This window comes from Lacerta agilis, chromosome 2 (assembly GCF_009819535.1).
Source record: "Lacerta agilis isolate rLacAgi1 chromosome 2, rLacAgi1.pri, whole genome shotgun sequence".
NCBI classification, from domain to species: Eukaryota; Metazoa; Chordata; class Lepidosauria; order Squamata; family Lacertidae; genus Lacerta; species Lacerta agilis.
The window spans coordinates 88722981-88794718 of NC_046313.1; the positions used below are offsets into that span (position 1 = coordinate 88722981).

Consider the following 71738-nt stretch of genomic DNA (forward strand, 5'->3'; position numbering starts at 1 on the left):
GATGAAAGGTCTTCCTCCCAGAGCTTGAGAAAGAGAACTGTCATTGTCTAGGAGTGGTTGTTGATCTCTGATGATGTGTTGTACTGTTTTGACTTGGGAGCTGTATGTGATTACTAGTGGTGTTCTGTTATTTTCTTTTTTGGGTCTGTCTTGCAGTAAGTTCTCTCTGGGTATCAGTCTGGCTCTGTTGATCTGTTGTTTAACTTCATCAGGCAGATATTTTAGTTCTAAAATGGTTTGCTGTAGATCTCTTAGGTGAGAGTCTGTCTGTAGAGTTGGAACAATCCATTGTATATAGCCAGGCCCTACGTTACAGCCACATTTGTTCCAACTCTACAGACAGAGACTAAATATCATGTTTTATGATACATCCATCTCATTTATGCAGAGCAGCTGCCTCTGCTAGGTGAGTAGCTGATGGACTTCTGATGGACCCTGCCATCTAGTGTTTAGCAATTAGATCAGTAGACTTGTTAAATTTGCCAAGAACTGAAAACTGAAATCCCCCTATCTTGTCACCAAACTCTTGTCCCGTAAGAAGGTGGGAATATGCAGAGGAGGCAGGCAGGAAAGGTGGCAAAGTTCATCCAAGAGAGCTACAATTTCAACTATTGCTGATTTCTACCCCAGACATGTGCTTTGAAAACAGGAGGTTCGCTGGCCATTCTTGCAACCTCTACTGGCACCAGAGTTTCCCTTGAAACTTGCTAAATAAATAAGGGATCAAACAGACAGAAACAAGGGATCAGATGCATTACAAAAGGACATCTGAACCACACCTGTGGCCTATCCCAAGAAGCAAAGGATAGTAACTCCTAGGCCTGCTACTCTGTTGGTTTTTTTCCTTCATAGTTTTGCATATGCTTTATATGAAGCTTAATGTAAAAGAAAAATATGTGAAGGCTAGGTTCTCATGATAACATAGTGGGCATCGTTTCAAGATGAAGCACTCCTAGTTACTGTAGTTCACATTTTCTGCATGAGATTCATGGCTTCTTTGATTACTTTTTATTTTTGTTTTCTTATATTACAACAAGAAACAGTATTAAATCAAAGCCCACCCTCCCAGCCTTTCTTGAAATGTGGTATCAGATTACTTCAGAGCTTACATCCCTTGTCATATTCTAATTGTGTGGCTGTTACAGTTACCAAAGGCAATCATAACAGCCAAAAACTTTAATAAATGTGAAGATCCCACATTCTCTTCTTCTGCACAGTACATAATAAATACAGCCAACATCACTGTATCTTGTTGTAGCAAATCATTGAGTTATGTGTTGTTAAAAGAAGTGTTTGTTTTCAGGATCTGTAAGTTGTTTATATCATCATCATCAAATCTTTATTATGGTCATAGACCAGCATAAGTAGGGTGGGGTACAAGCATTTAGAATCTGTAAAACGTTTTGTAAAGCTAAAAAGTATTAAAACAGGAGGTATATCTAAAGGACCATAAGAATCTAAAAGAAGCTAAAAGAAAGGTTCGGGGCATTAAACGGATGTGGAAGAGCATAAAAGGTTAGTACAGTGGTACCTTGGTTTACGAACTTAATCCATTCCAGAAGTTCGTTCTTAAACCAAAGCGTTCTTACACCAAGGTGTGCTTTCCCATAGCAGCGGGGAACTCAATTTACAAATGGAACATGTTCTGCTTCCAAGGCAAAGTTCACAAACCAAAACACCTACTTCCAGGCTTGCTTCTTAATCCAAGTTGTTTATAAACTAAGCTGTTCTTAAACCAGGGTACCACTGTATGTAAAAGACTATAACTATCAATTTAAAGAGCACTCCGATATGAGTGTTCATTAAATCTAGGTTGTGGAACAGGTCATCATCCAACGAATTTTGAAAGCTGCTGTGCAGAATCTGGCAACATTGTATGTTGTAGCAGGATTAGTATCTGAAAGCAGCAGGGAGGTATAGAATTATCCTATGCGCCCTGGGTACTTGTGCAGTGATGGTAAGATGAGGCTAGTACGAATCTATAGTACAGTATAGGCACTGGAGAAACACGTGTTCTATTGTTTCTATTTGTCCAGAGTCACAGGGCATTGTCTCTATGAGTAAGCAATCTTCCTGGTCATTTATATGTCCCAAACTGTGGTCAAAATAAAATAAAATAAAGATTAAAATATTGAAAGCTGCTTTAGAAGACAGTTCCATTTCCAGAAGAAAGGGAACAAATTCTTTTTGTTAACTTGCTTTTTATCTCCAACAGGAGGTAAGTGAAGAAAGGTAACCTATTTTCTCTAGAAAGTTTAACAAAGGAAAGTAATCTGAAGGAAAAGCAAAGCATGGAAAGGCAATTTTCTGAAAAAATTGTAGTCTTCTATATCACCTTTGGTTATTTTCCTGTTGTTTTTAATGGAGAATGACAGAAGTGCCTTCTAATGGTTCATTAACACCACTGGCCTTCCTGTCTTCAAAGCTACAAGTCACACATAATTTGAAAAATTCTAGCATCCAGTGTGCTAATATAAGAAGCTATTTAAGCTGTATTATTTCAGCTATCATCAGCTGATATTTAAACATAGATCATTCAGTAACTCAAGCTGTGATAAAAGTCTCTTGGTGATTAAAGAGGAAAATCATTTGCAGAAGTATTTGGGTTAGAATTTAAAACAGTAAATGTAAGAAGCTTTCATTTTCTGCAGTTTGACTGTATTTAATTCTGCTCGAGCCATCTACTCACTCAAACAGAATATTTGATATTGCAAACTTTACCATGCCTTCCAACTAAGCTTCCTGCCCACAAAGACAAAAGTTGACTTACTTGATTGAATGTCATTGTTTTCACAAATATCAGAGTATTCCTTTAAATATTCACAAAGAAATGGGATAGAGATGCTAAATATAATTGTCAAAAGGCACCTTATGATGCTGACTTCCAACTGAGCAATAGTCAAATAGAGCACTATTATTGGTAATATTTTGTTATTTCCTAAAAATAACGTATTTCATGAATATATGTGTTGTTTGTTTTGTCGCGCATATATTGTGTGGGATCTCACCCACTTCCTCCATTTTGATTGGTGCTTAAACCAGGGCTTAGTGCAAATGAGGAAGAATGTGACTGCTGGATGGGAGGCCGTGGTCATTTTGCTCTTTCTCGGTCGTTCTGTTGCAGCAGTGCACTGGGCCATGGTTTGTCTTAGTGTGTCATCCAAACACAGGCTCATGGTTTAATTATGTCCAGATTAACCACAACGTTTGTCTTACTGTTTACAGCTCCTGGTTTATTCAGGACAGTTATACCACAAGCCAGGTTTGGTCAGCATGCTACACCAAACCATGGCCTAGCTCAGCAGACCAGCAGAATGGCCAATGAGGACAAAGTAGCTTTGATCTCCTCTTTAGCAGCCTGCACACTCATGCATTTGCACTAAGTCATGATTTGGCTTAGCATGACATGCAAACCAGGTCAATGTCTTACATAGCAATGTTATTTTGCCTGTCCTCACTGCTCATTTCATACGTCTATTGAAGAAGACCTTAACTATGTAGCTGATACCGAAGACTAATGCCACATATGTGAAGGACAGAATATTAAAAGCACCCATCCAACCCCTCCCTTCTTATTGTAACTTATTCCACCTTTGTTTGTCAAAGCAGTGACAGTTGAGATTGCCAAGTGCCAATGAGCACTGTAAAGAAGTATATGAAATGATTCAACCCTAAGACCTTTAAGATATAACATACCAGATTTCCTGGAAAATTCTGTGGAGGATTACAGCAAATACTAGGTAAGTAAAAACTCAATAGGTCTTGGAATAATAGAATCTTTGGAACTAATCAATACCTTTCAGTCACATTGGCTCACAAGCTGACATCTAATATCTTCCTTCCTTTATTATCCTATCTATATAATCACTCCACGTTGAATCAATAATGATACAGAAAACAATGAAAGCTTTTAAAACGCAGAAAGCTTTGAATCAAACCTGCTTCTTACAGCTAGTATCACACTACACTATTCAAATCTGTTAGTAATGTTTACAAGAATCCTGCAAGGTAAGTCAGCATTATCCATATACAGTATGGCAAACAAAAGTGGGCTGAATTGACGCTCACAGCAGTGACGTGGTGAGTTCATGGTTTCATGCAGAATTTAAGTTAGGGGCTTCCTGGCTCAGAGCTCAAACATTTGGTCTTTTGCAAATCACTCATAGAGATTAAATATTCCTTCCTGGTGCCTTTTGAAAATGAAGTTTTCAGATATTAAAAAATAAATAAATCTACAGACAGTCTTTGGTGGTGGTTTGGTATCTCCATTTGACTCTTACCTGTGCCATCCACTTAGAACAAGCATTTCTCAGGTGAGGGATTAGCAATTTTGTTTTATATCATTTTGTTGTTGTATACAATGTCTGTCAGACAACTCACTGATCTGTCAGTCCTGAGAACAGTAGATTCTGTACAGATTTAAAAGCTTTTGATAAAAAGAAATTACTAACTTGAAGCAATAGTTACAACTGGATTGTAACTGTGACAGATGAGTATTTCAACGGTAAAGGTAAAGGTAAAGGTACCCCGACCATTAGGTCCAGTCGTGGATGACTCTGGGGTTGCAGCGCTTATCTCGCTCTATAGGCCGAGGGAGCTGGCATTTTTCCGCAGACAGCTTCCGGGTCATTTGGCCAGCATGACTAAGCCGCTTCTGGCAAACCAGAGCAGCACATGGAAAGGCATTTACTTTCCCGCCGGAGTGGTACCTACTTGCACTTTGATGTGCTTTCAAACTGCTAGGTGGGCAGGAGCTGAGACCAAACAATGGGAGCTCACCCCATCGCAGGGATTCGAACCGCCGACCTTCTGATTGGCAAGCCCTAGGCTCTGTGGTTTAAACCACAACGCCACTTGTTCATAATTAATAATTCATAAAAATTATAAGAATCCCATTCCCTATGTGCTGCCTTCTTTCTTATGATATACGAAAAGCATCCGGGAGTTTAACCATTTAATAAATTCTATGCTGGGATTCAATGGGACCCAGGTGGCGCTGTGGGTTAAACCACAGAGTCTAGGGCTTGCTGATCAGAAGGTCGGCGGTTCGAATCCCTGCCATGGGGTGAGCTCCCGTTGCTCGGTCCCAGCTCCTGCCCACCTAGCAGTTCGAAAGCACATCAAAGTGCAAGTAGATAAATAGGGACCGCTCCAGCGGGAAGGTAAACGGCGTTTCCGTGCGCTGCTCTGGTTCGCCAGAAGCGGCTTTGTCATGCTGGCCACATGACCCGGAAGCTGTCTGTGGACAAACGCCGGCTCCCTCGGCCTATAGAGCGAGATGAGCGCCGCAACCCCAGAGTCGGACACGACTGGACCTGATGGTCAGGGGTCCCTTTACCTTTACCTATGCTGGGATTCCAGCAGATCTTACGTGCTAAGCTTCACCAATCAGAATTGAGAATGAGAATCAATGTCCACCCATGGAAGGGACCATAGCTCAATGGTAGACCCCTGTGCTTGGCATGCAGAAAGTCAAGTGTCAAGTAGTGAGTGATGGGGAAAGCCTGAGAGGTGGAGAGCCATGGCTACTCAAGCATAGGCAATACTGGGATAGAAAGGCAATTTCCCATCAAAGTTTCATTCTCCATCCCTGAGTCTGTTGGAAGACTTGTAGTCCTGTTCCCTCCCATCTCCTATCTTTATACCCCATCAGAACTATTTAACTCCATCTTATGCTCATTGTGAGTCCAGGTTCAGATTTCTGGTTTTTCATTCAGAGTTCCTAAATATGCATATGGGGAACCAGTCATATGAGACAAGCTGGCATATTCACATATCACCATGCTGTACATCCCAATCATAAGAAAACCCCTGCTTGATTAGGAGCAAAGCCCTATATAGTCCAGAAACCTATTTCACACAGTGGCCAACTAGATGCCTACTGGAGATTCACGAGGCAGACATGAGGAGGACAATAGCTCTTTCCCACTAATGTTTCACAAAAACTGGTATTCAGAGGCTTGTTTCCTCTGATCCCAGAAATTGCATAGTAGTAGCCATTGATAGCCTGATTCTTCATTGATTTGTCTAATGAAATCCATGAAAACCGTATTGGTTGCTGGCCATCATCATTCAAAGCACCTTGTATTCTCAATAATATTATATTTTATTTCACAATAATATTTTCGGTGGCATGTAAAATTACAGACAAATTCATGGAGGAAAGGGCTATCGAAGGCTACTAGCTACAATGGCTATGCTCAGTCAGCCTCCACAGTTGGAGGCAGCAATGCTTCTGAATACCAGTTGCTGGAAACCGCAGGAGGGGAGAGGGCTCGAATCCTGCTTCCTGGTTTCCCACAAGCATCTGGTCAGCCATTTTGAGAATAGTAAGCTGGACTAGATGGGCCACCAGCCTGATTCAGCAGGATCTTGTGTTCTTAGAGGCTATACCTATGACAGACTGCTGTTAGACATGCTTACTGCCTCAAGAGCACACCAGGAGCCTGGACTAAAAGCTGACACCCTTCCAAGCACAAGACAGGTTCAAACTAGCTGTCCTTTCAAGCTTCGTTTTGCCTCTTTGAAAAAGAAAATGTAGCCAACAGTTTGGAATGCTGTGACTTGTGGGAATGCATAGCAATAATATAAATTAGTGTCTCTCTAGAATTGCATTGTTCATCTCTTTTGTAATTAGTTAGATTATAAACATGCCCGTCATCTAATATAGTCAAGAGGAGAAGCGCTGACAAACCTAGCAGCTTTGTTGCACGGTTCTCAGTCAGTCAGTAAAGCATCAGGGATTTCCTTATGTCTGATATTGCAATCTGTTATCATTAGGTCTGTTTACTGTTGCAATTTGTTTCATGTTTGAACACATGCACATGTTCAAACTATTGATGCTAATTAGCCGTAGAGCATATTTTCTATGCGATGATTGCTGGATTTCTTACTAAATGAAAATGAGTGTTGAAAGAGTGTGTCAGTTTCATCTTCTAAATGTCACTGTCCTCTTACTGAGATCCAAAATTCAGAAGATGACGGATACTATTCCCTGGTTGTAATAAAAAATACATTTTTAAAAGCTATTAATTAACATATGTTACCAAATTGATTTGCTATAATTATGGGAGACTATATTGAAGGAGTTCTGTGGGTGTACAGGGACAATCTGAATTCTGCCCCACTGTGAGATCACCCTCACAACAGGTGAGACCACCCTGAAATTAAGAATATTGTGCTCTACCAGCTGAGTCAGATCAGTGTCACAACAGAATGTCCCCAGTACTCATGAGGGATGGTATCAACACCTACAATGATTCTGTGGAGCAGTCTGTCCTTCTTGGGATTTCTAGCTTGTTGGGCTCTATCAGGGCCGGATTTAGGTTTGATGAGGCCCTAAGCTACTGGAGGTAATGGGGCCTTTTATATGTCCAGCTGTCCTTTGTCAACAACAAATTGTCACTGTTGAATATATGCTATATACAGTAGTAATTTATGGACCTAATAGGTATCTAACTAGTGATATTTTAGGGAGCAGGCTAGCAGGTGGGGACCATTACTTACATCATAGGAGCCTACACAACACAAAACACTGTTGCTGTATGTAGGTTTTATTTTATTTGTTTTTTATCTTATATTTTGGAAATATACATCCAGGTTTTTTCCCCCTTTAAATTTGTTTGGGGCCCCCAAGAGAGTGGGGCCCTAAGCTATAGCTTGTTTAGCTTATACGTAAATCTGGCACTGGGCTCTATGCCCTCTTTGGCAAACAGAGAGACACCACCTGTCCACCTCCATCTCCACTGATCTTTCTACAGAGTTTGTATCCAGAAATGTACCGGTACCTGTATCTGACTGGTTCTTTCCATTCCACCAGGTTTCTATTGTGCCCACTATATTTTTGCTCTCTTTCACGTCTGCTGCAACATTTACAGTATAAAAGTATTCATATGCTGCCAGTTATAACAATATAGCATGATGGTGTGCAGCAATATATAGAGTGAAATATAATAGCAGTAAGAAATAGACTCTTAAATGACTGAATAATCAAAACATTTGAACAGTTACGTAAGTCTGTCTACATGAGAAGGTCCTTCAAGAGACTCCTGAGGTCAAAAGCAAAGGTACCTGTCAAATCTTTGCTGGAAGAATGTTTCACAGCGTGTGATAGACAACACTAAATGCCGGACTTCCAGTGGAGGCTAGCTGGGCCTTTATAACATAGGGGTCAACTGGCAGTGGTCCTCTGGATAATCACAGTGAATGAGTTGGAATATACCATCCAAGTGCACCTCTGGTAATCAAATGGCTTTGTCCACCTCTGTCATCGCTCAGCACCAGGAACCCAGCAGTGTACTCTATTCCCTTGCATGAATGCATTCATAAATTGGAGTGATTTGCAAATACCAATGCTCAGACGTCAAATCCAGGCTTACATCTACAGGGCAGTTAGCTAAATATCCAGCTAATATTTTACTGGGCAGTTATGTGTGTAAAATGCTGATATATTTATTTGTGAGCCAACTTCCCCCACCCCACCCCCTACCTATTGATCTCTCTAGTGCACACAAAATGATGACACATTTTTTTCTTAATGAGTTATTCTGGTCTATGTTATGTTAGAAAATGGATGCAAAGCTAGCTTTCAAGTGACAAATGACACAGCAGGAAGGAAGGAAAACCCATATGTTTAGAAAACCAATGTGACAAGGCAGTTGATATGCTTTACTAATCTTCAACTTTTTTGGACCCAAGACCCACTTTTAACCCAAACATGTGAGGACCCATTTCTTAATCTCCACCCCCATCGTTCTGCCCAGACACTGAGGTCTAGTGCCGAGGGCCTTCAGGCAGTTCCCTCACCACAAGAAGCCAAGTTACATGGAACCAGGCAGAGGGCCTTCTCGTTATTGGCATCCGCCATGTGGAACGCCCTCCCACGAGATGTCAAAGAGAAAAACAACTACCAGACTTTTAGAAGACACCTGAAGGCAGCCCTGTTTAGGGAGGCTTTTAATGTTTAATAGATTATTGCATTTTAATGTTCTGTTGGAAGCCATCCAGAGTGGCTGGGGAAACCCAGCCAGATGGGTGGGGTATAAATAATAAATTATTATTATTATTATTATTATCATCATCATCATATTTGCATGGTGATAGTGCTCCTGCAATATCTCATGGTGGGCAAATATGGTCTGAACTATTTTGAGTATCTGTAGCTAAAACATTAGTGGGGGGCATCTATGCCATGTACAGATATCAGCTTCACTACCTGTAGTCCTTTAGTCCTCAGCTTACTACGCATGGAAATATAGAAGGTTGGTGTGCTGGAAATGCCTGTTCAGTCATCAACTTCCTAAATAGCCACAGGCAAATCACATGCCTTTCACTCAGCCTCTGCATCTTTAAAATGGGAGTCTTAACCTCACTGCAGCGATGGCCACATTCCCTTCTGGGACGCATATCAGTGATGGGTGGCTGGAAGTTGTAGATGTGGTCAGAACAATAAATTTGTCTCCTACACGCACTTGCACACCTTTCTCTATCTATCCTCCAACCAGGCAGCCAGAAAGCATTTATCAGAGTTCAAGGAAACTCCCAAAATGTGACAGAACTGTATTTATGTATGCCACAACAGCAGCTAGAATTTCGATAGCTAAAAACTGGAAGACAAGAGGAATTACCAACGATTGAAGAATGGCAGATGAAAATGATGGACTATATGGAACTTGCTGAGATGACCGGGAAACTCCCGACCAGAGGGACGACGCAGTGGGAGAAGAATGGAAGCAATTTAAAATGTATTTGAAATTATATAGCAAGATTGAAATTTAGAAAGAACTTGGAAGAAATGTTAGACTGCAGATTTAGAATTATGTTAAGTGTTAATGAAAGGTGAAATAATGAATTAAGTAAATAATTTAAGAAATAGATAAGATTATTTTGGAAAATATTTGGACAATGTAAAGGAATTACTAAAGATGAAGGACAATGAACGCAGGAAGGGTAGACGTGAGGAAGTCTAGCAACAACGTTAAGGAAGAAGCAGCTTTTGAGAAATATTTTTTTGTTTTTCATTTTTGTATTTTTGTAGTTTGTATAAGTTTTTGTTTTTGTATTTGTGGTGTTTGTAGTTGTTGTATTAGTTGATTTTCTATGTTTTGAAAAAATTAATAAATACATCAAAAATATATATATCAGAGTTCAAGGAAACATTTGCTGCCCAGGCAAAAGCACCCGGGGGGGGGGGGGCAGAAATGGGTGAGAGTGCTGAGGTCAAGAGAACTGGAGGGCCACATTTGGCCCCTGGGCCTGAGCATCCCAACCCCGGCCTTACAGAGGGTTGGCGAGGATAATGAAGCAGCTATTGAAGAAGCATGCTTCTTCAGAAGCAACATAGGAAGTAATTGAACAATGTCACATTTAGGGTTTCTTCACTGTTCAACAACACCCTCCCCAACACAAACATATTCGCCTTTTGTGAGCTGAAGGAATTTAGTGGACAAACTAGGGGAAGTACCAACTTCTTTAGATTTTTTAGAAAGGAAAAGGCCGCGCAGTGCAAAGCCGAAAGAAACGTCCTCAAGCGCCCTTTGTCTTTTGCATTTTGCATCCCCCCCCCCGGTTCCTATCCGAAGAGGGGAAGCGGCGGATTGCTGTTGGGGAGCAATTTCTGCAAATGCAGAAATTGGAGAGCATTTCTGAGGCGGCAGCAGCAGCAAGCAGCAGCAAGGAAGGTGCAGCGCTCCTTCATGTCGCTAGAAGCCGCTGCCGCCCCCGCCGGAATCGCAGCTCCCCTTGCAAGGGCCGCCTCCCTCCCTCCCTCCTCTCCCTCCCTCCTGGCGGCGCCTTCCCAGGCTCCTCTCCGGGTAAACAGCGATGGCCGCAGACGAAGGAGGCGGAGAACAGGATAACAACATGGGGAACCACTTGCAGCTCATTCCTGGTAATGGTCGCTCCCGGCGTGCGGAGGGGGCGGCCCCCTCAAGAAGTATGGGGGGGAGGCAGGGGGGGCATGCGAAGTCTCCCGAGATATTTTTTTTTGGGGGGGGCGCCTACTTCGTGCTGGGGGGTGGGGGGGGAATAAGACTTGGGCAAGGTAAAAGCCACTGGTCCCGAAGCGCTTCCTGGAGGGGGAGTGGGGTGGGCTGAGGGGGTCGGGGGTTTGTGACAGTTGGGGAGGGTGTGAAAAGGGGTTTGTGGGGACGAGAGGAAGGAAATAATAGGGGGGTGGGGTATCGGAAGCAGAGGAATTAGGAAGCGGGGAGACTCTTAAGGAAACCGCAGCGCTAGGGCTTTTAGGAACTGGAGTTGATTTTGGAGAGGGCAAGGCACGGGTGAGAGCTGGCAGTTTCAGGAATTGGGGAAGGAAAAAGGTGTGTGGTGTACTGGGGGTGGGGTGGGGTGAGGAAGAGGTGGTGCCGAGACCCAGATAATATGGGGTACTGGAGCCCTTGGCGTAGGCGGTGGGTGCGGGGACAGAGACTGGGATGGGTGGCCTTAGGTTGGAAAAGTGGGGTGTGTCTGGAGTAGGGCAAGAGAAGAGCTGACACAATCCAAAGGCAGGAAGGGTGAGACTGCGTTTGGAGGAATTAGCACCCCGTTGCCATCTGCCTGCATAAAGCTGGAGGGGCATCTGGAACCACTCCTGTCTGCTCCTTAAGCAACGCAGCAAGCAGGTGGACAGTTTTGTTTTGTTTTTAATCGCAGGAGGATGCAATGGAGTTTCCCCATTAGGTCTCTGCCTCTCTCCGGTGCCGCTAAAGGCATAGGAGTTGTGCTAGGGAACTGAGGCTGCAATCTTTGGTTCCAAAGGTGAGGGCGAAGATTGAGATGGTGACCTGAAGGAACCGAAAGGGGAAAGTGCAAGTGTGGGCGCTGAAGCAAGGGCCTGGGGTGTTGCTGTGGCCTTGAGAGTGTATTGGAGCCTGGAACTTGAGGTAGGACAGAGAGCTAAGTGTTAAGGGAGGGTAGGGGAAATCTTCCGGGGTCACAGATTAAGAAGAGTCTGGAGTAATAGTGAGGTATCATATTTTGGCGAGGAAACAATAAGGGCAGGAAGATGGATGGGTATTTGTGACATTGGGTGGTGAGGGATCTGGCTTTTGGAATGGAGTCAGGCAGGAAATATTGTATCACTGGGGCAGAAAGAGAATAAGCAACATGGTACTGGAAAGCTGGCGGAGGTGAGAACCAAGAACAAGAATAAGAACCAAAGCAGCAGCCTGAGACATAGGCCAATAGGATTTAAGGAACTGGAACAAGGGGGGAAATGTGTAAGGGCTTGTGGTAAGTATTCATAAATATGCTGTTACTATATAAACTGTGCTGTATAGTAGTAACAGTGCAGACTTGTAAAGTAGGAGTATTAAAGTTTGCTTTTCTTTGTCAAACAGTAGTCAGCCAAATGTCCCCAAGTGATTGTGATATCTGTCCCCTGTGTGTCACCAGGGGTGTATGGGGTGTAAGGCTAAGAAGTAAACCTTACACAAAATCCATAGTGGAGTCCCTAAGATGGTTGGATGGCACCTTGTATGCCTGCATTTGGCAACTCATGCAGCCAAGCTGGTGACAGACATACTGTTCTGCTTCTCCCATCAGTGAGGCTAAGTAGAGGGTCTTGTCATTTGGGTAGCCCAGGGCCTCCACACACACTTCCCAGGCTTGTGCTCCAGGGAGGTCACTTTTGTGCTGCTAACACGATTTGACTTCACACTTGGAGGCGCACTCCATTTTCTTTGGAAACAGATGGATGCCATTGATGTGTCTCCAATAGGTCACTCACTCAGAATTGTGAGGTGTTGTTTTAAGCTGCCAAAATCTCTGTGATGTTGTCGGTCAATGACCGAGAATCTAAATCAGGGGTCGGCAAACTGACCAGGGCTCAGGCTGGTTCCTCCAGCGCCGATCGTGCAGCAGGGCGGGGGAGCGTGCGCCTATAGTCACAATATCCTGTGGCCAGCTAGGACAGGATGCTGAACTAAATGAACCTTTGTCCCAGCAGGATGGTTCTTATATTCTTATGAGGGACCTAGATAAGCCCCCAAAAGTTAGCAGCCTGCTAAGAGGCTAGTGGCCTGCATTTTGACACATACCATGGAGGAGAAGTATTGCCCTATTAGTTAGGATTCAACAGCCCAACCTCCCCACCCCCATTGAATTGAAATCTATTTGCTATTTTGTTATTGCGTCCAGTTTTGGGATAACCTTTTGGAACACTTTACATTTCCCCTTGAGTTTTCACCATCCTACATAAATTGGAATCACAAATCTTGGCTACCTCACTGCTCCCCACTGAATTCAGATATATTTTAAAAAGTTAAATAGCACTGATTCTAGTACAGAACCTGATGGTTTTGGGTGGCGGCGGCAGTGAATGAGTATTTCTTTTAATAAATGCAAGTACTCGCGGTACAGTCTTCATGTGACCATATTTTTTAATGTTTTAATATTTCAAAACGGCAGAATCTCTCTCCAGTTGGAAAATGCTATCAAAAGAAAGGCTTTTGGTGTAGGAAGAAAAACTGGATTGTTATGTGACATGGGGGCTTTTGACATTGGAACAAAAAACAATGTAGGCTTGTGTCTGTGCTAACATTTTGGAGAGAGGGAGATCTACAGCAGTAAGAAGTATGGTTACTCTCCTATTATTTCTGTAATAACTAGCACACAATTTTATGTCAAGTTGAGGGAAAGGTTGATGACAATGCTAGGCCCTTTTTATTAAGTTAATGTTGTTTTCTCTTGGTAATTCAGTAGCACTATCCATACCAGTTAACTATTCCCATGTAATGGAAGCAGCAGCAATGATAGTTTGCTTCAATGGACGTGTAGGAGATGGTGCGGGTATGCAGTCTCCAAAGAAAAAGAAGAGAAAATCTTTGCCTGGAAATCTTTGCAATTTGCCTTGGTAAAGTGTCTCAGGCAGTAATGAATAAGTATTTGTGACACTGACTTAAGGGCAAACCCCAGAGCAGCCACCTTTTCTAGTTGGGGTTATCATGCATTATCAGAAATTTGCATTGCTAAACAAGCAATTGGGGGGGGGGGGAACCAACATAATTTATGCCAGTTTAAATTAAGCCAGTGGAAATACACCAGAGCCAAACTCCATCCAGGAGTGAGGCCACTGCTAGCTGGTGTCACACAGCACCTTTTTCTGGTGTGAGTACTGCCGAGGTGCTAGGTCACATAACTGAGCAAAGCGGAGTTAGGCTCCAGCGTAAGTCTCCATCTTGCCAAGTCCTGCTGTATGCTCCTGGATTGCTCCTTTTGAAGGACTTGTTCTGGCCTTTCCTGAGCTGGGATGAGGGATTCACACTAGCACATCTCTGGCTGTGTTGGAGATCCATCAGATCCTAACTCGCTCATCCCAGCAGATTTTGGGTTTGGATTGGCTTCTTGCATATTACAGCTACACCCTACTTTTCAATATGGATACATACTGTAGTTTCCTACTATCCAGACCCAGAGCTGCTTAGCTTTAGTATAATGGCAGACTGGTGTGCTTGCCCTGGTTCTTCAGTTTCAGCACTGATAAACAGTGATTATTTCTCCCTTCTCCCAGACCTGCTTTCAAGGTCATTTGGCAATTAATTGATGAATGTTTTGCTGTCGTGGCTATAGCTTCTTGAACAAGATGCTTAAGGGAGCAGAATAGTTAAATATGGATGGGATAGTGGCACAGGTGGTAGTGTCAATAAGGAGATCTTAGAAGGGCATCAGGAAGTGGGGGAGATTGATGATATATTCTAAGGAGTGGTTCACAATAGTTTTTTTTTTTAAAAAAAAATACTATACATCATTTACAAAGCACCCAAAGTGTTCTAGGTACCATACAGAGATTTAAGAACAAGAGTCCTGGCCTGTGGACTTTAACTTTAATAGATTCAGTAAAAAAGGAATACAGTAGGGAGGGAAAGAGAAACAAGAAAATGAAAATGCTGTTTCTTGAAGTTAAGTTACATAATTGTTCTTTTAGTGACCAGCTGAAATGGCTGCTGAGGAGATTGTTCTGTGAGGAAAGAGAAAGTGCCATATGAGCAAATGAGGTGCCATAAATTTGGACTATGATGAATACAGGGTTTTCTGTAGTCAATATAAATTTTGATTCTATTAAAAAACAAAACCACAGACAACTAAAAGCCCAAATTGTTTAAAATACGTCTGTAGCAGGCCATATGTATTTTATTTGAATAGCTTTCAGTTGGATGTGCTGTAGTGGTAAGAAAAGGTAGCTTAGGGTAACAATTACTGATTTATAGTACTTTGATAAGGGAAGACACAAAGGGCTATCTACATTAGCTGCTGTGTTCCATTGACTAATCCTTTGCTGCTGTGTTCCATTGACTATATGTGCATGATTTTGTGGTCATAATACTGGAGGTTCTGTCACCCAGAGCAATTCAAAGATGGTGCTTATTTGTATGAATGTATGTACAAATAAGGGACGCTGGTGGCGTTGTGGGTTAAAACACAGCGCCTAGGGCTTGCCAATAAGAAGGTCAGCGGTTCGAATCCCCGTGATGGGGTGAGCTCCTGTTGCTCAGTCCCTGCTCATGTCAACCTAGCAGTTCGAAAGCACATCAAAGTGCAAGTAGATAAATAGGTACCGCTCCGGCGGGAAAGTAAACGGCGTTTCCGTGTGCTGCTCTGGAACACTGTACCCCATTTACCCCATTTGTACAATGTCATACCATGTAGATGGGTGACAGCTGGGTCTTTTTGACGATGCCTCGATTATAAGCATCTGCTCACCTCAGACTTTATATTTTTCATTTTCATTTAAGGGGTTTTTACTTCGCCACACGTTATTGATTGTTAGCAGTAAAGTAAGCATTTCCATTTTTTTAAAAAAAATCAAGACAAGTCTTAACTGACTTCTGCTAAGTTTTTTGGCATGCATTAGTTGTGAGGTGTCGAGCACAGTCAGCTTTAATACATAGTTCACAATAACATTTTCTTCATTGGGTTTAGGTTAGAAATCAAAATGATTCCCTGCTTATTAAGAACAGAATGATTCCTTACTATATGTTCAAAACAAGTTAACAATAGTAGTATATTATTCTGTTGAATGATTCGCATTTCCTGAAAAGCTTTCGCTTGGAATATACTTCAGAGAGGAAATGAACAAGGTGAGCAGCCGGGCATATTGGGATGGTTGCAAGAAAGTAAAGGTGTAAAGGAAATGAGGAAGAATGAAGGGAGAAAACAGCATGCTTTACTTAGCCGTATGCAGTAGGCTGGTTGCATGGATACTGTAGTAGGTGTTATCCTTAAAGAATGAAACTGAAAGAGGAATGATTGTGACTAAACCTGTTTTTCCAGCTGTTTTCTTGTAATACGTTGGCTGCAAGTTAATATGTAGAATTTATGTTAATAAGACTTCTTAGTATTAGTCTAGTGTTCAGGGAGGAATGCTCAGTTCACATACTGTTTGCATATGGAAAAATGGATTGCTTTTGCATAAAACCGTGACTTGGAGTAAAGACAACTTAGCTTTCTGTTCAGTATGTAGTTTGACTTTATTCCTTGAACCATTTGTATTGAGCAATTAGACTATTTTTGGCTACTGCCACCCTTGGCTTGATGAACTTTGCTTTCCTCCTGCTCTCTGCTTATAGTGCAACTTAATTTGGAAGTTGGGTAACCATCTCTATAGATGAGCAGGAAGAAAGCAAACTTCACCATGCATGGATGCCAGTAGCCAAACAAAGTTTAATAGATAACATGGGAGATTCAGCCTTAGAGCAGATGATTTAATTAGAGCAGTAGTAGGACCAGCGTTTTGGGATCTACTATCCGTGACCTGGGATCCACTTTTAAGCCCAACCAGATGCAAAAGGTTCTTTAGCTGTTTTTCAATACAGTACAGTACATTTCTGCTCTTGTCTAAAACACACACAAGAGTTTTAACAGTCTTGTTGGTTCTACCTGAGGTTGGTACATAACCCACTGCTATGAACCTTCAGGACCTTTCTCCAACCATTGAATATGCGGCCCTGTGTTGTAGAAATGTACAATTTGTGCCCTTTCTGTAAAACTGTGACTCTCAAAAGTGTCATACTCATAATTACTATTCCCCAGTTATCAAAAGGAGAACTTCAGTATCACAAGACTATTGACAAATGAACTTCTTAATCCATATCCTGCAAAATATAAATGATTCAAATATAAATAAAATATGTTGCTTTGCACAACAGCAAACCATACTGTCTTACCTGAAACACTAACAAATTGTTCGTGGCATAAGCCTCTGTAGTGAACTCTTATTTTTTGCTGCAACATTTAACATAGCTACCCCTCTGGAAATTATTTTGGATGTTTGTATTAATTTAATATATCTTAAAATATGTGTGTAATTTCACTTCCATCTTAAGATGATAGAAGGCAAGTTGTGTGGTGTCTTCATCCATCTGTATTTTGTCTTGCATCTGAGAAAGATAGGCTGAAGTGATGGTTTTTTCCATTGTGCCACTGCAGTAAGATGAGTCATCGCTCTTCACAGGCTTTAGGCTCCCTCAGCCAAAATGCAGCACAGTTAGGCTGCCACTTCTTTTCGTATTAAAATAAGTGAAAATGAGAAACAGAACAGAGCTTAACATGAGGTGGTCTTGAGAATGAACCACAACCTCGTGCTAAAAGTAAATGCCAACACATTTTAAAGGTTGCATCCACCATTTGATCAAGCTTCAAAGGAAAGCTTTGCAATGGGATGTAGATAAAATTGCCTTCTGCAAATGGGCCTTTAAAAAAAATTATTGAAAGGTGACATAACCTGATAAACTATTTATGAAATGTGAAAGTTGGTGATGAGCTACTCAGTGTTCAAACAGCATAGAAAATATGAGACCAGCATTTTAAGATTTCAGAAGCAATCTTAAGTATGTGGCTATAGTTGCTTCTGCACCAGCAGTGCAGGGAAAGAAGTGTCATTTTGACTGTCTTAAAATTTTAGCACAGTAAATTTTAATTTACCTTGTGTGTTGAATGTGTCATGGTATGCCAATACTGTTCATATTGATAAAACGATGTAGGAATGTCATGGCAAGGTAGAATCATTCATCATCCTCATGGTCTCGATCAAGGTTAGCTAATGTGGTGTCCTTCATACATTGTTGGACTTCCTGCATCACCTATAGTCTGGGGTGGTAGGAGTTGCAATCCAGCATTATCCGGACATTTCCTTATTGACTATCCTTGATCCTAGGCAGCTCTTTGAGTTTGCGGGCTGAGCTGTGCTCATCATGGTGACTTGTAGCTTGACCTACATTCTGCAGAGTAATGATTGCTACACTTTATGACGTAACTTTCTACAGCTTAGTCAAAAAATGCCGCCCATGTTTTAAGATGCACTCCTACTGCTCCACACTGTTTCATTCTCCATCTGGCCTTGTACTATTATGGCCTGTAGTTTTTGTGAAATAATTTGCCTGTTCACCTAACAGCTGAGCAGCTGTGTATTTTTAAATGTAATCGTGCGGAGGGATTGTTTCCTTCAGGTTAATTTGCCATAACCCAGGGGATTAGAATGGAGGTAGCAACATGAATCACAACTAAACAAGCTCTTCAAATTAAATTCTGGCCAAAGAAGAAAGATATTTTTTTCCAGTTTGTCTTCCCATCATCTGATGTATGATTGGTGGGCACAAGGGATGTTGGAATGCCCTGCCTACAAAAGTGTGCTTGGCCCCATAGTTTAGTTTTTGTATGAGGTTTTCTAAACGGTGCATTGAATCTCTATGAGTAGAGGAGGCTCCCTGCTCCAGATCTTTGCCATCAGATTAATTGAAGGTGGTAATGATGACACAGTGGAGAGGTTTAGCAGCACACCTGTGTCTCCATGTTTACCTGTGAGTAGAACTAACACCAGAATTGGGTTAGAGAGCTAGTATGTAGAGGAAAAATGTTAATACACCCTACTGATAAACTTTAGAGGCTACAAATCAGGTGCAAATATAATGGTTTCTGTTCTCTATGATATTGAGGGTATTCTGTTTGCTGGTTGTTGTTGGGTTTTGTTTTGTTTTAAAGGGGGGCATACAATTACAGGAAACACTGGGAGTGTTTGCTAAAGAAGCATGAAAAGATGCAAATCATCATAGATTTCTGCTCTACATTAATTCATGAATGGGTGTGAGTGCCTTGACTACTCAGCTAGAGCTAGCCCAAGACTGCGGACCAAACTAGATGTGCTTGTTATAATGCAGTTTGGCATTTCATAGCTACGTTTTGTTTAACAAATAGGTCAACTGGATATTCTGATTGGACAATGATGGAAGCAAATTATTAAATCCTCTCCAAACCACCACCCGCAGGCAACATTCCAAATCCTGTATGCCCCTTGTGCCAGCAACGTGTTAAACAAAGAACAGCCATACAAAACTAAACTGCACAATAAAAGTCATGTCTAGTTTGGCCCAGAACATCTTTCCATATCCATCTTATTCACCTGATTTGGCACTCTGATTTTTTTATCAGAATCTCAAAAAATTAACCTGCATTTTTCTAATGGTGGTACTGTAAAAACTAAAGCGGTGTGGTTAATAAAGTACCATTACAATGAAGTGATTTTGAAAGTGAGATATTGCTGTGAAAAATGTCTAATTTGTTTTAGGAGTCCAGTTGCTCCCCCTCAATTCCTTTATCCAAATCGTTTATACTGTAAAGATTTTGAACAACAGGCCTGGGAAAGAACCCTGTGGCATTCCACTTGTCCGTTTTCTCCAGGATGATGAGAAACCATTAGTGATCACTCTTTGGGTTTGGTTAGTCAACCAGATACAACTCTACTTAACTCTACCTCATCTAGTCCACATTTGACCACCTTCTCCGCAAGATTATCACTGGTGACTTTGTCTTTTGTATAATAACCTTTTGAGTCTGTCATGCAGAGATCCATATTGTTTTTGTAGAGCTCAGTACATAGAGCTTGTGTTCTGTTTCGTGGGTTGGATGCAGACTTTTCTCTCTCTGTTTGCTGAAGAAACCAGGATCCTATGGGCTTCCTGTGGATGGAGGAAGCTCAGTAATTTTCTGTCCCCCACTACCACTTGCCTCACTTCTGCAAAGGGTTGCCCAAGCCTCTAGAAAAGTTTTTGTGGGCACAGAGGAAGAGGAACTTAAGGGACCATATATCCCGATGGCAAAGCATATATTTTATGTGCACCAGTTCAGAGTATTGTAGATTAATTCCTGGGCATTTTATTTAACAGAACTTGAAAAGACATTTATTTAAGTTGGACACTTGTTTCTAGGTAGTGTAAATGGTATTTGGCTAGTCCATATAAGGCAACTGCTTATATTCTCCTAAAATACATAATCTGTCACAAATAATTTGCAAGTGATAGACTTTCGCCATTATCTTTTCAGAAATATTTTCCTGATATCAACTATTTTAGGCAATTTAATACTTGTACTTTATTTTTTGGTCAACTTTATTTTTCTTGGACTTCTTAGCAGAGAGTGAGGAAGAAGATGACGTTGACATGGAAGTTGAAGATCAAGACAGCAAGGAGACTGAAAAGCCAAACATCATTAATTTTGATACTAGCCTGCCAACTTCACATGTGGTATGTGTGTCAATAGTGTTGCTCTTTCCTCAGCATCTGTATTCCATGTTGGAAATTTAGAGCCCCAGGGACCATGTATATGGAACTAGTGCACATAGGTTTTCTGTACTCTATTTTAATAATGGAGGCACAATATATTTAGGGTTTAATTTAACATCCTTTTCGTAATTGATCTTACTTCCAGTAGTACACCTATATATTTTTATTGGATTTGAGGAGCGTAAACTCGATATCTGGGATAGCTCTTTACTACTGCACCCTACCCTGATCCCATTTCAATTATTTAAGTCCATGTGAGGTCTTGGTTTGCCTTCTCAGGCATGCAAAGTGAGTGCAGCAGCACCTTCCCTTCTGCCAACCCACAGCTCTCTTGGAAATCTGATAGAAAAAAATCAGTAAACACTTTTTTTATAACCAACATTTATAACCTTGTCTTTTCAGAGAGAGGCTGGAAAGATCGGAGGACTGGAAATCTAAAAACTTAAAACAAGCCCCCACCCCAAAACTTTTTAAGGACCCAAAGCCTTCATTAACCGTTCAGATTACATTGGCATAATCACAAATGGTGATAATTCTGACCATTGTGTCAAATCAAAAGCCATCTTCCACTCCCAAAGAGGCTGTGTCTCTTACCTGTGATTTGACTTGGAATTTTATCTCATGGTAGTAGCAAGAAAATGAACCTAAATCCAGTCATGTTCTCCTACTAGAGCAACTTGTGGGCTGTTATGGAAAAATACCTTCTTACAGGGCTGTGCACTCTATTCCAGTTAGCACTACAGTCACATTGCCTAGTATGCAGGGGTTCCGTTCCAATGGTTGCACATAGCCAAAATTACCTTTTCCTTACCCGGCAAGGGGGAAGGAGACTTCCCTGTGTGTCCGCTGCCTCTTCTTACTTCATATGCCAGCGACCACCAGGCAGAAGGGAGGAGGAGGAGGGAGGGAGGCAGAGAGACACAAAGGCAGAAGAAAAAGGCAGAATGGATCTGGAACAGAGGTGCAGCCAAGCACGTACGATTGAAATTGCAAAGGCTCAGTTGTATTCCAAGCATGGGAAACACTAGTGGCTAGTTTTGTTTTTCTTAGGGTTCCGTAGATCTAGTCCAATCATCCCGGAGCTCTGTTGTCTTTAATTTTTGCGTTTATAAACTGTGAATGATTCCAAGAACCCCCACCCACCCACACACACTGAATTGTGACTTTTAACTGCTATTTATTTCTTATTTTGGAAAGTATTTAGGATCTGATATGGAAGAGTTTCATGGAAGGACTGTCCATGATGATGACAGTTGTCAGACTATTCCAGTCTTGCCCCATCTGATGGTAATGTTGATTCCTGGGCAAACACTGCCTCTTCAGCTCTTTAGCCCCCAAGAGGTTAGCATGGTGCGGAATTTAATACAGAAAGACAGAACCTTTGCTGTTCTTGCATACAGGTAAATTAGTAAATAGATTTGCGGTTATGTGAAATTTATGCCATATCTGTAGTGTAGAATGTTATGGACTATTGCATTGTTGTTTCGTGTTGTTACACTCATTGGCTGCAAATCCAGAGCAGCTTGGGGGCTGAGAGGGAAACTGAAGATTCTTGATGAAGAGGTAATTCTGAAGCAAGCTTATGGTAGCTTTTCCTAATATGTTGGTTTTTCTTCTTCTTAGCAATGTACTTGAAAGAGAAGCACATTTTGGAACGACAGCAGAAATTTATGCCTATCGAGAAGCACAAGAGTATGGAATTGAAACAGTCAAAGTAAAAGCAGTGGGAAGGCAAAGGTTTAAGGTTCTTGAAATAAGGACTCAATCAGATGGGTAAGGAAATAAGGAATATGTGGCAGTTTATATCCGGCAAAATTTTACAATCTCACCAGTGTTACATTTTCTCACAATTCTCTCTTCACAGTTTGGTGTTGCTTGGAGAAGTGGGATGGGATTTCTAAGTAATGAGTAATAATACCTTTTGTATGTACAGGTATATGGTATGCAGCCACTTCTCTGCCATGTAATGATGATTTTGGCAGTGTCATACTGTGAACTAATCCTGGGTGTTTGATGGTGTGCTACATAAATGCACACCTTTAAAATTATGGATTATGTCTTATGTGCATTTATTCGCTTCAGCAATTCTGAAAACTGTCACTACTTTTGTGGTAGAACTGATATTTATTTCTCCCTTTGTCCCTCAACATCACAGACCTAGCAGAAGATGAACAATAATAAAATATTTATGTTGAATAGATAATGACTCCTTTACAGCAAACAGCATCATAAATAGCAATAGGCTACTTAGTTAATGCAGAAGTAACATTTAAAACTGTCTTTAATTTAAAAACAAACAAACTCCCAAATAAAGTTCTTTTTAAAGACTTGTTTTCCTGCCAGGGGGCAGTGGTGTTTTCCTTCCATAACTTGCCACCCTAAGAGTCCTCAGCAAATTTTAAAATTGTGTGTGGGGGGGGGGGGTCATCTCAAAAAACCAGGAGCCTGGGTTCCCTCCCTCCCCAAAATAATCCCACTTTTTTTTAACCTGGAAAGGTTTTGAGCCATAGGTGGCCACTGTTGGACTACCTTCTGAAAAGGAAGCACTAGCGAAAATATATGATTAAGGTCTCTGTCTGTTTTGCAGAGATCTGTGTGTATAGAATGAAAATAAATTAAATATGTGTTTCCGTTGTAATAAATCCATAATCCTTACTTGGAATGTAACAATTTGAACACAAGATGGCGGCACACATTACTGTCAGAAACTACATGTGTTACGGCAATATTTTTGAAACAGGGTGGTATTCAAAGAGTAGACCCATTGAAGTTAATGGACGTGACTAATTTAGGTTCATTAATTACAGTGGGTCTACTCTGAGTTGAACTTGCTTGACTACATCTCTATAAGATTGTTCTCTTCTGTAGCGGTGGCATGATTTTTGTAACCATTCCAAACTGGGAGAGAACAAAGGCATCTGGAAAAAAGAGAATAAAAATTTTTAAAAAAAATTCTTCCAGTAGCACTTTAGAAACCAACTAAGTTTGTTCTTGGTAACTGGAAAAAAGAGGAATATTAAGGAATAAAGTTCTCCGTCTAGACCCATCTGATGTTTTACATGTTTTTCAACTAAAATTTCCATTATGAATGGATATTATCTGTGGAACGTTAGCTGAATAACACATATCAGGAGGAGACAAGTTTCGTGATGGCAGCAAGCTTTGCTTACGACTTGGGACCTGTTTGGTTTTAATATCTTAAAAGAACATGCTTATATTCAGAAGCTCACCCATTGACTCTTGGGGTTTAACTAGCACTGGGGAAAATCCAACCAAATAAGTATCAATTATAGGCTGCAAAAGTAAAATGTAGAACTGAGATTTTGAAAATCCATTAAAATTTATGGGAGTGCTCCCCCCCCCCGATGTCTTATTGATGTAGCTAAAAGGGCTGAGTAAATAGCCAGACAGATGCAGTTTTCATACCTGTATGAAATCTCTTTATCAGAATACAGCAGGCAAAGGTGCAAATCCTCCCTGAGCGAGTTCTGCCTTCAACTATGTCAGCAGTGCAGCTGGAGTCCTGCAGCAGATGCCACTTATTTCCTTCTTCCAAGCCTGCAGCATGGCAGGATCAACATATACATCAATGGCGGCAGAAATATCAAAAGGTCAGAAGCTAATGGTATTTTATTTTTTATGTTTTTGGTATGACATTTCAAAAATCAATATAAATTCCATCTGTGTGTCTCTCCTTTTAAAGAAAGATGTGTGAAATGGGACGGTGCCTGTCAACCCCCTGCTGCTGCAGATTATTTGTGTGACTTATCAGTTCACCACAATGGGCAGCTGCACATTTTATATTAGACAAGTTATAATTGGTTCCAATTATCTTTTGGCTGCTCATTTGAAGGAAAGGTTTTGGTGTTTTTTTTTTGTAAGGGAAGGAAAGTGGGGGGCGGGAGACTAAATTGAGAGGCTTGAGTCAAAATGTGTGTTAAGCTATATGCTGAAGGTTTCATGCCTTATAGAAACGGAACAGAACTGTGACACATTCCATGTGTCGTCAGAGGAATAATGCAGGATTAGTTCTGGCTTTCTTTCCTATCTTACATACTAATTGCGAACATATTCTCGAGGTGTGGGTGCTTATGTTGCCAAAATAGCACTAGCTGCGCACAAGGAGGAAGTGTTTGCAGGCTTGAGGAAGCCCCAAGGTTTGCTGAAGTACAACAAATATTGTGGGACTTGTTACAAGAACATCCTAGGAGGACTGTGCATGCTCATTTGGGCAGAAAATGAAAACTGAGGGTGGGTAAATGAAAAAGGGGTGGAACCATGAGCAGGAACACACAGCACTGCAAAACTTGTTTGCAGGTTGCCCTTTTCTAATTGTATGGAAAAAGTGTAGACTGGGGCTGGATCGAGACACATGAAAGAAGTGCTTCAGTTTAAAGCAGGTATCCCCGACCTGCGGCCCTCCAGATGTTTTGGTCAACAACTGATGATCCCTAGCTAACAGCACCAGTGGTCATGGATGATGGGAATTGTAATCCTAGCAGTTCGAAAGCACGTCAAAGTGCAGATAGATAAATAGATACCACTCTGGCGGGAAGGTAAACAGCATTTCTGTGTGCTGCTCTGGTTCGTCATAAGCGGCTTAGTCATGCTGGCCACATGACCCAGAAGCTGTACGCCGGCTCCCTCGGCCAGTAAAGCGAGATGAGTGCCACAACCTCAGAGTCGTCCGCGACTGGACCTACTGGTCAGGGGTCCCTTTACCTTTAAATTTAAACAGGGAAAGAAGGTAGAGAAAAATGGGTCTCCATGTTGCCATCTGGTGGCACAATGTTATATTGTACACACAATGCATATAAATCTCTTTTTCTTTGCCAGTCTAGCTGAGTCCTAAGTCAGATTGGTTGATGGCTGCAAACTTTTTACTTTTAATGCATAGGAACATGAGAAATGCACTGGTAGTTTAGGCTAAAGATGCATATAGGGCAGCACTCTGTTCTCACAGTAGCCAACCGGATGCCCAAATGTAGCCAGAGGTGTAGGTGCAGGAACTTGGTGCAGAAGTCTGGGACCCTGTTCATCAGAGCAGCCCCAAAACATATCTTCTTCCCTTTCCAAGTGACTTGCTTGGAAATAATAATACCTTTATTGTCAATGTACAACCTGTGTACAATGAAATTAACCCAGCCTCCCTCCACCCCACACAAACATTCAATCTCATTGCACTCTGTGTGCTTGTCTCACAACACACCAATATAGTTGCACTATATTATTTTCCATTCAACAGCCTAACAGCCCATGGATAGAAACTGTTTTTTAGCCTGTTGGTACGACTGATTATACTTCTATATCTCCTGCCCGAGGGTAGAAGTTTAAAGAGGTGCTGGCCGGGGTGTGAATCGTTCCTGAGAATTTTTCTCGCTCTCCTAAGGCAACGATCCCTTGCAATGTCATCTAGCGGGCTCAGGGGACAGCCCACAATATGTGCTGTGTTCACCACCCTCTGTAAAGACTTTCTGTCTGTGGCTTTCAAGCCAACGTACCACATTGTGATACAATATGAGAGGACACAGCCATTGTGGTGTAGTGGTTAAGAGCGGTAGACTCGTAATCTGGGGAACCGGGTTCGCGTCTCCACACCTCCACATGCAGCTGCTGGGTGACCTTGGGCTAGTCACACTTCTCTGAAGTCTCTCAGCCCCACTCACCTCACAGAGTGTTTGTTGTGGGGGAGGAAGGGAAAGGAGAATGTTAGCCGCTTTGAGACTCCTTCGGGTAGTGAAAAGCGGGATATCAAATCCAAACTCTTCTTCTTCTTATTGTGGACCTTTCTATTGTGGAAAGAGTGCTTTCAATCTCTCGGAAGAAACCTGCAGGCACCTGAAGGGTACTAGATGAAGAAGAGCAGAAACTAATGACCCAGCCCTGTTCACATAGTGATTTGGGTCAAATCTTCCATTATCCAAGTAAACAGGATTTACTGAGGTGCTCTTGCCGTGGGGGCTATGTGCTGTGCTTTTTCATTTGAAGATGAGCACTATCTTGTTATACCTGAATAGTTTTCCTCAGACTTAACACCATAACTTTTCCTGAACTTAATGCTAATGCATGTTCAAGCCTTAGCAAGTTCCTGGCGGTTTTGTTGCCACGCTCCATAGTAAAGTACTCAATGAGAAGTTTTGAAATAACCATTCAATTGGGTGCAATTCAGACTAGTGACCCGAAGGGGAAATTGGTATGAAGACTCCTGATTCTTCATCAGAGGAAAGTTGATTCCCTCACTTCTAGGTCCAGTTACAGTTCTAGGTTTGAATTCACTGCAACAGGTGTGTACCATTTTATTTATTTTTGGCATTTTGTGACCACGTGGTTCTTCCATTTACCAGTCATACATCTGTTTAAACTCTCTCAAGTTCCAACTGATCTCTTTACACCTCTTATGGACACATACTTCCTACTGCCTAGTTATTTGCCTGGTTAAGCTGCTTTCTGGAGTTCTCTATTCTGCCCTTATCTGTTGCTAGCCAGGCCATTCCCAAATTTGCTTCACTCTCGGTCTCAAGCAATCACATCCTTCTTATTAAAGGAATATTTTTATATTAATCTTCACTTCTTTGGATACCTGCTGTGATAGCCTCTTTCAATGCAGAGCACAGGTCTGTTTATCATAAATGCAATTATTCCCACAAGCACTAGTTTAACAAAACTTTTTTTTAAAAAAAGTCTCAGAATAATCTCCCAACACCAGACTTCTTCAGTGCTTGTGTAAAGTCACTCACATTTCCTCTCTTGGTATTAATTTGCTAGCTTTGGGGAAAGGTAGAATGTGTGGTTCATCCATGTAGCACTATTAACAAAGACTCCACATCTCGCCCTCAAAATAAAACTTGCAGAAAATAGTGTTAGCTTCAGTCTTTGAACCATTGCTCAGAGTAAATCTGATGTCTTTAAAAGGTCCTTAAGTGGGCATTTATAACTATGGTTCCTAATTTTGGATGTAACTTAAAATGACGGTTATATCTTCAAGGAATATTGTTAGCTTTCCTCTTTTGTGATTTCTTGGATCCTTTTTACCTTTTTTTGAGGCTTAGCTCCCCCCCCCCCCCAATAATTGCTGTGTTTCAGTTAATAACTGGAATGTATATATGGAGTTTTGCAGCTTCCTGATATATGCAGCAGCGTAGACAAAGCTTCACTTAACCAAGCCATCTGTTTGAAGAGGTTTTCTGTGCGATTGCAGCAGCTTGGACCTCAGTTTGGACCAAAGTTGCTTTCACATGGATGAGAACGCCTTGCATTCCAAACTCATTTTGGCCTGCATCATTCACACAGTGGTGTGCTGCGAAAAACAAGAAGGAAATAGATGTTTGTTTGTATCAGTTTGTATTCTGTTGTGGCTTTGTATAAAGCAACTCATGCGAAGGAGGCATTCCATTTTTGCTTCTTTTCCCCTACCTACTACCCACTTTTGCCCCTACCTACTACCCACTTACAGTCCCTGAAAAGTTGCTCCTGAAGTGGGCATAGTTTGAATAATGGCCCAGAGGTTTGTAGATGGTAGGATTGGGCAATATATCAATATATCGTCCAATACAGTCATACCTCTTGTTGCAGACGGGATCCGTTCCGGAGCCCTGTTCACAACATGAGCAGCGCGCAACCTGAAACGCCATGTCTGCGCATGTGCACAATGTGATTCGGCGCTTCTGCACATGCGTAAACCGCCGAAACCGGAAGTAACCCATTCCGGTAACCCGTGACGAACGCAACACGCAGCGTTCGTATCTAGAGGTATGACTGTACCGGTTTGAAGACAATGTGGGAACAACCGTGAAGCCAGCCTATGCCTCTACATAGCTCCTTCCTTATTTCTGACATTGTATATTGTGAAGTTTAGCTGGTGGTATATCATGATGTTGAAAACCAGGTATCATCCAGCCCTAGTAGGAGGATTGGCCACAATTGCATGTCCCACTTTGCCTCACTTAAAAAAATAAGATAAAAAATCACATTTTGATATACCCATAGATTTTACTTTATTAGTTTAATCTGTAATTGATGATGATGCCTTTAAAGAGTGAGAGTTGTGCAGGAACTTTCAGGGCTAAAAAAAACCTTCAGTGGTAAGAGTAGTAGAGGTTAACTTCAGGAACATTTTAACCCTATTTTTACTTATGTGAGGGTACAATCTGGAACCATTGCATTGATAGGCAGCACAATCCGAAAAGCAGTTGCAGTAGGCTATTTGGATTTTAAATAATGTTTGCACTATTGGGGTTGGTGTGAATAAAACAAACTTAAACTGCAATATTTGGAAGTATCACAGTAGAAATATCAACCTGATGTCTCTGAATAAAAAAAGTATTGAGTACTATGTTTAAAGATATAAATAATGGGGATCAAGCACATTTCTATCTACTCACAAGGTTTTTCTGAGGTTCAGAAGGTGTGTTTTGTACCTTGATTGTAACATAGTGAGATTTTCTTGATGAAATATTTAGAGAAGTGTTCTCTTTCCTCTAGTAACTGAAGAATATCATTTATTACTTAGCAGTAAGTAAATATCTATCTGTTTTGTCTTGCAGCGCAAATTTCACTGTGCTAGTCTGACTTCCTGGCCGTCTTGGTTGTATTCCTTATATGATGCTGTAAGTATTAATAAGGTCTTGCTCTTGGTTTTATCTCTCAATCTGGCATGTTCTTTTTGCCTCCGAGAGAACAAACCTATGTTTTAAAATGACGGCTAACCAGTGAAATGCTACTGTGTATTAGAGAAGCCCTTCTGTCAGATAGTCCCAAGGAAATGCAACTTGCTGTCTCAGCAATATCACTGCCCCCATGCCCTATACCTAAACAGCATTGATAGGTTCAACCACCTCTCGACCAGCATGTAATCGTCTTGGTCGAGCCTAACAAGAGTGGGAACCTCCAAACTGTACAAGTTCTGCAAGGGATAGACATAGTCTGCCATACCCACTGGAATCCACCCTGCAGTCAGGGATGACAGAGTGGCAGGAGCCAGGAGTTTGATGAAGAAGAAACTGTGTCATAGGCTAATTCAGCAGCAGGATTACATGGTTTTATTATGCCCTACATCTGCCATCCAACACACCTTCACCAAGGGGTGCCTGAGACTATCAGCTGATAAGATTGATGATTGATAAATGGATTATATCCAAGGATGACTCCTTTCCATGAGTGGAAGCCCCGTAGTGAAATCACTGGATACCAGTCGTAACGTTTTAATGTCACGGTTCCCTCAACCCTTACAGAGAGCTAATTGGTTGGCATACATGTGTTTAGAACAAGAAAGGTGTACTATGTGCCCACTTGCCCATGGATAAAACAGTATGATTCAGGGGGTCACCAGGCTTTTTGAAGTAGTGGGGACATTTTGGATTTTGAAAGAGGGCTGGGGGTGCCAAGCACAAAATGGCTGCCACTGAGGGGCATGGCAATAATGCAGAATTAATGAGACAACCATGCCTGAAAACCTTATTGTTACCATGGGAATTGAGCTATGTGCTACATGTCCTGATTAGGGACACACACACACACACACACACAGAGAGAGAGAGAGAGAGAGAGAGAGAGAAAGAAAGATGCTGTTGCTATCTAACAACAGGAAGCATTCCTTGGTACCATGAAAAATACACAATGTAGCCATACAACTCTTATTCCATAGAAGCAGGTACCTGCACATTTTGCCTCATAACTTTATTTCTAGGAGGCCTAAAGACTTTTTGAAAACGAAAGCTCAGAGATTTGGGCACCACTGTAATACTTCAGCTGTGCCATGGCTTAACACCAAGCTGAAATTCATACAAGTATGAATTTCAGCTTGGTGTTAAGAAGCTGCACCTTTTTAAATGAAACTTTACTGCAAAAGATATAGCCAGATAAACTTTCTCTACTTTATTCTTCATTCTTATTTTTTAAAGAAAAAGGAGTTTGTATGTTTAAATTAGGTTTTTCTTCCAACACAAGGAAACCTTGATGGAAAGAGTCAAGCAGCAGCTGCATGAGTGGGATGAGAATCTTAAAGACGAATCGCTTCCAACAAATCCAATAGGTACTCTTAATAAATGACTTTTCCTTGAAAGTTGTGCTTGTTTGCTTCTCTATGCACTTTAACTGATATATTACATAAGTTAGAAGAAAATGTTGCATTTGCCTAGCAAAGTAGACTCTGATCAGCGAATGCTCATGGCCGCATTAGGACACGACACATTTTCTAGTTCTCTGCGGGCATAATGGCCCCTCCTGGATGGATAAAGCCGGTCAAACCCTAGGGTTTTAGTTTGTTCTGGGCACCTTTTCACACACACACACACACACACACACACACACACACGGCAGTTCAGAAAGCATTTACTTATCATAGCCTGTTGTTTTGTGGGAAATTTGCCTAAAAAGGGAATACAGCAGAGAGGTATCCCTAGCTAAGAGCCCTGCCAAATTCTGGAAAGATGTATAGTGGGTTCTTGGCAGTAGTCACACACCATTTTAAAGTTGATTTTGTGGGGAGAACTTCCCTCCCTGTGGTTTGGTGAGCAGCAATTTTATTTTGAAAATGGCATGCATAACAGAGGTGCTCCTAGAAAAGTCCCCTGCTAATTTTCAAATAAAGAGACTAGGAAGTTATTATGAATAGTGAGGGCAACAGCTTCAAACACATTTTGTGCTCAGTTGACACCAACATAGCAGAAAACCATAGAAAGTTAAGTGCAAAGCTAGTTTGAGAGATGTGAAGGTGTGGGCATGTGGCATAGCAGCAGCAGGACTTGAATGTCCAGCATTGTCCAAGCAGGGACTGCTAGGAGGGCTACTAAAAGAGAATGGAATAGGCACTAACTAATTTCTTCCTGATTAGAGGCTAGACGGTTCCAAAAAACAAATATACCCCTCCCTTCTCTCTCTCTCCACCCTGACATTTTCCTTATCTGGCTAGCTTTGGGAGAAAGATTTCACTTTTGACAGGCACATAGTTTCCAGTATTTATTTTACAAACCTCGATGCATAAAAGGCTTTGGAGATCCCTTCTTTATTTCAGAGTGCTTTGGCAAGATCCTATTTTGGTTCAGACAGATTCCAAATCTTTGGCTCAAGGTTCAGGACTTGTCTGGATCTAATGCACACCCTTGTTCTCTCTGCACCTTTTAGAGTTGTCCACTTTAAATAGCACATAAGTGTGCTTCCTTCCCACATTGCAGATTTTCGATGTGAAAGCCAGAAAAAATGGCTTAGATGTGGTCATTGTTGAGTAATAGAGTGGTACCTCGGGTTATATACGCTTCAGGTTACCTACGCTTCAGGTTACAGACTCCACTAACCCAGAAATAACACTTCAGGTTAAGGACTCTGCTTCAGGATAAGAACAGAAATCGTGCTCCAGCGGTGCAGCAGCAGCGGGAGGTCCCATTAGCTAAAATGGTGCTTCAGGTTAAGAACAGTTTCAGGTTAAGAACGGACCTCCAGAACGAACTAAGTACTTAACCCGAGGTACCACTGTAGACAAGATAGATTGCTACTATCGCATGTAACCCAGCCCCACAACAGACATCAAACAGAAACTTTCATTACTGTACAAGTGAGCAGCCATGCAGAGAAAAGGGCTCCCATTGATAAGAAAATGGATTAACTATGTGGTTTAACATTTCTTGCTCTTTGCCCTGCTTTACTGTTTGCATAATGCAGCCTGAGAGAGTTGCATCAAAAAAGCAGTATTGTCATCTTTTTGAAGTTTTAGTTTTTCTTTCTAATGCTATATGTATGTTGATTACCACCCCACTAGTGCATTTTTTTAAGATGCATCTGTATGCATCCGCTAAAAAGCATGTGGAAAAAATTGCCATTTTGTTTATTGCAGTTGAGCTGATGCCAAAAAAGATTGCTGGTAGATTGTGATTGATTCCTTGTAATATTATGCACTGATTAACTGGAAATTATAAGGTGCTGTGTGTCTGATTGACCCTCTTTTAAATATATGAAATTGAATTTCTTCAGATTTTTCATACAGAGTTGCCGCTTGTCTGCCCATTGATGATGCGCTGCGAATTCAGCTGCTTAAAATTGGTAGTGCTGTCCAGCGACTGCGATGTGAACTAGATATAATGAACAAAGTAAGTGTGCTGAACTCTTTACAAGGTCTTGAAATTGTTCTCTTGCTTACCTTGGAGTAAGTCCCCAGTTAAGACTTTTGAGTGGACACAAGGCTATCAATAGCTACTAGTTATGATGGCCATAGGCTACCTGCAGGATCGGATACAGCATGCTCCTGACTATAGACACTTGGACACAACAATGGTTGAGTGCTATTGCACTCATGCTCTGCTTTTGAACTTCTCATAGTCATCTGGTTGGCCACTTGTGGGAAATAGGATGTTGAATGATAATGGCCAGAGTCATGGATAGGGACATTGGTGGCTCTGCTCCATCACTGGGTCTAGAGTGTTTCCAGTTTTGCAAGTTTTAGGTCTTTACAACTTTCAATAAGGTTGTTGTCAACTTTATTACATTTAATGTGTCAGTCTCTTCATTGCCGCCACAGAAAAAGAAGCAGTTATGAAAACTTCTTAAAGGGGAAATAAGGTTCCAAGTGAAGTCTCCTCTTTAAGAAAAGTTACTGGATTAAATCTGCTTTGCTTGCAATTTAAAGTATTTAAACAAAATGGTTTGCGTATCTTCCGTTCTGTTAGTTAAAAAGTGTTGGTTTCCCCATTGATGTTTGCTTTATTGCTTTTGTAGTGTACGTCTCTCTGCTGTAAGCATTGTCAAGACACAGAAATAACTACTAAAAATGAAATATTCAGGTGAGTTTGTAAAGGGATTACACTGTAGAAATTGCCTTGAAATAAGATATTTTTATCCTCTTAGCTTCTAAGCTGCATTTTAACAATTGTACATTTTATTATTTTAGCAAGCAATTTGTAAAGATTGCATTTTAGGTGGAGAATAATTGCAAAACGTGTGTGGGTGTGGGTGTTTGTGTGTTTTTGTGTGTTTGGCTCTAAGTGGATCTCACTAATACATGGGGAAATCATCTGAGAAATTTTCACAGAAGCACGTTAAGGCAATGAACCAATTATGTGGTTGTTTGCCAGATTGTAGAAGCAGGTAACAAAATGTTTTGGGGCAGAGTGTTTCTTGAAATGCCACCCTCTGACCTCAGATGGTCTTGCCCTTTCTATCTATCTATCATCTATTTCAGTGTTTTTCAACGTGCCGCGAGATGTTGCCTGGTGTGCCGTGGGAAAAATTGAAAAATTACTTTATATATAGTCAATATAGGCACAGAGTTAAATTTTTTAACATTTTCTAATCGTGGTGTGCCTCGTGATTTTTTTCATGAAACAAGTGTGCCTTTGCCCAAAAAAGGTTGAAAAACACTGATCTATCTCATCTATCTATCTATCTATCTATCTATTATTATTATTATTATTATTCCTATATACTACTGTATCATAAGAATATATTACAACTGTTTGCAATATAAAAACATAAAACCAAATAACAACATAATAAAAAGGTAACAAATTAAAACAAAAAAATAAAAAAATTGTTAGACCAATTTATTAAAAATATTTATAGCATGCACCTACAATTCCATGTTTATATGTTCTTCCCCCTCCCCCATGATGAATTTTAACATTATTTCAAAACAAAAACATTCCCTATGTCTAATTTCTCATCAGCCACCAGTATCTTGAGTTTTCAAAGTTGATTTAAAAAAACAATCTGTTTCTTGCAGTTTATCTCTTGGTGGGCCTATGGCTGCATATGTGAATCCTCATGGATTTGTGCATGAGACGCTTACTGTGTACAAAGCTTGCAACTTGAATCTGACTGGCAGATCTTCCACAGAGCACAGCTGGTTTCCTGGGTAATAAAATGCCTCTCATTAATACTTGTAGGTTTGGGTATTAATATGCTGTTTGAATGCTTTTGCTTTTTACTGTATTGGTGTATACCTCATACATAGTGTATACCCCAAGAACTAGTAAAATAGGAGTACCTGGAAGGTGCCAAACAAACCAAGCCCCCAGAGTATTGAGTGTTGGGCAGATGGGAGGGACAGACTGCCAAGACACCTTATTCAGGTGTGCAATATATTTCTTCCTTATCCACCACAAAGCTCCTTGTGGCTCAAGCATTTCTTTTAATTTGTACTCACCATTCCTGCATGCACAACTTCAGGGCATAGAAAACATATATTCCTGCTGCTGTTCTGGTTCCAAATGCAAACTGAATTATTGCTTGTTTGGAAACACTCCCTTAAGTCCCTGTTTCCTGTCAGGGAAAGGTTTCTAGCCTAACCATCTAAATAACCTCTAAGCCAGGGGTAGTTGGCATTTTTATACCTACCACCCACTAATGCATCTTCCCTGATGGTAAAATTTCCTTACCGCCCACCAGTGCTCGATGGAAGGAGGATTCAGCTTGTGCCATAGAACCCCCCACCGCCCACCTAGAATCCTGAAACGCCCACTAGTGGGTGGTAGGGACCAGGTTGACAACCCCTGATCTAAACAAATCTGTTTACTCTTGTTCTAGAAGTGACCACTATAATTTTAGTTCATGCCCTTAAATTGGTTGGATTCTGCCTGGACGCATGCAAATGGTTCCTCTTGCTGAAGTACTATACAGTCGTACCTTGGTTTTTGAACAGCTTACTTCTCGAATGTTTCGGCTTCTGAACTCCGCAAACCCAGAAGTGACTGTACCAGTTTGTGAACTTATTTTTGGAAGCCAAATGTCTGACAGGGCTTCTGCAGCTTCTGATTGGCTGCAGGCTTTATTCAGAAGCTGCGCTTTGCTTTTCAAATGTTTTGGAAGTCGTACGGACTTCCAGAGCGGATTCCGTTCGACTTCCAAGGTACGACTCTAGTGGCTTTGCTACTCTTGAGTTCCAAGTGACAGTAAGGGCTATTGCAAGTAGTGATTTATGAGATATATCCTGCTCATAAAGGCTAATACGATGCTGTCCACTCCTAGGTATGCATGGACTATAGCCGAGTGCAGAATCTGTGGAAGCCACATAGGCTGGAAGTTTACTTCAACAAAAAAGGATATGTCACCTCAAAAGTTCTGGGGATTGACCCGTTCTGCCCTGCTGCCAAGGATTCCAGAAACAGAGGATGGATCTGGTAAAAGATCACTATTGCTTTGCCTGTGATCAGATAACCTTACCTTGGATGAATTAGCAGTCAGTGTCTTCTTTAAAAAAAAAAAAAATCTGCAAAGTGCTGCATCTTATGTCTGATTATCTAAAAGGATCTGTTCACCTGAGCTTCGTGCAGATAAAAGAACTGTTGCTTCCAAAGGCCCTGAAAAAAAATGACATTTTAATATTTAGACTTCTGGAGGAAGAAGTACCAAATGTGCGACGGAGATGAGAAAAAAAGCAGTCCCCCCCCCCCCAAATTGTTTCATAAACACTGAAACAGACAGCTCAGACTTAGATTTGCCCTGTAATAATGCAAGAAGACTCATACTATCGGTGGGAAGCTAAAACTGTTGAGGTGGAATGAAGACTGAGTGTAACTCAACTTGTGGATAATGAACAGGTATAAGGTATTGCCTGCCCACTGTTATATTTGCCTGTAGAATGTTGTGAATTTATAAGAAGCCCTGTGTTTTTTTTTAACTGTGTGAAATAAGCTTACAGGTATTAGTGTTTGCTTGAATAAGCCTTAAAAGAGGACAAGGCCTAAACCTCCTATAGGGGTTCATGTGATGACAGTAGGTCTCTCATCACAAAGTGTTTGCTGGCAGAAGCCTTCTGCTAAAAGGACTATTATATGCAATTCCTTTGTTGAAAAAAAAATCCCTATAGAATTGTTTTGTTGCATCACCTTTAGCTGATTTTGCTCCATCTGGCATGTTCTGACTGATTTATATTTTTTTAAAATGAAAACATAAGTTATTCATGAAAATGTTTAGGGCTGCGATAAAGTGTAATTTTCTTCGTTAATATCTTCAGTACCTTTCCGTCTACCATATTGCGATTCTGTACCTTTTTTTACATGTTTAAGATTCTGTGGGGTCCTTGGCAGTGCGGTTGCTCATATGCCGTTTTTTTGGCATTGGTAAGTTGGCAGCCATCTGTCAAAAGTTTGAAAGGGTCTAATTCAATTATAACATGCTCTCTAGAACAGGAACTAATGCTTCCCATTTGAGCAAGTTGGTTTTTAGGAGACATGTATGGGGTATTGAAATGGGGGCTAAAAACAGCAAAAAGGTGTGTGTGTGTGTGTGTTTTGCCTTGTTTTCTTAGAATGCACTTTGGCAAGCAAAGTCTGCAGATGGCAGACTTACTTTACATATATTGGTATTCCCCACCCCTGCCCCGAGACCATTTTTGTCACTGCACTTCTTCAGAATATATTGTTAGAGATACTATTAAGTGTGGCTAGGTATCTTGTTGAAGTAACAGCATTGCTGATTTTATAAGAACCAATGCATTTATCTGTGGAGGGAGATAACGGCTTTTTTAAAAAAGCAAGCCCCCAAGTTTCGTGATCCTGCCATGGCTTCTGTCACTCCGCAGCTGAAAGCTTTTTTTTTGCTGGCAATAAATGGCATTAGACACAGAAAGGGTGTTAGGAACTCAGTGTGCTAGATAGATAGGAACAAGCAACTCTGTAATTCAGGGTTACTTCCTTGAAGTCTTCTACCTCTGTAGTACTATGTTGTTGTTGTTTTTATTTCTCATTCCGGTCACAACTGAATGAACACCTTTATTTTGTGCTGCAGCACTGTCTCTCCGCTGAGCTGTGAAAAGCAATAGTAGCTAAAGTCTCATTTTGGACACAGTGATATGTAGGTCATTGTGTTAAGAGAGAGCATTTTAGCTTTTTGTTTTCTCCAAAAAGGAGCTTGTATAGGATTGCAATATTAAAACATTAATGTGAAAGCACAGGATTGTGATGACTGGCCTGTACTAAAACGAGTCAGGATACTAGAGAGCTTTCTCCTAAGTGGGGAAAATGTTGGAGCCTCTTTTTTTTTAAAGGGGGCTGGAGTTTTCATTGCCATCAGTGGGATTTGCGGGTGGCAAGAATTTTAAGGTGGGGGTGGAGCCTCTGTTTTGAATGGTGGTGGAACATGACCATTTGTGAAGCTGGCATGTAAGGGAGGGGGTGGATTTTGAACCTTTTAACAATAGTGTAATGCTAATATGACTTCTACACGTTAAAATCTCATCCTTCCATCTCTTACGTGATGAATGCTCACTGTAGCTGGTGCCCCATTGCAAGACCTCTCTACATGCTGCTACCATCTCTTCACCTCCTAAGCATGATGAAATCAAGAGCAGGTCTGAGGTTCCAACACTTCTCTTATCCACCATTGTAGGAGGGGAGAACGCTTCCTCCTCCTCCTCCTCCTCCTCCTCCTTTGCTTCGAACAGATCACTTTTACTACCTCTTCCCCACCATATTATATAGAACAAACTTTTCTATCTCACACAGTGTCACAGGATCAGGGAAGTCCCATGTTTTCAATGAACCAATGCTTTTGTTAAATTGCACAGATCGGGTACATGCAGATGATACATGCCAGGACCTGTTCCTGATCTTGCTGTGCATAGAGGTGAGCCAGCAGAAGCCCTGCCCACATCTTTTATTAACATCAACTATGCTTGTGTGCAAGCCAGCTTCCAATCAACAGAGGTTGTGTAACAGCAGTGTTTGATGAATTGACGTCAATATATTTTACTGGCTTTTGTTACGCAGTTGCCTCAGAAGAAGACAGAGTAGTTACACAAGACGTCAGCAAGCTTAAAATTTGCCTATTTGATGGAAATGTGTGTAAACAGGAACAAAAGTGTTTTTTTAAGGGAAAGCATTATAGTGAGATCAATGAGAAATAAATGCTCCACTAATTTCATTCAATGTTGACTTGTTTCTGCCTTCTGCCCCAGTCTGTGTAATGGGTTTGATATTATCAAGCTCATAGCATTTTCTAGTTTATAAACTAGTGTGATTTCAAGTAACTGCTAAAACCATATATTCTGGTGTTGTGCAACTGGATGTTGTACCCTCAATGAAGAATTCTTTATGTAGATTATATGCTTTCTGGTTCCAGTATAAAACCAATAATGCTTCTGTGTGTTGGCTTGGTTTTTCCTGTGCTCGTATATTGTGGGTTTTACATCAGACAACTGGAGAAGATGAAAACTCTCAGGGAGTTAAAGTCTATTATATCTTTATGTTCAAACAGATTATAAAATGTCAGAATCAGTGTTTCCATCTGAGCACTAAATATTAGATAATTGCATTTATCAAAACACCCCTGCTGTGCAAACCTATACATGTCTACTCAGAAATAAGCCCCACTGAATTCAGCGGGACTTTATTCCCAGATACATGTGTGTTAGATTGCATCCTTAGGCTTTATTCAGAGCAGACACATTGAAATTAGCATGTCTTAAGTTAGATCCATTAATTTCATTGCATCTACTCTGACTGAAATTTAGTTGAATTAACACCCTTACTGTTTAAAAGGTTTTTCTAAAATCAATATTTATCTCATTACAGATCTCACATCTTTATTTTCACACACAAATAGCTATACAAAACATTTTTTTCTTGTTACCATTTATGTGGAAATGCATTTCAATTTTCATGCGAAGCCTTTTTAGTAGTGCTGTTTCTGTTCGGAGAGCAATTCTTTGTTGATCCGGTGGTGGTTTTGCCTGTTGTTAAAACTGCTTTATGAAAGCTACAGTAAGGAACGCACACTGTGCTTGTAACTGCTCCTTTGTTTGCCTTTGTGAAGAATAAAGTAGAAGCTAGCCATTAGGTAGAAAAAGAGAATCCCCAGTACAATCAATGACCCATTTGCACAGGGGTTAGGTTCCTGGCCCATGGTCACCGGAGTACACATAAGCCCCCCCCCCCCCGTTACGCGCCCCCCTGGTTTTGTGCATGCATGCACAGTCACATGTCAGTTGGATGAGCAGAAATGGGTCATTGCCTGTACTCCCAGAACCTGTGCTGAGCGTGTCTTGTCCCCAAGCAATGCGGAGAGCTTAAAAGCTTGTCTTGCTCCAGGTCCATTGGGTTACCCAGCATGAAAAGAGCTTTTAAGCTCTCTGCCTTGCTTGGATTTAACTAATTTCTGATGGCCTGCCTTCAACCACATATGGTTGAAATCGCACAAACTTAAATGTGTGTTAGATGTGATCATACTGCAGTTAAGCAGAGAAGAAACACGAGTATCTGATTTCCTTAAAATAAAAAAAATCAGAAATGAAGCAAATTTCTGCAACGTCCTTGCTTGACAGCTGTTTCTTGGAAGTCCAAACTTGACCAGTTCTCCTACCGTCTGAGCACCACATTGCTTACATTCTTGGACTGTAAAGCATTTAAATCTAAAGTTTTCCTCCCACTTTGTGTTTCTACTGTAATTTCTTAAATTTTTATTTCCAATACTTTATAATTCGCTTTTTCAATTTCATTTTTTTGTTTTGAAAACACTCATTATTTCTTATTTTTCAAGGTCCTCCTTAGATTTCAGCTTCTTTAAAAGGAGTGTATTTCTTATTTTAAATTCTGTGGCTGAGTTTGAAATAAGGACTTCAGAAAAAAAGGAGAAATCACAAGTGAATTAACAACATAATAATCCTTAGGTTTTCTTTTTTAAATATTTGGAATGTCTGGGTTTTTTATGCATGTTGCAAAACGTTTTTTAAATAGCTCTTTGGAAGTTACAAATTAAATTTATTCAAAACATTTTCTCAATTGAGAAGATTTTGTTTTGATCAGTAGTTACATATGTTAAATTAAGAATTTCACATTAAAGACAAACTGCTTTGAAGACCTGTGAACATAGTTTCTTTATTCCAAGAAAATTTTACTGTGTTGTGCTAAAGATTCTTTATAAGATCTTCAGCTTTTGAGACTTTAAAACTGCATGTTAAAATAATGCTACATTGCCTATTGTATACTCCTAATCCACAACTATTTATTTAGTGCTTGATGAATAGCAGTCTTTATTTCAGTGGGATCTTTGCAAGGCTGCTACTTGAGACTCACTAAAAAGGAATGAAAATGACACTGTAAAGTTGCAGTAACAGAACTGTTGTCTAAAGTCTCTCTCAAAGAACATTGTTCTGGCTGGTCAACAGGCGACTTGAAAACGAGCCAGTATTATGTGCATATGTGACTGAGGTGTTAATGTCGCCAGTAACTGAAGATGAGGAATCTAAGATTCAGTCTATACAGGATCCAGAATTAGCCAAATGGAAAGTTAGTTCAGGTAAAATTAGATGTGTGGTGGTTGTTGTTTTTTAATGCAGCGGAGCAAAATTGTTCAGAGCAGTGAAGAAGTGAGCTTTTAGCACTTAGATGCTAATTTTTTTATTGCTCCTTGACACCTTTTGTTTTCTGCTTTCTGGTTCATTCTTTTCTCTTGTCTCACTGCTCTCTCTAAAAGTTCTGTATTGAACAGCAAGTCAGGGAGCAGACACCTGCAGAAAGAGTTTTTGGTTTTTTAAAGAGATTGGTGTATTATTAGGTGATAGGGAAATAACTCATGCAGGTTTCTCAGAAATGCTAGCTGAATGGAGTAACAAATTGTGCATAATCTTCACACGGGTGCATTATCTTTTGGCCTTCCTTGACTTCTAGAAGTGCTACTGGACCAGCCGTCACCTTGGAGACATTTGAAAATGCAGCCTGCAAAAGCATCAATGGACTGGGCTTGTGTATTTTCATCAGCAAGAATGTGTGTAGAAATTAGTAAATGGCTGATTGAAATTAACCTCTTGTGCAAATTCTTCGCTCTATAAGTGGTAAAGAATGAAAAGTATATATGCAGAGCCATGTTCATTGGGGAAATCTAAAAACTCTTGAGAAAGGTCTATAAACCTCATTAATGCAGCTTTAGAGCAGGAATAATCTGATACTAGATTTATTTTCTATGCAACACAGAGCCAACACTTGTTTTCCTCCTTAATAGCAGCACCCAGCATATTTGCTGTCAGAAGTTCAGGTTTGGAGTTAATCTGTAAGGAAAATTGCTCCCTTGCAGTTTCCTATGCAGATTTAATCTGCTGCCTGAATTACTTTCTAATGAAATTTATGTATACCCCTTCCCTTCCCTTCCCTGGCCCCTCTGATAATTGCATTTACAAACCATTGTAAGTAGTAGAAACCAGTCTGTTCCATTGACTTTCACAGTTTAATGTTTTGCTGAGCATCTCAAGCAGATAAATTGCATCTTACTCCTTAATATGCACATACCATAATTAATATTGTAACAGTTTCCCTCACAAACATGCACAGGTAAGTTTGCACAGAATAGAAGCTTCCTGGGGATGATAACCACAGCTACAACCAAAAACCAAGTACCGGTAAGTGGATCATTTTAGTCCCGGAAGAAGGCATTCTTCTACTCCCAACATAATTCTTTGCATTTTACTTATTCTGGTCATTGTGGTCATTTAAAGATGCTTCGAATGAATGACCAAAATACAGGAAAAATAAATGATTTTATTCTGGAAGGGCCGTAGGCTGACTCCACAGTGGACAATTGTATTTTCAAATAACCAGTTTCTACCATCAAAGCATCTCTCAAGCTCCACCTTCCTTTTTGGTTACACATTTCTTTTGTCTTTCTTTTTTACTACCTGTCCTTCAAAACCAAACATTGCCTTTAAAACACGAGGTAAAGGTAAAGGTACCCCTGACTGTTGGGTCCAGTCACGGACTCTGGGGTTGCGGCGCTTATCTCAGTCTATAGGCCGAGGGAGCCGCCGTTTGTCCACAGACAGCTTCCAGGTTATGTGGCCAGCATGACTAAGCTGCTTCTGGCGAACCAGAGCAGCGCACGGAAACGCCGTTTACCTTCCCGCTGGAGCGGTCCCTATTTATCTACTTGCACTTTGACGTGCTTTTGAACTGCTAGGTGGGCAGGAGCTGGGACTGAACAATGGGAGCTCACCCCGTCACAGGGATTCGAACCACCGACCTTCTGATCGGCAAGCCCTAGGCTCTGTGTTTTAGACCACAGCGCCATGCAGTAGGAAACATTAAAGTCTACAGACACAGAAGCCACACTGAGTGAAATCACTTCTACAGAGCTGTCAACCTTCCTTTTTTTTGCATTAGGAAACGGCCATAGCTGTCAGCTTTCCCTTTTTTTGCAAAGGGAAACGGCGCTGGAATAAGGATATTTCTCAAAAAAAAAGGGAAAGTTGACAGCTATCTATCATACAAGGGAAGCACTGAGCCAGAAATGATGTACATAGGAAAAGAAAGGAACTGCTTTGAGCAGCCTCCTTAGTACCCTTAAACCAGGGAGTCTTGAACACTGTGCATGTCAGTAGATTGAGAAACAGCCCAGAAGAATTAACAAGGCTTTCTATAATACAGCAGGCTATCAAAAATACAAGATGGCAATGTCAGACCTCCCTTCAATCTTGAAGCTTGTTAAAAAGTCCAAGAATCATTTTAAAGGTTGACAGATGAAGGACTGGTGGCCAGTATTAAGCTTATACACCTATTAGCATTATTACCATCAAATAAATAATAAAAATTTTGACACTACCAGATCTTGGGACTTGTGCAGTATAAGACTCTCTTAAACAGCAGCGGTCAATATTTCCCTCCACAAAAGTCATTTAATGTGAAAGTACCCTAGAGTCTTTGGCGATCACCCATAGCCGAGTAAGATTGTCTTCCATGAATATGGTCTTAACAGTGTGCCCGTAATTAATGGAGGCCAATTCTGGATCCAGTGTACCTATATTTTATTCGTAGCTATAGGCTCCTATGTACTGCCACCTAGTGGACAAATACTGCTGTCCTACCGTCATCCAAACAAACTAAACGTAAGTGAAGGCATTTAGATGCACTAAGCAGAAAATTTGCAAACTGTTTCAGACTTTTGCAGCATATGATACACGTAGGAGAACAAAGTCATTCTTTAATAGTTTGGTAAAAATACAAAATACATTTCTTACTCGGAAAATATAACCACACATTAGTACAAGAACACAGAGTTGCTTGTGAAATGTTTTGCACTTTAATTGGAAAAAAAAGAAATCCATCAAAAATAATAATCCTGATGATTCCAACAGTGCTTGAAACCCAAGTGTCGTCCTGAGTAAGAACAATGGAATATTTACATGCAGAATTTGATACAATTTTATGTATTAAATTTACTTTACATTTTTAATCTTTATTTTTTACACGGCTTAAGAGTTCTTCCTTTCCCATCTGGTATCCACTCTTTTTCCATGTGTCCCGTAATTGCTGCAAGAGTATCCCGATTTCTTTCCCGGATGAAATACCCATTTTTCTTATGTCATGGCCACTTACAGGAAAGGTAGGGACAGACCACTGTTGCATTTCCTTCAGAAGAAGTCCTTCTCCTTGGTATTTCAGAAGCTCACAGATTCTGGATGCCGAGTCAACCTCCCTTGACTTCACAAAACACACATACACACATCATAACATCGTGAGAGACCTGAACACAAGACATCTGCAGCAGCAGCAGTGGGTGGCGTAGCGGGGCTGTGTTGCACACCTGACTGTGCCGTTGAGTTGCTGCAGCATACCAGGACAGAGGCCAGAGCATGGATACGGTGGCATGGTGCAAAAAAAACCCAGGAGTGCTAGCTTGGCTTTGCTGCCACATTTGCACCATGTTGATCTCACTCCTCTCAGTTCTGGTATGCTGCAGAGTCTTGGCTGAATGGTCAAGTAAGCATTGCAGCCAGTCACACCTCGCCGTATGGATACACAGCAATTTTTACCGAACAGCTATGCATTTCCAGCACACTACCACCACCACCAACTTAAAAAGCCTTTCTTTCTTGGCTTAGATTCTAAGCGAAGTTAATTATGGAAGTTTGTGTAAGGCCAGACCTGGGGAACTCTCCTGAATAATGTGTCAGAACCTTTTGAACTGCACCCATGATTCTCTCCCGCTCTAGCTTATCCAGCGATGTTTCAACATAGTCAGAGCCTTCACAGCTAAAATTCAGGTAACGGCTATGTCTAAATGGGTACAAAAGTGTGCATGCACACGAAAGCTCATACCAATAACAAACTTAGTTGGTCTCTAAGGTGCTACTGGAAGGAATTTTTTATTTTGTTTCAACTACGGCAGACCAACACGGCTACCTACCTGTAAATGGGTACAAAAAGGTAGACAAGCTAAAGTGCACTGTGTATTAAGAAGCCAATTCCCATTTCCTTATTGCCTTCACCCCAACCAGTAGGCTTTATCTGCTTTGGGGAGACAATGAGGCACTGGTAGCTAACAGATGTAATAGTAATTAAAAAAAACACTGAAGAGTTGAGCACCATCGAAGAAAAACCTCTGGTGCAATTTTTTTTTAAAAAAAGTTTGACTTTTTACTGTGTTTTCATAATTTGTTGGAGGCCACCCCTCTGGCTGGGGCAACACAGTCAGAGGGGTGGCATAATGATAATGAAGATGATGATGATGATGATTAATAATAATAATAATAATAATAATAAGTCACTTACATCTATAATGAATTCTTGATATGGTTTGAGTGGCTCTGTGGTATCAGCAGCTTTGACCAAGTCTCTCCTGTGCTTCAGCAGAAACAGCGCAAGGTTTTTTTCATCTTTTGAAATTTTCAGCCTTAGGTCCAGTTTTGAGACGTCGTCTGGCACCTTTAACAGTGATGTTAGAACGGTCATTGGTTTTGGAAAGAGATTCTGAACATTTTTACAGACTGTGTCAAATTCCTGCAAGCTCCCATTAACAGGTAATCCTGAGGGACACACATAAAAAAGGAACGTGAGAATAATGAAACCAAGAAACCAGAAAAGCTGTTTAGAAAATGGCAAACAAGAATGCAGTAGTGAGTGGCAACATTAGTTCCAAACCACAACTGGTCCCCTTGCACAGGGCAACTGTTGGAACTACTGATGAATGATGTTCTACAACCAATATACAAGCAGGGCTATTAATATGAGTTTTGCTTAAGTCTAGCAGGCAAGGCTAGGCTCTTCTGCCTTAAGAGGTATTACAGTCGTACCTTGGAAGTTGAACGGAATCCATTCCGAATGTCTGTTTGACTTCCAAAATGTTTGAAAATCAAAGTGTGGCTTCTGATTGGCTGCAGGAAGCTCCTGCAGCCAATCAGAAGCCCCGCCGAACGTCTGGCTTCCAAAAATAGTTCGCAAACCGTAACAGTCACTTCAGGGTTTGCGGCGTTCGGGAGCCAAGACTTCCAAGGTACGACTGTATTATTATTTATTGAATTTGTTAGTCGCTTTATCTTGTCCAGGGCAACCCAAGCAACTCGCAAGCAGACAGACAAAAAATCCCACATCAAAACCAAGAGGGAAAAATGTACAATAGAAACATCCCACCCACTTCTGAAAGGCTACAGATTGTTAAAGGCCAAAGACCTGGTTATAAACGATAGTTTTTGCCTGGTGCCAATCAGAGCAGCTTTAGATACACTACATGGGCATAATTGTTAACGCAACACACCCACAGTAGTGCTACTGTGCATCTGCGAGAACAGAATGCTGCACTAGATAGATCTCTGGTCTGATCTGACAGACTCTTCTTGTGTTCAAACAAAGGAGAGATATTCACTGCAGGTTATGCCACTTTTCCCCACTGCTACCTCTGGCTGAGACAACCATTACTAGCGCTTTACCTATATAGCCAGCCACATCCAGTTCGTACATTAGGCGGATGAGATGATTAACATGGTTTCCAACAAGAATTTTTTTCAACTCCACCCAAATCCTCTCGCCCGATATTCCAGCCAAACCTTTGGCATTATCTCTGATTGCTTCCAGAGTGTCAGGTTCGTGGTGGCCAGGTTTTTCTGCAATCCGTCCATAGAATCTGGCGTGGGTGGGAGGGGAAAGAGAGAAAGATCAGTTTTAGTACCTGGAGCAAATCTGTTTTTAGCAAATGTCAAGTTGGAATGCTGGTGGCCACCATTCCTCTTCAACCAGGCCTTTGGCAGATTATCGGTCTGTGTCCTTTTAAATGTGTTTGTGGGAGGGGGCGTTACTGTTTTTATTGTTAACTTTATTGTTCCATTCTGCATTTTATGCTGTGAACCGCCCTGAGATCTTTGGAGGTAGGGTGGTATACAAATTTAATAAATAATACAGGTGGCGACCATTTCATGCAACATTTCCGTTCCTGGCCCCCATTCTGCCCTCTTCTAGGTCCAAAAGGACCCACGTGTCAGGGCCACGCTCTAACCAACTGAGCTATCCAGTTGGCCAATTGGACGCGCCTAAAATGGTCACTCACTGCCTGTACTAAAAATAATTTTTGAAAGTGCAGACATTTGAGATGCGAGTACCACATATGGATATTGAGTAACCTGAAGAGAAAAAGGGAGAGCTGATTGAACAATGCCTTGGCGCACTGTCTCAGTGTGGGTCCACACCACCTGGGTGAGTGAAGAAGTGGCGCTGTTCAAAAATACTTGTATACTGCAGTTTCATTAAAAAAATACCAAATTTTACATGCGGAATTAAAAACACATAAAAACTAAAAGCATGAGCCACCAGCTAACTTTACAGAAAGTTAGGCATGGGTTATATGTGTTCTAAATCGAACCCCAACCAGCAATCTGCCTGCTGCGTTTTGGACCAGTTGTAGTTTCTGAGTTTTCTTCAAGGGCAGCCCCAGATAAGTGTGCACTGCAATAATCTAGTCTGAAAGATACCTGAAGTATCGCAGAATTCTTAGGTAATCCTCTTGTATTCTCTGGTTTGCATGTCCGACAAATCTGACTTTGTTGTTTTTTAAATCATCATAGCCGTTGAAATAATCATAAAGTGTTCCATCCAAACCTACAAAGCAAATAAAGGCATGTGTTTACTTCAGTTCACAAGTTTACTTCAGTGAAGTGTTTTTGGATAGAGGTAGGCTACCAGAAAGTTCAACCATGGTTGCCTACATGCCAAAATAACCTTCTCAACATGCAGGCCTAATGAAGCCAAAATGGCACCACGCGACAAGAGATGAATATCAGCAGACCTGAGGAATCCCAAAATATGCAGAAGTACAAAACTTTAGGGGGAAGGGGGCAGGGAATCAAAAACAACCCAGTGAGAACTGAGAATGCTCAGTGGCCACAGAACCCCAAGAGTTTGTTGTGGGGAAGGGGGAATGGAGGAACAGAGATGGGAAAAGAAATGAAGTCTCCTGGAAATGGGCAGGGTTGCTGTCTGAAACTCTCAATGGGAGCACTCCACACTGAAACCTATGTGCTGGGTTCCAATTGTTCATGCCACAAATCCACATAAACTACTCAAAGAAATAATAAATACTGTTTTGTTGTTACATTTATACCCCTCTCTCCTGCCAGGCAACTGAAGCTTGCTGCATATATGTGGGTCCCAGGAATTTTTCAATCTGGTCACTGAGCAGACCAATTACTTTTGACAAGCGAGATGTAGCAATTGACTTCGGACCCAAGATTTGTCCAGGGAAAAAGCTGTGTGGATGGCCTGGCTTTAAACTAGAATGCCACATCAGAGGGTTGGGAAGGGGAGTTACCTAAGAACATAGAATTGATTGTGAGATCTCTCCTCTCGGCATCTTTTTCCCAGTCAGTTGTAAATTCCACTTCCGCATGTCTCCCATCAGTAACCAGATCAAGTCTAAGTGTGGTAATTTCAAAGTTCTCCTCGTGGAGCTATAACAGAATTTTGTAAAAGCATTTATTCACCTTTTTGATAATAGCACCCCTTTCCGTATGGAAAGAAACTAAATTATTTGCATGAACCATTAGACTGCATGCAACCTAACTGTTAACAAAATGTGTTTATTAACATTCTGTATACTGAGCACCTGTCCTTTTAGCTGTTAGGACAGTGTTTTTCAACCTTTTTTTGGCAAAGGCACACTTGTTTCATGAAAAAAATCACGAGGCACACCACTATTAGAAAATGTTAAAAAAATTAACTCTGTGCCTATATTGACTATATATAAAGTAATTTTTCAATTTTTCCCACGGCACACCAGGCAACATCTCGCGGTACACTAGTGTGCCGCGGAACAGTGGTTGAAAAACACTGTGTTAGGATATTCACAAACATTTGCCGACACTACAGTAGGCCATCTAGTGGAAGGGTGGTGGAGATTCACAGATAACCGCATTTAGTGCCTTACAATTCTAGAAACAAATTTGAAGTAAATAAATACATATTTATCTAGGAAAGCTGGTTAAAGAGCAGACTTTCCCAGCCTGGGACTTGCAAAATCTTCTTACCCTGGCAGTGATAGTTCCATGTTTTTCCCCTCTGTTGTTGATCATTCGGACACCTGCCGCTTGGAACATTTCCTTCATCTCAGTAGGAGTAGCAGTGGTGGCAAAGTCAACATCTTGTGGTTTCATTCCATTAAGTAAGTCCCTTACTGCACCTCCTGCTATCCTCAATTCGTACTTTGCTTTGTCAAATAATTCTGGGCGGTGGAGGGAAAAAACAATCATTAGCAAAACTTTTTTTAAAAATCTTGAGTAACTGCCACTTGTACTAATTCAAGCCCACTAAGGTTGATGTGATTTCACTAGCAGAAATGATGATTCCATCTATCAGTTAATAAAACCAAGATATCTTGGGTCCACTTGTGCCCTCTCAGAAAAGGAATAGTTTACTTCAGCTCTAAATGACTTTTATTGTACTGAAATGAACCAACGCTGCTAAAAGGATTGGTGCAAACCCCTTCCCCCAGCAGCAAAATTACCACTGGTGCAGGAATATGCCACATTTCATTTCTGATGTCCGCTATCACTCTTGCTAGGGGTTGTTCTACACTCTGCTGCCAGCTGGGTCCTGAACAACCATAAAACCATAGAAGTAATAATAGAGAAATGTTAGTACCTGCAACGCTCTTCAGTCCTGGTGTAAAGAGGGACTGGAATTCCGAGGACTCTAGTTTCATGGTGAATAAACACCGCCACAGGATTTTAACCCCTGTACTGCTGCGTGGGGAGAAGGGAACACCTGCTTTACAGCCGAGAAGGAGCAGGTGATGCCACATCTAAAGAAAAGGGCACAGGTGAGTATTTCAAATATTTCATTCATTTAATAATACTTCTATACCGTTTTCGTAAGAGGCTCAAAATTCCCAATGGGCTACACTTACTAAGCAGCTCAGATAGTTTGCTTCTGGGCGCATAATTTCTCTCATATGCTTTCCAGCATAAATAAGAACACCATGGCATGCCTCAAATGGAAAGGAATTTGGCATATGTTCATCCCCCGCTGAAATGGTTGGGTTAACCCAACCCATGGGGGTATGTTTGTGATTGCTGGAAGCATGATTTTCAATCAAGTGTGCACAGTGTGCAGATGCTATCATGTACAGCAGGGGAGATGGGGATACTATTGCCCTTCAGAGGCCTCTGTGGGGCCACATATTCCCTACTCATGATGTCTGATGTGTGTGGGGGAGGAGGTGGCCCAGAGTATGAACGCAAAAGGCAAGTTCTGGAAGCTACTGCTTCGCAGGCTCAGACCAGACAGCGAGGAAGGGCAGCGGGTGGGCAGGTGCCCCCCTCTGACGTCAGCCATCCCCACGCCGGCTCCCCTTCCTAACTGAGCTATAGGGGAAGAGCTTCGGCGGGGGCCTGGACAGGCGAGTATGGATAAGGCAGCAAGCTCGGTGCGTGCAAAATGGGATACAAGCAGGGGCGAGGAGGACCCGCGTTCTGCGCAGCCTGCAGAATCTCAGGCTCGTGCATTTTGCGACGGGGCCCCTCCAGAAGCTCAGCAAGAGGAGGAGGAGGAAGGAGCAGCCACACTCACCCAGGCGCTGGCTGGCTTGCTTGCTTTGCTCGCCCGCTTGCTTGCTTGCTAGCGCCTTCCGTCGCCGCAGCTCCTAGCAGGAAACGCGTCGTGGGCTTCAAAACGAAGCGACGGAAGAGGAGGAGGTGGAGGAGGAGTAAAAGGGTCGAGGCCGCGCTCCTCCTCCTCCTCCCCGGAGGCGGGTTGGCGGAGCCGCTCCTCCTTCAGTCCCGGCGCTCCGGGTTGAGTCGAATTTCGAGGGTCGGCCTTTCGGCGCGCGGGTTTTTTGGGCCGCCTCCGTCCTCCTGCGAGGCTCCTCGGCGTTTAACTCCCCAGCCCGCTGGCGACAGCGTGGCTTTCCTGAAGGGGCTCGTTTATAGTTATTTATCGCTTCGCAGAAAAGGTTTGCGCCAGAAATTACCTTAGAAGGGTTTTGCTGCTGCTGCTGCAGTCGTCATTATTATTATTATTATTATTATTATTATTATTATTAAAATAACTCCGCCTTTTCCTCCGACAGGAACGCAAGGCGGCTTGTGGATAAAATTAGGGTTGTAATATATATATATATATGGTAAAAGACACCTGCAAAGTTGTTGAGCCTTTTTTAAAAAAGGAAACCACCAAAATCGTTGAGCATTTTTTGACAACAAACCCAAATTGTTGTACTTCCCCCCCTTCCCCAATTAGTAATTTTTAGCTATTGGAGCTGCGTTTCTATCGCCGCTTCGTAACCCAACCCCCCCCACCACCACCATTTTTACACCCGAAAACAAGGGCATGTCAATTTTCCTGACGGATGGCAAGCCTTATAAAAGAACAGCTCTAAACATAGCATGTAGGGCAATCATTAGAAAACAATTGAATCTGTATATATAACATGGCACCAACTCGTTCAAAAAAGTAAGTCAGTTTCCAGAACTGTGCGCTTTGCATCATAATTTTCTAGAACGGCTAGAGAGTTGCTTTTTTCTTCTTTTAAGGAAAGCTCAAAGAGTTTGGCATCCCCAAACAGGGATGGCAATGAAGGCCTTCATGAGCACCAAGTTGGCGACCCACGTCCTAAACCAGCCTCCACTTGCTTTAATCCTGGAATAACAGAAATGGAAGATTGGTGGGAACTAAGGAACAAACCAAAAAGCTAGAATTCAACCATGGCAATGCATTGTTTGCATGTAAAAAATAAGTTTAGCTTGTTTCAACTAAATTTTACTTGAGAGTAGACCCATTGAAATGAATGAGCATGTTAGATATGCCTATGCTGAATAACAGTTGAATACCACCCACGGTATAAAAACCTGATGCAACACAATGCAACTGAGAGGAAACGGAGAAAGGAGGAAGGTTTCACCCTATTAAAGGAAATCTTATGTAAATTGTACAGATCTGTACATTAACAAAACCCATCAAAAGTCATTATTAATACTCCAATTGTACATAGAAATGTAAAACAATAAATGTAAGGGGCGATATTTATTTAAATTTATAAAAGTTTATATAGTGCCATGCTGTAAAATATCAATGTTAAAACGCAAAAGACCATAAAAAAGAGATCATTATGGTGACTGACTTAATCAGTATAAAAATTAAACAGCTGCAGAGGCCTGTTGCACTTGCAAAACGTGTTTCCAAATTCTGTTTCCAGGTTTTTGCATGTTTTGCTATAGCTATGCAGGACATAATTCTGGTACTGGTATTTGTACAACCATTCCTTTAAAAAAACAACAGCAGCCAAATCTCAGATAAGTGCAATCACACAAAATCTATAGCATTATGTAAAATATTTTTACATTTTCCAAATGTTCTGTAAGTTGTCTTAGACTTGATACTTCGCACAATGAAAATCTTCAGAGAAGAACATATTTAAATACCAAACTCTGCTGTGTACACTTATTAGCAAGGAACATTCCATATTGCATTCTGAAATGCCTTGCAGAATGCTGTGGTGAAGCATGTCTGGTATGAAAACCTCACATATGTACTAGTTGTACATTGCTGGCATGATCTTTAACCATTTTTTTCCCTGGTTCATAAGATTCTCCTATGTAGCAGGTTGATAAGCCATTTTTACAATTGGAAGAAAGTCGAGGGTAATTTGTGATGCAGCATGAAGAGCTCTTGTGTACAGTACAGAGAAAAACCAAAAGTCTTGACAGGGTAATGTCAACCCCCTTAGAGCTGCCTGCAGGACCATTCTAGATTGTAGCCTGTATTTTGTCATGTAAAGCTTGAAAGCTGAAGATAAAATTATTCCTAAAAATTAGGCTCTCAAGTCAAATCCCAACTTTTAACAGCTTCACTAGACGAGACAAAAAAGGTACACTGAAATGGAAGTGAAATGAAATTACATTTTCTACTTCAGGACCTAATATAGCCATCCACTTCTGTGAATCTTTTCAGGTGCTGCTCGTTTCTCCAGCCTCATAAATTCACACACACAGCAGTCTTCTACATGCCTCAGTCAGTATTTCTCATGAAAAATAAAATACCATAAATTAAAACTTTAATAGTTTATACAGTATACTTGTTTACATATTAGATTATAGAAATTAATGGATAACTATCCAGCACAACTGGTCACTGGTCCCATCACCTCCTGGCAAATAGAAGGGGAAGAAATGGAGGCAGTGAGAGATTTCACTTTCTTGGGTTCCATGATCACTGCAGATGGTGACAGCAGTCACGAAATTAGAAGACGCCTGCTTCTTGGGAGAAAAGCAATGACAAACCTAGACAGCATCTTAAAAAGCAAAGACATCACCTTGCCGACAAAGGTCTGTATAGTTAAAGCTATGGTTTTCCCAGTAGTAATGTACGGAAGTGAGAGCTGGACCATCAAGAAGGCTGATCGCTGAAGAATTGATGCTTTTGATTTATGGTGCTGGAGGAGACTCTTGAGAGTCCCATGGACAGCAAGAAGATCAAACCTATCCATTCTCAAGGAAATCGGCCCTGAGTGCTCACTAGAAGGACAGATCCTGAAGTTGAGGCTCCAGTACTTTGGCCACCTCATGAGAAGAGAAGACTCCCTGGAAAAGACCCCGATGTTGGGAAAGATGGAGGGCACAAGGAGAAGGGGACGACAGGATGAGCTGGTTGGACAGTGTTCTCGAAGCTACTAACATGAGTTTGGCCAAACTGCGGGAGGCAGTGAAGGATAGGCGTGCCTGCCGTGCTCTGGTCCATGTGGTCACGAAGAGTCGGACACGACTGAACGACTGAACAACAACATCCAGCACAACTACTTTCATGTACACATTTGTTGCTCTTTTTGAGGTGTGTTTCTTAGTTTTCTATTAACAACAAAACCCTCCTGTTTGTGGTTACCATTCATGTGGCTGTGACTTTGCTTTCTCTTCATTTGCTCAATGCCTTGTGTGTTTTCATCTGTGCTGATCGATCTGCGTAACAATGCTCTCTTTGCTGATACATTCTTTGATGCATCATGCTGATTGATCGTGGTGATTATGGTCTAGTTTTCTCCTGGTTTACCTTGCTCCTGACATAAATACCAAACTAACTTTTAAAAATAGGCTAGCACAGAATGTTCAGTTTAAAAAACGAAACAAACCAAGCAGCTTTCAGTCTCAGAAAGTTTTAAGGTGCTGTATAAAATGTATTTTTGTGATGAGCATTCTCTTCTTTCTTTCACGTCATTATTTCTGTCATAGAGTAATACAGTCCCTGGTTGAAAAAATCCTTCAGAAATCCACTGTTACAGCTGATTTTTTTGGATGACTAGTCTGAGTTGCAATTAAATACAGCTCTCTAGCTCATTTCCTTCCTCGTTAATTCTTCATGTTGCTTACCAACTGTTCAAGTTGGCTTCCCCTCCCAGCAACTGTTGTTCATAATTCAATTTTCCTATAGTTTCAGTTATCAGCTAGCCCAGTGATGATATTCTCCTTGATTGATTTAGAGCATTTGCAGAGATCAAAATTTCATATCTATCACCAAAAAAGTGTAGTTTTGTGCAGGCAGACTTGATAGAGCTCTGACTGGAACAGAAAACTTGGCTCTCCAAAATGTGGACAGGTGTACACAATTTTCTTCTTTTCCAGGCTGGCTCCTGTCTTTGGGCTTGGGGATGTGGAGTATGAAAGGCCAAAGGTTAAAAAATGATGGTGCTAGCAATGAGGGACGGCTAATAACAAACCATGCAATCAACCATATTGAATATTAATTCCAAGAGGGCAACTTTTGCACAGTGTGTTTTCATGTAAAAAGCAGTGATTGGCAATAGTATGCTAGATGACCTTATGGTTTGATTCAGGAAAAAGCAGCTTCCTATGTTCCATGGGTTTTATTTGGAAAGCCCATGTGGTCCAGAGGATTGTGTTACAAATTGGAATTTGAAACATGAAAGCTGAATTAGAATTTATTTACTGTTTTCACTTCTCTGGTCTGCACAGCGAGACCAGCTCTCTGCTTGCATTGTTACCCATGAAGTTATTGTCTCTCAGTCTTAGTTGCATATCTAGGAAATGAAAGTGAATGATTTATGTAATGTGTCTGCTGTGATTATGAATAGTAATTTGAATATGCTTTGTCTGTGAAAGAACTATGAAAGATAAGTCATATCTTGAGTCAGTGTACAGTACAAAATACCAGTCCCCCAAATATACACAATAAGATTATTATTATAAAAATATTTTTGGAATCTGGTATGCCTCGTGGTCTTTTGGGCCTCTGGTGTGATGCACACTCCAGTACTTTTTAGCTTTGGTGGTGTTTACTTCGCAAGCTTCTCCCATAGAGGTGACTTACTGTAAAGGACACATGAAACACTTTTTAGGGGGATGGGGAAAGAGTAAAGAGTCATTTTTCCTTTCCAAAGAAACTTTGTCATGCTGAATTTGTCCTCCCAACTATACAGGGTAAATTGTTGTTTTGACCATAATCATTTGTCACATTTGGATGATTGTATCTTGGCTTACTAAACCAAAATATGAACAAGCTTTGCTTCTTTCTTTCAATGAGTGAGTTAACAAACTAGGAAATCTTCCATTGGCCATAGTTTCCAGTTCCATCTGGACTAGGAAACTGTGGTTTCTGAAACCATTCTTTGTAGTTGTATTAATATCCTACCTTGTTCCAAAGCCATTCACTATAGTGTCTCGGCTCAGATGAACCATTAAACTTTAATTACAGAACAATTGTAAGTCTGCCCTGTGACTTGGGAGTGGCAGATGCACTGCCACATATAAAGCCCTTCTGGGGAGGGTCTTGCACCACCTATCACCATTGATAGCTCCACAATAGTCTGCACCTTTGGCAGGTGAAGCAGGAGCTTGCTTTGTGGTAGAATCACAAGTGGAGTCTGGTGGAATGAAACCTCTGTTTAATCAGAACCCCTATTAGCAGCTTAAAGCAAAATAAAAAAATAAATAAATAGAGGCAAGCAGGGGCAAGAAACTCCAGGTACTTATTATAAGCCCCATACATTTCATGGGGGGGGGATTCTTTAGCAAAGGCATGCTGATAAAAGCAACAAGAGAAACTGTAGTATCAGAATTACTGCTTTAAAAAGTGCCTTTGATAAAGGAATTGTTCTGAAATGGATCGGAATCATATTAAGCAATATTTTGTGTGTGTCCCCCCAATTCCCCCTCTTTTGGTCTGATAGTAATAGAACCCTTGAAGGTTCATTCATATCTCATGTTATTAAGCCAGTTTATAATTGTCTGAATAAGCTCATTACATCACATAGCCTTACCATTAAACTAACTAAACCTTTGTTTAGTTGTTGTCATAATCATCATTATTGAGTTACAGTCTGCCAATTAGTAGCCTTGAATAATTTCCCCTTCATTTCAATAATGCAAATAATGCACATGGTTTATATTTTACATGGAACAAGTCTTCTGCTCCTGGAAGTGTTTTGCCAACAAAATAAAAACAGTGCATCCAAATATTACATTTTCCATAAAAGTCAATTATCTGAGCTTTTCTGCCTTCCTTTTGTTATCCTCTAGGATAGGCAAGAAAACAGGCCTTAGAGATTAGTGCTTAAATCTTTTTGGATTGTTTTTAATTAAAGTGAAAATCAGCTGTGGAAAATTAAACACAGCTGAGTCTTGACTAAAGGGAACAAGTGTTAGCAATGTAGCTACTAGAAGCAAAAAAACCAAACCCAGATCTCTCAACTCTGAGGCTGTGTATTCTATGAAAGAACACTGGATTTGACTTTGCAGTTTTTGTGTTCCGAATTCAGGAGAAAAATGGCCTGGATACAGGTAAGTGGTTATAAATAAAAGTATTACATCTGAAGGGAAGGAGTGTGTTGCACACTTTCCCACAATATGCCACCAATATCTTTGCTATTTGGATAGAACCACCCAGCTTATTTATGTGTGGCTTGATGATATTGTTAAGGTTTAGTCAACCAAGCACCGCACTTGGTTAATTCCTGTCAATACATAGGAGAGTGTATGGTGCATTTTATCTCGGAAGATGTGGTGTAGCCTTAATATGTTCACCAGATTGCAACCCAAAATTTTGCATTATGGGTAAGATCCAACAGAGTGCAAGCGGACCTCATGCAATAGGACTTTTCCTTTCTCTCCTCCCCACTGCACACCCTGAGAACGTGTTCCAGAGGGTTGAGTCACCCTCTGGAGCAGATGTTCAGGGCATGTGGGGGGTCTGGAGAGGGGAGAAACTGGAAGACCCATTGCATAAGCAAAACTCCATTGCACAAGTGGGTAGACACCATTAGATATCACCCATTGTTTTTAAAACAACTGTTGAAATAAATTAGTCAGCTGCTATTTCTAACTCAGTTTTTGTTCTTTATGATGTGACAATCCTACTTTTTGTGATTTCTCATGTGGTGGTCTTGTGTGGGGATAGCCAGCAGATGGGACGACCAGTAATCCCGGAGTTCCTGCTCCCACTGGCTGTGAAAGGGTCCGCTGGCTATGACCTGAAGGTAGTTGTCGTGAGTTCTGGAGGTTTCCGAAGGTTTCTGAAGGTTCCGGAGATTCCGGAGGTTCCAGATAGGAAAGATAGGCTAAGCTAAGTAGTGGCCAAAACTTAGAAGGCCAAATAAACGTTTTTGAAATAAAAGAAATAAATACTAAGACTGCAGTCAATGGTGAAGAAGCTCTCAACTGCTCTGTGCAGCTTGGTTTCTCTTTCGGTTTCTCTCTGGCTTGTCTCGCACTGATCTCTCTGGCTTGTCTCGCGCGTTCTCCACACACGCTACAGAGTGCAGAGGCTATTTATTAGGAAGTTAAACATCGTCACAACATTAACAACAACCAATCACAATGTTGTTTCCAGGCTAGTTTCTGGGCGGGGAACTTTTAACTGACCGTTACATTGGCTAAATTAGCGCGCTTTGCCCCCAGCGCAGAGGGATCCATGCAGCAAACCTCTGCTGGATCCTTTGCCTTCCTTGCGATGCGCGGAAGGTTACCTTAAAGTAAACATAAAGCAAACAGGTGCAGGGGCACCTTAAAACGTATTCCCAGTCTTGGTTTCTTGCATCTCAAGAATTTAGTCACCCCACCCCCTTCTTTCCCAGTGACTAAGGGATCATTCCTATTATAACCATGGATCACTTCTATGTAATATTTGTGTGTCTCTTTTTGTCATTTTGCCCTAAAGTTCAGGTAGTGAAACATAGTTGTGATTTTGACTATCTGGTTGACCTCATCTCCTTTATTTCATGAGCATTATTTGTCATAGGGTAATCTTCTTAGATTTCAAGGCCTTTTATAAAGTTTAAGCATCACTCACCTTATTGTACAGATGGGAACATTAGGCAGAGCAGCGCCAATGCGCTTATGTTATGCAGTATTCAGTACAAACAATTGATCACATTTGTTTCCTCCCCTTAACCCAGGTTGCTCAGGGCTCTGTGCATGAGATCTTTTTTCTCATTCCTGCTTTTAATGTCATTCTTAATGAACCCCACTACTTAGAACCATTTTGATAATTGTGAAATGTACATTATATTTCTGTGACTCCTTGAATCAAGGAGTGGGGACACCATTTGTTCCCAATTTATACTCTAAACTTTCAGTTACCTACCTATAGTAGTTTAGGACTGAATCCAACTAAATCCTTGGGCATTGCTCCCACCCCCACTTTCCTCATTCCCTTTGTACTATCCCCAAATCTGCCCTGGAGAGTTGGGGGAAACACCTAGAACAGATATTTTTTGGGGAGGGGGAGCTCCAGCTTTTGTGTGAGTGGAGTGCAATGACTCATCTTTCACCACCCACCTAGAATAGGTTTTGTAAAAAGATCTGAGGAATATGATGCTGCTGTTGCTATTTTACTGTTGTGTAGTGACGTTTTGTATTCTGACACTGCTACGGTATGAACATCAACATATGACTTGGCCAGAACCCTTATTACTTCAGTGATGTATGAATCTAGCCCTTGTTGAAATACACACTTGATAGATGGTAGGCATGGCCCAACATGGTTTCCCTTATGTCGTCCCTATGAAACATCCCATCCCCTTTGTAGCTATGATTATGAAAACCAGGTTTGTAGCAAAGCAGCAGCTTCTTAGAGTACAATTTGGGTACAAGTGAAGGATATCAATGATAGTTCTACTTTGAACTCCCTTCTTATCTGAAGAATAAAACAAATATATTTCGGTTTGTTCTCTAGAACCACATGAGTTTCAGAGGGCCCTGCTTCAGTGAATAAAGTAAAGAAATCAAAAGCAATGCTAAGACCCTGGGAGTTAGTTTGAGGAGCTCTGCTTTACTGCCTTGGAACATTCTTCAGTCTGTTATAAAATATGGATGCAGTGCAATGTTGAAACTGATCTCAAAATAAACGGCAAAGGAATCCAACATTGCTTAAAATATTGCAATGGTTTAGAAACAAACCTAGCCAAGTTCTATCAGGGAAGTATTATAGGTTGCTAATGTTAAAGACACATTACTGTCGTATACTGCAGCAGTATCCTTTGACCCAAAGATGAGCAAAATGTCACAAAGCTTTGTTCTTCATAATAGTGCATTCCTACAAATCACTGAGGCTGTTCCAATGAAACTGGTAGATGACAAACCCCAAAAAGTAAGTACTCCCCCCCCCCCACAAAAATGTGTAAATTGCTTGTGGAATGTACTGCCAGAAGGATGTGGGGTGATGCTCAAAATTTGCATAGTGTTGTTTTGTTTTTGTTTTTCAAAACTGATTATGGTTCCATGACATAAGGTTCTAAAGACCACAATTTAGCACAAAAATTGGTATGCTGAAGCCCATCGAGTTTGATCCTAGCCTTACGTCTCCAGTTTCCATTAGAAACAAAGAATTGTCAAAAAGCCCAAAAGAATAAAGCCTTGGTCAATAAGCCCAAACATCCTCCTATTTTAGCATTGTGCTTTATGTTGTGGTCAATCTGATGCCACCAGGAAATCCACAAATGACGCTTGATGGCAATCTCTGTTCCCTGCATGTTTGCTTCTGAGCACCATACTGCTTCCGAAATCTGGATGTTCCATAAAGCTGTCATGACTAAAACATAAAATTCCGTCCCTTAATTTGCCGTTAAAGCCACTGTGACCTTTCAAATCATTTGTCATGTCAAATATTCAATAGGAAGTAATATCAGTGAAGGTTCCCCTTGTTACAGCAGAGATGGCAAACCACAGAATGAAGAAGAGCCATAGTCCTGTTTCCGGTTTTCAGGAAACTTTCTTTTAATGAAATATATCCTTTTGTTATTTATTTTTATTTATGACTGAAAACATTTTTATATCACCCTTCATCTACTTTGGATTCAGGGTAGCTTATTGATATATAAAATTTACTATTAGCAGATTTAAATGCCTGGATAAACAAAGGACTTTTTTGCCTGCTGCCAAGAAGATTGCATCATTGGCGCCAGACACACCTCTATAGTAGGGATGTTTCCAAGTGGATTTCCCCGGTAGAAGCAAAGGCTGTAAATAGGAGAAATAGGGAAGGAAGCTGGCCAATATATAATTCATTACCGGTAGAGGAAGATAATCAATTAAGGCTTAGGAAATATGAAGAGGTTGATCAACTTTCAGGCTGGCTTAATTACCACCAACTTACATGAAACCTTCAAACAAGATAAGAAAAAAGGATTTCCTAATGAACCTTCTAAATTCGAAACAGAAATATTAAATAATAACAATATAATATCTAGGATGTACCAAATCCTCCTTGAGTGGAAAGTAAAGGAGGAGGAGGTTAAGGAAGTTATGATTAAATGGGCACAAGACATCGGCCACCCTATAATGCTAAGTGAGTGGGGAAAACTTCGGAAATCTGCAGTGAAGTTTACAGCATGTTATAATATTAAAGAAAATATACTTAAGATGCAGTATAGATGGTACCTGATGCCATCAAAGCTTTCCAAAATGTATAAAAATATTGCTAATAACTGTTGGCGATGTGGGGAAAGCAATGGAGACATGTACCACATGTGGTGGTTGTGGAAAAAGATCAGAGAATTCCGGAACCTTGTATATGAGGAACTTAAAAAGCTTTTTGGGTTAACTTTCCTAAAAAAAAAAAAGCCAGAAGCTTTCCTTCTAAGTATTATAGGTAAAGATATTCCAGGAAAAGTAAGAGATATATTTCTATATGCCACCACAGCAGCACGAACACTGATAACGATGAACTGGAAGGGGGGGAAATATCCCAGTGATAAAGGACTGGCAAAATACAGGAATATGCAGAAATGGATCAGTTAACTAATAGCTTAAGAGGAAATACAAGACAAGTTTTTGTGTTAAAATGGGAAAAAATACAGAAAATATCTACAAAGCAATAACAATGGTATAAAATCTATGGTGGCCTTTGAGTGACCCTGGAGTTGAAAAATTTGAAGGAGACAAGTCAAGGTTAAGCTCTGTTCTAAGAATGTATTGGAAAGGTTATAAAGGAGAAGCTAACAATGTTGAGTACATTCGCAAGTAGAAAAGAATTGTTCATTGGGGAATGATAGGAAGTCTAAATGTTTGTTTGTTAGTTTTGGTATTCGGTTGAGTAGAGGTGGTTTTGTGGGGCCGGGGAATATAGTAGGGATGTGAAAGGGAACTTCCACAAATCACCACAGTAAGTACAGTGGTACCTCTGGTTGCGGATGGGATCCGCTCGGATCCCGAGGTTTTCGCAGCCAGAGGGACGGCTTCTGCGCATGCACGCGTGGTGGTAGAGCACTTATGCGCATGGGGGAAACCCGGAAAAATACTACCGGGTTTGCCACGTTCACATCCTGAAGGATACGCAACCAGAGATGTGCGTATCCAGAGGTACCACTGTATAAGAAACCCAACACATGTATCACAATGTATTGAAATTATTCCTTGAGTCTATGCTGTTGCAGCAAAACCCAAGTAATCAATGGCCAGTTCTGCTGGTTTTTGAGAAAACTCCCGGATACTGCTTTTACGCCCTTGGCCATTCTGTATAATTTAAATTTTGTTTTCTTGTTTGAGGCATGCTATTGTTTGGACTCCACTTCCTATAATCCATAGCTTCCACTGTGATGTGAATGACCCCAAACTCTTCATTTTAGGATTTGTGCTGCTACTTTCAACATCTGGCAGCAATAAAATTCTTTCCTATGCTGTTCTTTCAGTGGTGGTGGTGGTGATGATAATTAATTTATTATTTGTACCCCACCTATCTGGCTGGGTTGCCCCAGCTACTCTGGGCGGCTTCCAGCATAATGATTGTTGTAACTACAGGTGATGTGCAGATCTACTATTCCAGAGCCACAGTTAGATGCATTCAAGGTGGCACTAAAATAGAAGATAGGGGATACAGTGTGATCCTTCCTTCCTTCCTACCTACCTACCTACCTACCATGAAGAGAGCCTCTATGTAAAACAGGCTCTCTGTTTTTTTAGAAGGAAAATTAATATAACTTTAGTCTCTATATCAGGACAGTTGTTTGAAAGGCAAGTTATATAGGTAACATTTTTATTGTGCTAAAAATAATACAAGAATACACCAGAGCTAATAAAATGAATACATTTTCATTTGTTTTGTGCCTCAGGTACCTTGTATGAGAATTCTAATTAATCCATGTTGCAGCTGCATACCTGTAATAGTGTGTGAGTTTGTATGTGCTCTTGTTGAGCTCTTGTGTTTCGATAAACATTTACGTTTGAAATCCTTTTATCATGGAGCGAACAATTTAGTCTCCTGCTAGCCACGTCCCAGACCTAAAGCCCTATTTTTGATGCAATGTACACACACAGAACTTATCACACGGAAGTGGTCACAGTTCAGTGCTTCATTGAAATGAATGGGAAACCCCTATGAGTGGAAGGAGAAATGGTTTAGGGCTTAAGCTTCTGGTCTTGAGTCTCTACAATTCCTTTTCAGATACCTTTCTAGTAGCACCTTAGAGACCAACTGAGTTTGTTCCTGGTATGAGCTTTCGTGTGCATGCACACTTCTTCAGATAAGGTATCTGAAGAAGTGTGCATGCACACGAAAGCTCATACCAGGAACAAACTCAGTTGGTCTCTAAGGTGCTACTAGAAAGAATTTTCGATTTTGTTTTGACTATGGCAGACCAACACGGCTACCCACCTGTAACTGCAACTTTTCAGATACCTGTTACTGGGCAGTGGCTAGGTTTTATACCCTTTAATGCCCTTTTCTTCTGTAGCAAATTCAAATGGCTAGCTTCATTTTTGCAGCTTAAATATAGTTGCAAGGGAGGGAAAATGAAGTAATAAATATGCAACTGATCCACCTGCAGCGTAAGCCTCTGTTTGCCTACTCAAGGGTCAGTCTAACTTCAATGGGTTTGCTCCCAGATAAGTATAGAATTGCAGCCTTGATGTGTCACCAGATAAATTGATCAGCCAACCCAGTAAATGGTGCATCTTGGCTAGTGAAACAGGCAGTATTCGAAGTCCAGTTGTCCGCAGTTTCAGCCTTTGCTTCTTGGCACCTTGCTGTGAACTTCTGTAGCTCAGGCTCCTGGATATTGCTACAAGCACACATACAGTTTCCAAGGATATCAGGACTACTTGGAAATATGGTTCCTGTGGTTTCCGACATGCCCAGAAAGGGCACCAGGAACCTTTTCACAGTGAGGGGTCACTGGTATCCTTAAAGACATTAGGAACCATGGAAGTACATTTCCAAAGGTTCTTATGGTCTTGAGTGTCTAGGGTTTAATGGCACTCTAGCTTGAGAGCCTTTGCTACTCCCATCCATAGTCAAGTTTGGAAATGAGGAATGCATGTATGTCTTTTGGGGCATTCTGTGAGGATCTCATTGCAGGGTTTGAAGGCAGCAAACCTCTAGCTCTTCCTACAATCCCAATTACAACATTGGCATGGGCTCTTAATTAGAAATAAACATTTGTTTTAAAATAATGTGGGGTTTTGTTTGTTTGTTGTTGTTTTTAAAATGGTGCCCATTCCATGTTGAGTTTTTGGAAATCTGTCCACCATTGATCCTGGGTGTTTTCACAACACAAACATTTGAGATTAAGAGTGTCATGGAGCATTTTTTTTTAAACAAAGAACCACCACAAATGCAGGAAAAATGCCTATAAACACAGGAATATTTACAAATAACAGAATATTTATTACCAATAACTATAAAAAAGATTACATCTGCTAGTTCACTGATAAATATCATTTACACTGGGGAGAAAAAACTACAAGGCTTTTTTTCTTTCATTTTCTTTCTTTTGTGGGTTTTTTTGTTTTGTTTTTGTTTTTACATAGAAGTAACCATATCAAACTAAGAAAGGAACACAGCTTGAAATACTGACAATATTTCTCTGGTTAACACCCCTGACTTGCACAAGTGGAATCCTGATTATGAGTTACTTAATAAATATATTTTGAAAGTAGTTTAAAAGTTAGCTTGTGTTGTTCTGGAAGCAAAACAGACAAGTTACAGGCAAATTTAAACTATCAGGAAGAACAAACTATAAACCTCTGCAGTGATTTTTTTTTTTAATTTGGGGAAAAGAATGAACAGAAAGCTTCATTGATGTCTTAATTATTATTGTTCCATCTGAGCATATGTACAAAATTTTACCCCAGTAACAAATAAATCTTTTGTATTAATAGATTTTTTTTTCTTTTTAAATTCTGGGCATGGTTCATATACCTTCCCAGACTCTGGTGAACACATGGAGTGGAGCATGGATGGAGCTCTGCATGTGCAAGCTTGTGCATAAGTTCATATGTTCATTGAGAACCGGTACGCACACCCAAGTCAGTGGAGATACTGCTCAACCCAAGCTTTAATGGAAGGGGATGACAGCTTCATGAGAAAATGTCACGATGGACTGCAATCACTGTCACATTTGAATAGGATTTTATCAACATGCTAGATATGTATAAAGAGCTTATCAAGAAAATTAAAGCTAGGTCTTCAGAACACTCTTCAGGTGTTGGGTTCTGTTCACTTGTGCTAGCAAAAAGGCAAGAGGGTTTGATACCTTAAAATAAAGGAGCTATTTGGAAGTGCATAGAGACACCCAGACATACATATAATTTTTTTTTAATGGAAAAAAGCCTTTTTAGGGAAATATTCACTAGAATGGTATTTATTAGTTTTAGCTTATGACCTATACTCAAACAAAAACCGTATAAACAGAGATAATTTTGTAATTCATTTATGAAACCAAACTATAGAGAATTACAGTTAAACATGTACCTGTCAAAAGAAATGTATGTTCCAACACAGAAATCAGCATAATTATGTTTCATTTAAAGTCTCACAGACGCACAGACTTCCTTATTAAAATGGTGCAAATCCAGAATTACATAAATTGCTCAAAGGGTGGAATTTCAAGATTTTCACCGCATTCAGCATCTTGTCCTTTGCTATAGCAACGTCTGGTCTACATTACTATAGGAGCGATCACGACTAAATAGAACGAATGTCAATTTAATATTTATTAAATTTTTAGAGAAAACTTAAGTACATTCAAATGAAAATCTTTGCTATGCATCATTAAAATATTAGCTAGCTGATACTATGCAGTTGACTTACACAAACCTGAAAGCAAAGGCATTGAAAGTTATTTTAGATTTGTCTTTTTTGTAATTTGATGCAAGAATGAACACCTTACATGTCATTTAAATGAACAACAACAAAATAAAACCACTCTAGCTGCTTTAAATAGCAGCATGATCCATCCTCCTCCTCTGCACATATTGGGGGAAAGGATCCTGAAAAAGTATTCCAGTGAACCTTCCTCTTCCCTCTCCCAATCCTCCAGCTGGCTATACTGCTGGCACCAGACATGTACCGGTATATCCTGTCCTTTATGTACAGTATCTAGCAGCCCACTCCATCCCTTCCTTGTGGAAGTCGTCTGTGCATCAGGGGCTAGGAATGGCCAACAGATCAAGGCCCAGTGCCCACAAGCGCTGCAATAGCAGCAGCAAACCTGACTTGAGGCCATCAGGGAGAGGGGAGGGAAGACTTCATATAATGCCTGTTTGGGATCCTACCTGTGTACAGATAAGCCCAGGTACCTTGAAGAATGGATCGAGGTCAAAAGAGCTTTGCCAGTGCACTCTTGTAAAACTATACAATCAATTTGAAACCAGTGTACTGAGAACTTTCGACCTGGCTATAAAACATTCCAAAACAATGTATTTTTGCAACAGTAAATGCCATCAATAGCATTTCATAGCAGAGGGAGAAAAGAAATTAATATCTACATCATATGTTAACTTTAAAAAAGTCTATAAAACACTAAATATATAATAAAAAATATGCATATAAGGACATATGTAAACTGCTTTGGTAACATCGTATTACAGATGTTTTCAGTGCATTGCAGAGTTTCCAAAGAAACTTCAGACAAAGCTATATTTGCTTTGAGGAAGTACTGTATAATGCCATTCCTAGAGAAGCATAAAACATTTTTTTTTTCCAGTAGTAAGATGTACTCGAACAACAATATTACTTAGTACTGGGTGTCTTCAAAACAACTAGCTAAATGTTGCTTAGTTATATTATAAACAGGAAGTCCTTTAGATATTTTTTGTCATAAACTTGATCTAGCTGTGAGGGAAATCATTATTGTGCTGATGGCCGACAACGTACAAGCATTTGAAGTAGAAGCGCCCGACCCTCTCGCATAGGCATCTAGGAGAAAAGAAGAAATCACAAGGTTTGATATCTTGCAGCTTCACATACACGAACAAGTGACATAACTCGCCTCACTTTTACGGTGCTCCTGCATTCAGTAACATGAAAGAATTACTTTGGCACTGATTCAAATGGAAAGCTTTTACACTGACAGAAATGCTAAGTAGCAGGAAGGAAAAACAAGGATTGGGGCTCTAGCCCAGAGCTTCAGTGTGCGTGCAAAAATTCTGCATAAAAGTATTCCCAATTCCACTAATGCAGTGGCAGCTCCACATGCACAGAAGGGTTTTGACATGCGTTTCTTGCATTTATATCCTACCTTCCCTCCAAAGAGCTCAATGTGGTTTTCATGGTTCCCCCCTATCTTTAGTCTCACAGCCACCTTGAGTGGTACATGTGCTGAGAGACTATAACTTAGTCCAAGGTAGAGATGGGAAGGCCTGGGGGGGGGGACTGGGAAAATGGGGGAGGGGCTTTTGTTTTTTCAATTTTTCTGTGTCCCCCCCCCCCGGCCTTTCCATGTCCGTCGCCACCCATTTTTTCCTGGTCCCCCCCCCCCCAGGCCTTCCTATCTCTAGTCCAAGGTCACACTCAATGAGGTTCATGGCCATGTAAGAATTTGTACCCAGATCTCCATAATACATTTGCTGGCATTTTAAGTTGTCACAAGAATTTTTGGTAACAATAATAATAAAATATGTGAATGGGAAAACGCTAGTGTACAAGGGAGCCCCATATAAACCTGTTGTGCTCTGTGTTGTGGGTAGTAGAGCTAACGACTAAAGGAAGCCTATTCTTTTGCTCCTGACTTAGTACTTGTTATGTGCCTGCAGGAAAAATACTGCAATGCCATAATTAACCTTTAACACAACTCCACTTTTGCAGGGACAATTTACTGTCCTTTTAGGTGCACAAAGGGACAAATTCTAGTGCTATGTTTGGTCTCACAACTGAAAATGCATATATATATATATATATATACACACACACACACACATATACACAGTATATACACGTGTGTGTGTGTGTGTGTGTGTGTGTGTGTATAAAATCTCCCATTATGATTGAATATCATTAAGCAGAGAAGAAGGACAAACTTAGTTGGTCTCTAAGGTACCAAGAACAAACTTAGTTGGTCTCTAAGGTGCTACTGGAAAGATTTTTTTTATTTTGTTTTGACTATGGCAGACCAACACGGCTACCCACCTGTAACAGAAAAGAAGGGATTTTTTCCCTATCCTTTTCTCTCTTCCCCCCACCCCTGCAAGACTTTATTCAAAGTAGACAGTTACAAAACTGAGAAAGGCATCTTCTGTTCTAACTACAGAAAATTTCATTCATTGCCAGGGCCAGCCCAAGACATTTTGGCACCCGAGGTGAACCACAAAATGCCATCCTCCCTACTGGGTAAGTAAATATCTACATCAGGAACAAGCAGGGCTGGGGAGCATCAGTTTAGCTTTACCGGACCATTGAAGTGGCAATCAAAGGCCATTGCAAGGCGAGGGGGTGTACTCTGAATCACTCTGGGTGGGAGCAGAGCCCAGGGGATCCCAGAGGGAAGCCCTAGCCAGTTCTTTCTTGGGGTGGGAGGAGACCAGGGCCTCCTATTTCCCAAAAGGCCGCTGTAGAGGCGGCATGGGGGATGCTCCTGAGGAGGTTGCAGATCCAGCCTCGCAAGTAATGTGTGTCAGTGGGCAATGCATTCCTTGGGGGCTGGATCTGCTGCCTGAAGCGGTTGTCTCATGTTGCCTTATGGGTGGGCCAGCCCTGCTCTGGCTAATATGACCATGATATACATATGTAATTTACAAAACTGAAGAATTCTGAATACCATCATTTGGGTGACAGAAGAATCATTAACAAAACCTTATGTATAGTAAGATACTTCCTTGGTACTATTTATTACATTTTAAAAGCACTCTGTAGTAAAGTTCTATGCACGGAGAAACAGATTCAGCCCTGGATCATTCGGGGAGGGGGGGAGACTGAAATACCCTCACATGGCGAAGAACAACAAGGGCTCTTACTTGATATCTTTGGAATTCGGATCTGCCCGCTGCTACTGCCATCTCCTCCATCACTGAATGGCTTTATTTCTATGATGTAATCTTCATCAAAAGGCAGTGAAAGCTCCACAGATGTTTTGTTAGTTTCTATAACAGATGTGCTGCTTTGTCTGTTCCATCTGTATAAAACCTAGACCGTATTTTTAGCCAAGGGGGAGAAAGAAAGAAAGAAAGGGGGTGGGGAAGCAAGAGCCTTAGATTTTCTATAGAAGTTGCCTCTATTTCTAGGACTTATATTAATAGCTAATCAACTCTTATAGTCCCTAGAGAAAATATATGCCTTGGCTTTTGGAAAGTCGTGTGGCTTCTTGTCATACCCTTGAGCATTAGAATGCATTACTTCCATTCTCTCGTTGGCTTTGTGAAGTCAGAGCTGTTCATGTAGCTCTGCTCTCCTTGAGATCAAAATACTTGGTAGAATTTCACCAGAACTCCATACTGGAGAGGCCTGATTCTCAGCTTTTCATTTCTGAACTGATTTTTTAAGCTGATCTGATAACAGCCACAAAAATAAGGAACTTGCTGTATAGAAACATACAGAAATAGGAAAAAAATAGCCTTGGAGCAAGGCACAATGTCTTATGATGTGCAAATGTCAATACATCACTGCCATGCTGAGAAGCTGCTATTGCACCAGTGTCACAATGGCTGCAACAAAAGCTCCCCCATGCAAAACCTGTGCCTCTGTCACAGGACAGTCAGAAAGGTTGGAGCAGAGGGAGGGGGGGAGAGTGATGAGAAATGAGCTCCGGCTTGTAAATATGTACTTAATAAATATTACCCTAAAGTAGCCAGCCTAGTAAGTGCATTTTCTTGTGGTAGGCTTCCACACGACCCTGAGAGCCTCTCGGAGGCACTGGTTGCCAGTTCTTGATCAGTTTGGGTGATGCTTTAATGCCATTGGATTTGCAGGTGAAAAATAGCCCTGGCTTATTAGATTATCACCCTCATAATATACACTGCATAGTATGCATATTTACTGATATCACTGAAGTCTACAGAACATTATTTAAGTTGTTTAGAATAGATCATAGCCCGCGTGAAGTTTAAGTCAATTTCAGATCCCACTGAAAAATTTAAATTTTCACAGTTCATTTTGAAGTTAGTTAGTTCAATACAGCTTAATGTCTCATAACAATGGAAAGTAGGTTTCGCTGCCCCTTACGTACTTTATATCCTTTCACTTCAGATTCATTATTCTGTGCTTTTACTTGATCCCAGTTCAGTATAATCTTAGAGTCCGATGAATTCCAAATGATGTTTCCAGGGGGTTGACTTGGTGCTAAATTCAAAGTGAAGGAGAGTGAATGTTATTAAGCAACAAAGTTTTCCTTCCTCTTTCAGTATAGTTTATGAGAGGCTCTTAGTGAACTCCTACATTTGCTTAGTTAAAGAGCTCCTGGAAAACGTGTATTCCAAGTCAGCAGCAGAGCTGACATGACAAACTATTATGGATGAAAAAGGGAATCAGATGGTAATTCAGTGCACTGGTGACAAGTAGAGGAAGTCCTTGCACTGAACAGAAAGACAAATATTTTTCTTTTCTGCCCAGCAAATTGCAGTTTTCTGTGTTCCAGTTAATAAAATTAGGGATGCTGGAATATTATGGGCACTCAAAAATGCAGCACAGAGTAGCACCGTGTAGCAAAAAAAAAAAAAAAAAAAAAGTGCTCCCCCCAAACTCACGTGGCTTTTTAGTTGTCACGTTGACTACTGGACTGGAAGGTCCCATCCCTGCTGTGTTGTAAGCTTTGACAGCCAAGTGGTACAAAACATTGCCTTTCAAGCTGGTGACTTTTGCAAAGGTCTGATTGGTAGCCGTTCTGATTCTTCCAGCCTGCTCTTCCTTATCCCCATGCCTCCAATATCTAACCTGCACAAATGAAACACATGCTTTCATATTTAAACTCCACGCCTGAATAGCCACTTTACAGTTTGAAGTAGCTTAGAACAACCCGCAAACCCTCATACATTCCCGCCACAGAGTAAAATTTGCTCTACAAAATCTGTGTCTGACCCAAGTTTCTATCATGCAGTTTTCTATTCCATTCCATTCAATTCCGTGTTACGTTTCTTGGTTTCCCATGTAAATAGTAGACAAATCTCTCATTGAGCCAATCCTGCTTTGGGCCAATCAGATGCCATAGCTCAACTATTTAAGGTTCTGCCCAGATGGAGGGTTCTAATCTGCCACAATCACTTGGCAGACATTGGTCCAAAGCTGCATGGATCGAAGCTAGTGGTAAACCGAGGGCCTAGGATTTTCCCCCCTCTGGAACGGGTGTTTTTTGAGAAATGACGTAAAGGCCTCAGTATCAATATGACCTTCACTGTAGAAAAAAGAATTGACACGATTTCATTCTTGGAATAGTTTACAGTATCTTTGGATTTTTGCTTTAGCAGCTCTCCACAAATCCTGCCATTGCCTCGTATTTCAAGAGGCTGCACTGTTTCAGAATAACCCTTCCATGCATGAAACCAGCAGTCAGCACGTCTGACCACTGCAGCAGTCTCATTGATGGGCATGTTTATAGCTCTTAACAACAACAACAACAACAATAATAATAGTTTATGACATTTGTATATTCCCCTATACCTGCAGGTTTTAACATTCCAACTGCACTGATTGTAGAATGTTGAGTTCTTCACAAGTCCAAAGGAGAGAAAGGGTCCCCTAATAGGAGCTTTTCCCTATTTTTATTTCTAGTTCTTTAAATCTTGTATTAAAGAAGAAAGACATGTAAAATAAAATATGCACAATAAACTGGCATTTAGGCTTGCACTGTGGCTGTGTGTTGTGTATTTCTTACTATATGGTGGAGCAAATAGCTGATAGTTCATGGAATTTGCAGAAACTAAGGCCTGCTTTTGAATTATGGTGCTGGAGGAGACTCTTGAGAGTCCCATGGACTGCAAAAGGATCAAACTTATCCATCCTTAAATCAGCCCTGAATGCTCACTGGAAGGACAGATCCTGAAGTTGAGGCTCCAGTACTTTGGCCACCTCATGAGAAGAGAAGACTCCCTGGAAGAGACCCTGATGTTGGGAAAGATGGAGGGCACAAGGAGAAGGGGACGACAGAGGATGAGATGGTTGGACAGTGTTCTTGAAGTGACTAGCATGAGTTTGGCCAAACTGTGGGAGGCAGTGAAAGATAGGTGTGCCTGGCATGCTCTGGTACATGCGGTCACGAAGAGTCGGACACAACTGAACGACTGAACGACAAGGCCTGCACAAGGGCTCCCACCTTGCATTGCAATACACTAAGACTTAAAATCACATGTTACTGCTCACTGATACCAAGTGG

The 71738-nt window shown here is 40.9% G+C and overlaps 3 protein-coding genes across 9 annotated transcripts in view; 1 reads left to right on the plus strand and 2 right to left on the minus strand.

The window, feature by feature from the left end:
* Nucleotides 1–10766: 10766 nt before the first annotated feature.
* CRBN (cereblon) lies at nt 10767–37001 on the plus strand. Of its 2 annotated transcripts, none has more exons than XM_033141186.1 (11): nt 10767–10888; nt 20401–20513; nt 21750–21952; nt 22176–22325; nt 24001–24163; nt 29096–29158; nt 30498–30582; nt 32517–32632; nt 33258–33322; nt 34261–34392; nt 35505–37001. In XM_033141186.1, the coding sequence occupies exons 1-11, from the start codon at nt 10822–10824 to the stop codon at nt 35683–35685; spliced, it is 1338 nt and encodes a 445-aa protein (XP_032997077.1). In that variant the 5' UTR covers nt 10767–10821; the 3' UTR covers nt 35686–37001. The 2 variants fall into 2 exon arrangements, with proteins under 2 accessions (XP_032997077.1, XP_032997078.1); XM_033141187.1 differs by having other exon boundaries at nt 10782–10888; nt 20404–20513.
* A 6517-nt stretch (nt 37002–43518) lies between these two features.
* On the minus strand, nt 43519–50328 carry TRNT1 (tRNA nucleotidyl transferase 1). The gene is made up of 8 exons (XM_033141188.1): nt 50294–50328; nt 49367–49526; nt 48754–48947; nt 48039–48177; nt 47203–47329; nt 46168–46361; nt 45014–45267; nt 43519–43942 (listed from the first exon to the last, which is right to left on the minus strand). Exons 2-8 carry the CDS (start codon nt 49524–49526, stop codon nt 43691–43693), a joined length of 1320 nt encoding a protein of 439 aa, XP_032997079.1. The 5' UTR covers nt 50294–50328; the 3' UTR covers nt 43519–43690.
* A 15658-nt stretch (nt 50329–65986) lies between these two features.
* Nucleotides 65987–71738, minus strand: part of CNTN4 (contactin 4) — a 514690-nt gene continuing 508938 nt past the window's right edge. For all 6 annotated transcript variants that reach the window (XM_033141190.1, XM_033141194.1, XM_033141189.1 and 3 more), the window contains 4 exons: nt 70117–70303; nt 69600–69712; nt 68392–68560; nt 65987–66358 (listed from right to left, as the gene is read on the minus strand). In XM_033141190.1, the coding sequence (XP_032997081.1) occupies nt 66258–66358; nt 68392–68560; nt 69600–69712; nt 70117–70303 (570 nt within the window). In that variant the 3' untranslated portion in view covers nt 65987–66257. The remainder of the gene's footprint in view (nt 66359–68391; nt 68561–69599; nt 69713–70116; nt 70304–71738) is intronic.

Coding starts and splice junctions, on each gene's coding strand:
- CRBN (XM_033141186.1), top strand. CDS start 10,822: ATGGCCGCAGACGAAGGAGGCGGAGAACAGGATAACAACATGGGGAAC. Junction 30,583..32,516: donor GCTTCCAACAAATCCAATAG/GTACTCTTAATA, acceptor GAATTTCTTCAG/ATTTTTCATACAGAGTTGCC. Junction 34,393..35,504: donor GAGCACAGCTGGTTTCCTGG/GTAATAAAATGC, acceptor GTCCACTCCTAG/GTATGCATGGACTATAGCCG.
- TRNT1 (XM_033141188.1), bottom strand. CDS start 49,526: ATGTGGCATCACCTGCTCCTTCTCGGCTGTAAAGCAGGTGTTCCCTTC. Junction 48,948..49,366: donor AGGACTGAAGAGCGTTGCAG/GTACTAACATTT, acceptor TCCACCGCCCAG/AATTATTTGACAAAGCAAAG. Junction 47,330..48,038: donor AATCAATTCTATGTTCTTAG/GTAACTCCCCTT, acceptor TTTGCTTTGTAG/GTTTGGATGGAACACTTTAT.